We start from the raw sequence: 72,089 nt of genomic DNA, 5'->3' as shown, positions 1-72,089 counted from the left end.
CTCACCCCCTTAATCCTTCACTTTTTCCAACCACCCCTAATCCCTATGACGCGACCCCCTGGGCCGTGGGGTACCCGGTGCCAGGCCAGTGGATGCAGAGGAATGTCACAGACCTGCAGTCTCCTGCCCTCCGGTTTCTGCGGCTGGGCCTTCTGTGCCCCACAGCCTCGGACTCCGGTGTCCGGTTCTTCTGTGTTTGCTCCTTCTGGGGTGAGCTGCCGCGCAGCTCCAGTCCCCAGCTCCTGTCTTCTCGACGTCCTCTCTTCAACTCCTCACACTAAGACTAACTAACCCCGCCCCCAGATCCCAGTTGCCAAGGGGAGGTGCTCCCCTTGCTTGTCTGGAGCCAGGAAAGTGTTGCATGTTTAGTATAACCTGATTAGGGGACCACTGCTTGCTTACCCAGTGGTCTTCCACACCCACCCACAAAGACAGCCACACGCTGGACCTCATCTTCTCCCGCCTCTGCTCCCTATCTAACCTCTCTAACTTACCTCTCCCTCTCTCTGACCACAACCTACTTACATTCTCTACCCTCTCCTCTCCAGGGCAACAATCCCCACTCCACAAACTTGCATACCCTCGCAGAAATCTCAAACACCTTGACCTACACTCACTCTCTGAATCCCTTCTCCCTCTTACAGACATTAGTTCCTTACATGATGCAGATGTTGCTGCCACTTTATACAACACCACAACAGCTGCAGCTCTCGATTCAGTCGCCCCCCTCGCACATACCAAAGCTCGCACAATCAACAGACAACCCTGGCACACCAGCCTAACTAAAGAACTGCGACGGGCCTCCAGGGTTGCTGAGCGTAGATGGAAAAGGTCCCACTCCAATGAGCACTTCATCGCATTCAAACAGTCCCTCACTACCTTCAAGTCCACACTCACGGCAGCAAAAGAAACATACTTCTCACCTCTCATATCCTCCCTGTCTCACAACCCCAAACAACTATTCAACACCTTCAATTCTCTCCTCGGTCCCCCAGTGCCTCCTCCCTCTCCTCTTACTTCAGCCGAAGACTTTGCCTCATTCTTCAAGCAGAAGATTGACACCATCAGACAAAGCTTTTGCCTAAAGCCCCCACAGCCCCTCCCCACACCTACTCAACCCTCCTCCTCCAAAAGCATATTCTCCACCATTATGGAAGATCAACTTTCCTCTTTACTCTCCAAATCACACCTCACCACCTGTAAACTTGACCCAATCCCGTCCCACTTCATCCCAAACCTTACCACTATCTTCATCCCACCCTTACCCCACCTCTTCAACCTGTCACTAACAACTGGTGTCTTCCCCTCATGCTTCAAACATGCCTCAATCACACCAATCCTCAAAAAGCCCTCCCTTGACCCATCCTCTCTGTCTAGCTATCGCCCCATATCACTTCTCCCCTATGCCTCAAAACTACTGGAACACGTCCATTCTGAGCTGTCCTCCCACCTCTCCTCCTGCTCCCTCTTCGACCGCCTACAATCTGGTTTCCGACCGCACCATTCTACTGAAACTGCACTGACTAAAGTCACCAACGACCTACTAACCGCCAAATCTAAGCGACACTACTCTGTCCTCCTCCTCCTAGACCTGTCATCTGCCTTCAACACAGTGGACTCTTACTACAAACTCTCTCATCTCTCGACATCACAGACTTGGCCCTATCCTGGATCTCCTCATACCTAACAGACAGGACATTCAGTGTGTCTCACTCACAGACCACCTCCTCATCTCGCCCCCTATCCGTCGGTGTCCCCCAAGGTTCAGTTCTAGGACCCCTGCTCTTCTCCATCTACACCTTAGGCCTGGGACAGCTCAGAGTCTCATGGCTTTCATTATCACCTCTATGCTGATGACACACAGATCTACCTCTCTGGACCAGATATCTCCTCCATACTAATCAAAATCCCACAATGTCTGTCTGCTATTTCATCCTTCTTCTCTGCTAGATTTCTAAAAAACATGAACAAAACAGAATTCATCATCTTTCCGCCATCTCATTCAACCCCCCCAACTGACCTATCCATCATAGTCAATGGCTGCCCACTCTCCCCAGTCCCTCAGGCTCGCTGCCTTGGGGTAACCCTGGACTCTGAACTCTCCTTCAAACCACATATCCAAGTCCTTTCCACTTCCTGCCGACTCCAACTAAAAAATATCTCCCGGGTCCGCACATTCCTCAACCATGAATCTGCAAAAACACTAGTGCACACCCTCATCATCTCCCGTTTTGACTACTGCAACCTCCTGCTCTGTGGCCTCCCTTCCAACACTCTCGCACCCCTCCAATCCATCATAAATTCTGCTGCCCGACTAATCCACCTGTCCCCCCCTATTCCCCAGCCTCTCCTCGCTGTCAATCTCTTCACTGGCTCCCCATTGCCCAGAGACTCCAGTTCAAAACCCTAACCATGACATACAAAGCCATTCACAACCTGTCTCCTCCATATATCTCTGACCTAGTCTCCCGCTACATACCCGCACGCAACCTCCGATCCTCACAAGATCTCCTTCTCTACTCCTCTCTAATCTCCTCCTCCCACAATCGCATACAAGATTTCTCCCGTGCTTCCCTCCTACTCTGGAACTCTCTACCCCAACACATCAGATACTCGTCGACCATGGAAACCTTCAAAAAGAGCCTGAAGACCCACCTCTTCCGACAAGCCTGCAACCTGCAGTAACCACCACTCCACCACCAGCTCTACCCTCACCTAATGTATCCTCACCCATCCCTTGTAGACTGTGAGCCCTCACAGGCAGGGTCCTCTCTCCTCCTGTACCAGTCGCCGGCACATTGTGTTCAAGATTATTGTAATTGTTCTTGTATGTATACCCCTTCTTCACATGTAAAGTGCCATGGAATAAATGGCGCTATAATAATAAATAAATAATAATAATAATAATAATAATAATACCAGGATGGAGGGATGCCAGGCATACCAGGATGGGAATGGGGTGGTGGCCACGTATAAAAGGAAGGGGGGGCATATATACCAGGATGGGGGATATTGTCAGAATTGGGGGACATTACCCCTATATCAATGTCAGCAAAGACCCCCTCCCCCTTAAAAGTGCATTGTGAACACATTTTTTGCTTACATTATTTTTTTCTATTTTCCTCCTCTAAGACCTTGGTGCGTCTTATAGTCCGAAAAATACGGTATATTATATATATATATATATATATATATATATATATATATATATATATATATATACATATACACACACATACACACACTGCTCAAAAAAATAAAGGGAACACTTAGAAATCTACCAGTCCAGTTATGAAGCAACACTGATTGTGAATCCATTTCTCCTGCTGTTGTGCAAATGGAACAGACAACTGGTAGAAATGATAGGCAATTAGCAAGATACCCCCTATAAAAGGAGTGGTTCTAAAGGTGGTGACCACAGACCATTTCTCTGTTCTCATCCTTTTTGGCTGTTGTTTTGGTCACTTTTTCATTTTGCCATTGCTCTCATCCCTAGAAGTACAGTAGCATGAGGCAGTATCTACAGTACAACCCACAGAAGTTGCTCAGGTAGTGCAGTTCATCCAGGATGGCACATCAGTGCGAGCTGTGGCAAGAAGGGTAGCTGTGTCTGTCAGCACAGTGCCCAGAGCCATAGGAGGGCAACAACCCAGCAGCAGGACAGTTACCTCCGCCTTTGTGCAAGGAGGAACAGGAGGAGCACTGCCAGAGCCCTGCAAAATGACCTCCAGAAGGCCACAAATGTGCATGTGTCTGCACAAACCGTTAGAAACCGACTCCATGAGGGTGGTATGAGGGCCCGATGTGCACAGATGGGGGTTGTGCTCACAGTCCAACACCGTGCAGGACGCTTTGCATTTGCCACAGAACACCAGGATTGGCAAAGTCGCCACTGGGCCCTGTGTTCTTCACAGATGAAAGCAGGTTCACACTGAGCACATGTGACAGACGTGACAGAGTCTGGAGATGCCGTGGAGAGCCATCTGCTGCCTGCTACATCCTTCAGCATGACCGGTTTGGCAGTGGGTCAGTAATGGTGTGGGGTGGAATTTCTTTAGAGGGCCGCACAGCCCTCCATGTGCTCGCCAGAGGTAGCCTGACTGCCATTAGATACCTAGATGAGATCCTCAGACCCCTTGTGAGACCATATGCTGGTGCAATTGGCCCTGGGTTCCTCCTAATGCAGGACAATGCCAGACCTCATGTGGCTGGAGTGTGTCAGCAGTTCCTGCAAGATGAAGGCATTGAAGCTATGGACTGGCCCGCCGTTCCCCAGACCTGAATCCGATTGAGCACATCTGAGACATCATGTCTCGCTCCATCCACCAACGTCATGTTGCACCACAGACTGTCCAGGAGTTGGCAGATGCTTTAGTCCAGGTCTGGGAGGAGATCCCACAGGAGACCATCCGCAACCCCATCAGGAGCATGCCCAGGCGTTGTAGAGAGGTCATACAGGCACGTGGAGGCCACACACAATACTGAGCCTCATTGTGACTTGTTTTAAGGACATTACATCAAAGTTGGATCAGCCTGTAGTGTGTTTTTCCACTTCAATTTTGGGTGTGACTCCAAATCCAGGCCTCCATTGGTTAATAAATTTGATTTCCATTGATGATTTTTGCGTGATTTTGTTGTCAGCACATTCAACTTTGTACAGAACAAAGTATTCAGGGGTGGATTAAGAGTAGCAAGGGCCCCAGGCAGTTTATAATGTGCGGGCCCCCCGCCACACACACACACACCTGATTTATCACGTGACATGTCACATGATCCCCTGTGATAGTTCACGTGAAATTAATTTGGCACAATATTAATTATAATATTTTTTTTTTAGGCTGTGTGCCCACTATGCGTTTTTTAAGCGTTTCCGCAGCGGCAATTCCGCTGCAGAAACGCTTAAAAAACGCTTGGTAGAAGGTCTGCCATGTTCCCCAATTATCATTGCGGAAAAATCCGCAGCATTACCAATTATTTTGCGGAAGCGCGACGTTTTCGCCGCCATTGACTTGCATTAGAACGCATGGAATCCGCATCCCTGCATCTGTAGATGCGGAATCCATGCGTTTCAATGTGCGGATGGTACCCGGGTGTGGAGGACAGGAGACTCTCCTCCGGACCCGGGTACCATAGAACCTGTAAAAAAAGAATAAAATAAAAAATAAATATTATACTTGCCTTCTGATGGCCCCCGGTGTCTTTATCCGATGCGTCCTGGCTTGCCGGCAGCTCGCGATGGTCTGAAAAGGACCTGCCGTGATGTCATTTAGTCATGTGACAGGTCACGCAACCGCTGACGTCGGCAGGCCATCAGAAGGTAAGTATATATTTTTTATTTTTTACCATTCTTTTACGGTCACACTATATAAATCCATGCCGTTTGCATGGATTTATATAGTGTAACCAAGTTGTCAAGCACTTTCCAAGTGATGCTAAAATCAATTGGAAAGCGCTTGTCAACCCGCATGCGAAAATGCAAGTGAAGAACGCTTCACATCCGCATGTCCCTGGCAGGAAAACGCATGTACAATCCGCATGTAAAATCCGCATGCGTTTTTTCTGCCAGGGAGATGCAGAAACGCTCAAAAAAAATCCGGAACATTTCTGTATCGTGGGCACATAGCCTTACATTACTTGTATGACTCAATATTGAGCACACGTAGCCATCTATACACAGCGGGAGGCCGCATGGCGCCCCCCCCAGACACAGCAGGAGGCCGCACGGCTCCATCTATACACAGCAGGGGGCCGCACGGCACCATCTATACACAGCAGGGGGCCGCACGGCGCCATCTATACACAGCAGGGGGCCGCATGGCGCCATCTATACACAGCTGGGGGCCGCACGGCGCCATCTATACACAGCTGGGGGCCGCACGGCACCATCTATACACAGCTGGGGGCCGCACGGCACCATCTATACACAGCAGGGGGCCGCACGGCACCATCTATACACAGCAGGGGGCCTCACGGCGGCATCTATACACAGCGGGAGGCCGCACGGCGCCATCTATACATAGTGGGAGGCCACACGGTGCCCCTCCCCCAGAGACAGCAGGAGGCCGCACGGAGCCAACTATACTCAGCAGGAGGCTGCACGCAGTCACGCACACACACAAACATATACAGACATATACATACACGCATAAACACATTTGAAATACAAAAATACATATAAACAGACATCACACAATGATATCTGCCTCTACACACACACACAATACCCCGGCTCCATTCCTCCTGCCTGCTCTGACTTCTCCGTTGCAGCAGTGCAGGCCGGGCGTGCACTGCATGACGTCACAGCTAGGAAACACGGCCACGCACAGGGCAGTGTCTCCTAGCAGTGACGCGGCCGGGCCAGCACAGGGAAGTTAACTGCTGCAGTGCTGGCCCGGCCGATGAAGTAGCGGCGGCCGCTGCTGGGGGGAGCGGTCCGGGACCCCCCTCCCGCCACTGCTACCGGTATGTGCCGCGGCGGCCCGCACATATAATGAGGGCAATCCGGCATTAGACACCACGCCCGGAGCTGAGGGCCCCCTGCAGGCTCGGGGCCCCGGGCGGTAGCCCGGATTGCCCTCATTATAATCCGCCTATGAAAGTATTCAATGAGAATATTTCATTCATTCAGATCTAGGATGTGTTATTTGAGTGTTCCCTTTATTTTTTGAGCAGTGTGTATATATATATATGTATATAAAAATTTATTTTTTAAGAGGGGGTCCTAATTTGAACTTCTGATATTGGCCCCCATAATTTCCATGAACGCCACTGTAATTTAGCAAATAGAAAAATCACGTTTCTTACCAGATGGTGTAAATAAGTGCAGGTGCATGGGTCAATACCACTAATCCTCATTCTGTAGTAGAATACGAAGGTAACAGTAAAGCTATGTGCGCACGTTCAGGATTTGATTGGAGAAATTTCTGCATCTCTCGACAGGAAAACCGCTGCAGAAAAAAAAACACGTTTTGCCATGATTTCGCCACATTTGACTATTTTTAATGCATTTTTTGATGCGTTTTTGTACATCAGTGAATGCATTTTAGAGCTAAATAAAGATATTTGAAAAAAGAAACATGGGACATCGCTTTAATAACCCTTGGATTACCATCAGACCTGGGGTGAGTACTTTGGTTAATTTAAATGATTAAAGAATGTGTCTGATGTATTTCAAATAAAGTGTTTACTAAAGAAAGGGTTTGATTGACACCTTGTCATTACTAAACAAAAGGACTAGGTGTCAGCTAATCCAATAAACCCAAGCTCATTAGCATTTCCATTCAAGTAATTTCTGGGATAGCTGAGAGCTGCTATTTTTAGCCTAGGAAGGAGCCAATAGGCAAACATGTTCCCTGTCTATTAATAACAGCTTACAGCTGTTTCGTTAGCTGCTATGTACCCCCTGATCAGCAACCAGAAGCGCTTTGGACTCAGCGTTTTTTCGCTGTGTCCAAAACGTTGTGTTTTAATGCCGCACTTTTGTTGTCAGTACATGCGGATCCACCGCATTTAATGACATTTCAATCAGTCAAAATCTGCAGCGGAGACTAGCGTGTCCGCTGCAGAAATTGACATGCTGCGGGTAAGTTTGGGTACGTGCCCAAGATCTGGAGCCGCTGTGGATTTGAAGCTGCGTGCTTATGCAGCGTCAAACCCTCAGTGTCCAGAGGTTACAGCATAGTGGATGGGATTTCTAGAAATCTCATGTCCACTATGCATGCATCTGAGGCTGCGGATCACCCGTGTACACTGACAAGCAGTGCGTCTTTCAGGACTGCAGCATGTCAAATTCTCTTGCGGAGTCGCTAGTCTCTGCAACAGAAATTTGACCACTAGAATGTATTGAATGCGGTAAATCCACATGGTTCAGTGAACACATGCGGATTTACCTGCGTTCAGTAGAACGCAGCAAAAATATGTTGCGTCCAAAGCGCTGCTACGTCCTAATCATGGCACAAACTAAAATTTAAAAAAATGACGCTATTTTCATAACCATTAGACACCAATACATGGCCAAAAAGAACATCACTCATAAAGGGGTGAATCACTGACCAGTAGTGTTGAGCGATACCTTCCGATATCAGGAAATATCGGATCGGATTGGATCGGGCCGATACCCAAAAAGTATCGGATATCGCCGATTCCGATGCCGGAAACCAATGCAAGTCAATGGGACACAAATATCGGAATGAAAATAAACCCTTTCTTTCCTTGTAGGTTAATTTACATGAAGGAAAACAACTAACAATAATGTAGAATGTATTGGGGGAGGTGGTTGCCCAAATTGATGGGAACAGTGCTCACAGTGAAACTTGAAAAGCCGGCAATTCAGCAGCGGCATACACCGGTACCCGACAATTTAGAACAGAAAGAATAGAGCTTCACACATAGATTAGATAGATAGAAACAGGTCAGTCACATATATATGAAGTACAGTGACATTGTTGCTTACTGTACTTGTCATTTAGTGTAAAGGATTTATTAAAAAAAATAACCGTGTTTTCATGCACCGTCTCTTTAAAAAAGCCGGCCGGCAATTCAGCAGCGGTACCCAACAATTTAGAATAGAAAGAATAGAGAATCACACATAGATTAGATAAATAGAAACATGTCAGTCACATATATAAGAAGTACAGTGATAGTGTTGATTACTGTACTTGTCATTTAGTGTTAAAATAAAGGATTTATTAAAAAAAAAATTGGCGTGGGGTTCCCCGTAATTTTAGTCTCTAGCGGAGGTTAAGCAGACGGCTGGGGCAGATGTTTGAAGCCTGGGAAGGGGGGTAATACCCACGGAGCTTCCCAGGCTACTAATATCAGCCCCCAGCTGAATACCTAGCCTTTACTAGCTATTAAAATGGGGGACCCCCCCAAAAAAAATGAAGTGGGGTCCCCCCTATTTTAATAGCTAGCAAAGGCTAGGCAGACAGCTGGGGGCTGATATTAATAGCCCAGGAAGGGTGCCATGAATATTGGCCCCCTCCCAGGTTAGAAACACAAGCAGTCAGCCGCCCCAGAAATGGCGCATCCATAGGATGCGCCAATTCTGGCACTTAGCCTCGCTCTGCCCACTGCCCTGTAGCGGTGGCAGTGGGGTAATAGGGCTGGGGTTGATGTCAGCTTATAATGCCAGCTGACATCAAGCCCATTTTAGTAATGGAGAGGCGTCTATAAGACACCCCCATTACTAACCCCATAGTTAAAGTTACAAAAAAACACAAACACCCAGAATAAAGTCCTTTAATTGAAATAAACACACAATCCTTTATTGTTCTAAATTAAACCATACCTACCATCACGCCCATTCCAGCTGAAGCCAACGATCTCCTGCAATAAAAGAAAAATAATAAAGCAACATCATCCTTACCTTTCCATGGTTCCCAGGACAGCTCCAGCTCTGCTACATCGAGATGACAGGCTGGACCACAGCAGAAAGCTGCCATCCAGCCTGTCATGCCGCAGACACTGAGAAGCACAGTGTTTGAAGCCTGGGAAGGGGGTAATACCGATGAAGCTTCCCAGGCTACTAATATCAGCCCCCAGCTGAATACCTAGCCTTTACTAGCTATTAAAATGGGAGATCCCCCCCCAAAAAAACGACGTGGGGTCCCCCCTATTTTAATAGCTAGCAAAGGCTAGGCAGACAGCTGGGGGCTGATATTAATAGCCCAGGAAGGGTGCCATGAATATTGGCCCCCTCCCAGGCTAGAAACACCAGCCGTAAGCCGCCCCAGAAATGGCGCATCCAATTCTGGCACTAAGCCTCGCTCTTCCACGCTGCCCTGGTGCGGTGGCAGGGGGTAATAGTGGTGGGGTTCATGTCAGTGCCAGCACCCATGAAGCTCAGGTTAGTAATGATGGGCGTCTATAAGACACCCCCATTACAAACCTACAAAGTGTTAAAAAGAAAAAATACACACTACACCCAGAAAAAAATTTATTTGAAATAAAACACCATTTTATTTAATTCTTAGTTTACTAAAAAAAAAATAGTTACCTGTCCACGTTCCTGCGCTGATCTCCCATGCACAGCTGTCACATCTGGAGATGGTGACAGCTGTGCATGGCTGCTGTAAGCTCACACTGCCGGGAACACGTCTGCTCCCGGCAGCGTGAGCCCTGACTGAGGTCACCGGAGTGCATTCAGTCAGCGCAGCTCCGGAAACCTCCTTTACGGCACTGCTGTACCGTGGGAATTTCTCACGGTACAGCAGGGGCGTAAAGGAGCTAACCGGAGCAGCGCTGCCTGAACTCCGGCGAACCAGCTTATGCAATGACGGGGCTGCTTTACGGCCCCGTCATTCTGGCGGCGGCAGCGGTTCAGAGCGGTCACATTTTATGTGGCTGCTCTAAACTGGAGATCATCGTGGGACACTCGTGGACTACTACGGAGGGGTAAGGATAAGGTTGTGATTTATTATTTTATATTTTATTACAGGAGATCGATGACTTCGGGGAATTAGGTGTCTAGGTGAGTATAGGTGTAGTTTTTTATTTTTTACTTTATTTTAGGTGGTGATCGGCAGGGACAGGTAATGTATAAACTCATTTATTTTAGGTAACCACTGGCCACCAATGACATGTATTTAAAATTTATTGGGGACCAAAAACAAATATATATGGGGGCCTAAAAGAATAAAAGATGTATAGGGGCAAAAATAACATATGGGGCAGTTTAAATAGCAGGATCAGGCTGATGGAAACTACTGCTCCCATCAAGCTGATCCTGCTGGCACGAGTGGACGGGGGACAGACATAGGCCGATGGGAGTAGTAGTGTCACATCGGCCTATGTCTGCTGCACGCACACACCCGCAGACATCGCACAGACACTGCGCACACACTAATCATGACGGGTCTGATGGTCTGGGAGGTGAGGCTGACCTGTGCGGCCGTGGGAAAGTTCATGTGAGTTCATGCAGTCAAGCATGAACTCACATAAACCCTCTGAGGGCACCGCGGCTACTTCAAATGAACAGCTGATCGGCATCACCTGATACCTCAGCTGTTCATTTGAAATAACCGGCGGCAGGGCCGGCGTCAGCACCCGGCGTACCCGGGCAAGTGCCGGGGCCCTGGAAAATCAGAGGGGCCCAGCCGCCCACTCACTGTTGGGGTCCGGGCCCACACACCCACCCGCCCACTCACTGTCGGGGCCGGGCCCACACACCCACCCGCCCACTCACTGTCGGGGCCCTGGCCGCTTCCTCGGCACCTGTTCAGGGACGCAGGCGCTGCTTGATTGCCGGCACTTCCCCCAGACATGGCCGCGCGCTGTCCGGCTGTGTCTGCTAGTAATGACACGGCAGGGTCGACGGCACTGCACCTTTAATTGTGCTTGTGTGTCGCTCCTGCCACATCATTACTAGCAGACAGAGCCGCACAGCGCGCGGCCATGTCTGGGGGAGTGCCGGCAATCAAACACCGTCGGAGCGGAGGTCCTGCACAGATGGGCGGGAGGGGCCCGGACCCGACCGCAAGTGGGCCCCTCTGATGTTCCAGGGCCATGAAGTCTGTAACACGCCGGGGGCCCTGCACTGCCCCATACCCGAGGAGCTGCTGGACAGGACACTGGACCGGGGACAGGTGAGTGAGGCTTCCCCAATCCCCATATTAAAAATATTAGTAATGGGTCTGTGTGAGTGCATGTCTGTTTTATCTATGTGTACGTCTGTATGTGTGCATATGTCTGCGTACCGTGTGTGCGCGCATATGTCTGCGTACCGTGTGTGCGCGCATATGTCTGCGTACCGTGTGTGCGCGCGCGCATATGTCTGCGTATGTGAAGGATGAGGGGGCAGGCTGGGCCATGTGTAATATATATATATATATATATATATATATATATATATATATATATATATATATATATATATATATATATATATATATATATATATATATATATATATATATATAATTTCTCCGCCGTATCTGTGCATCATGAATCGTGTATGTGTTAAAAGGGCCCACTGAGACTCTTTCGCCCGGGGCCCAGAAAAACCTGGAGCCGGCCCTGACCGGCGGGAAAGCGCAGCACAGAACGGGAAAGCCGGCGGTGAAGTCTTTTCACTGCCGGCTTCCCCGCCCGGGTCCTTCGCTCCCCGCTCCTTGGTGCTGTGCTCCCCACCCGGTCCTAACTTACAATCAGGATGGGGGGAGCGGAGGATCGGGGGTGGGAGGCTGCCGGGAAGCAGTATGGGGCTGTGTGATTGTTTAAAAGCCGGCGGCTTTTTACCGCCCGCCGGCTTTTTACCGCCCGCCGGCTTTTAAACAATCAGGAGAATTCTCTCAAACTGGGATGGCATTCTGATGACAGGCTGGATCGCAGCTGAGCGCTGCCATCCAGCTTGTCATCCTTCAGAGACACTGCAGAGGGCATGCATTATGTGAACTTCCGATTCCGGTATTCGATATTGTAAAAGTATCGGAATTCCGATACCGCGAATATCGGCCGATACACGATATTTCAGTATCGGAATGCTCAACACTACTGACCAGGCTTGGGCAGAACATCCCCCCTTACATAAACCATTAACTGTCAACAAGACATGGAGAAGATAGGAGGACAAGACAGACAACCTGGTATGAAATGTACAAATTCATTTTATTAAGTTATTATTAAAAAGAGTTTATAAAGACAGTATTCAAGGTGGAAGCAAAACCGGATATATATAACAGTTTATATCCCTAAATCTGGGCGGTTAACAGAAAAGGTTTAAATATGCTAGCTCCAAATAGATCAAAAAAATACCCCATCACAGACATATATAATCATAATCTCCCATTATTACACTGTGCCCCAATGGCCTCAAGCATTTCACAGAAGCATGGGTAGCTAGTGAAAAATACATAAGGGCTCAATGGCCCATCATATATTACAAGAGCACAATGCACAGGAGGGATCAATATAGCAGACTGGGAAAATAAAAAGGAAAAACTGCTGCGAGCGGTGTGATGACCAGAATGCTTACCAATGCGGTAGGAAAAAAGGATGTGCCCGACGCGCGTTTTGCGGCATGGCTGTCCGCTTTCTCAAGGGCCCTTGAGAAAGCGGACAGCCGTGCCACGAAACGGGCGCATGGATCCTGGCCCCCTCCGTGGCCACTAATATCAACTCTTAGCAGTCCCAGAAATGGCCCCTTGTATTGGCGGCTGACATGAAGCCCAGGTTAGTAATGGAGAGGCCCCCATTACTAACCCTGTAGTAAGGTTTACAATGCTTTTTCAATAAGGACATGGCCAGAATAAAGTCTTTCATTGAAATAAAATTCCACACGGTTTTCATAATTTATTCTCCTAATCGCCAAATGCCTCGTCTCCTGTAAAAAACAAAAAAACCCACAACCATATTACTCACCTGTCCGCCATCATGACGTAATCCGAGTGTCCCACGGCGATCCGAGTCACTTCTACAGCAGTCACAACAGCAATCACTGATATGACTGCTGTAGAAAACAGCACGTATACACTGACAGGAGTGTAATCACTCCTGTCAGTGTACATCACTGTGCTGCAGGCTGTGTTCATCAGCTGATAAGCTCCTGTGACTGCATCAGTGTTGATGGGAAAATTCATGAGAATATTCCTACGCCGCACCGGTGCTGTAAAGTGAGATCCCGGAGCTCATCAACTTATCTCCAGCAAGTGGTGGTCTCAGGGGAAGAGGAGGAAACGGAGGAGGATGCGGAAGGGTTAACAATATGTAATTTCTGGTCTGTCGTCTCACAGGCAGTTGTCATGGGAGGAACAAATGGAGAAGGACGAGGAGGAAGAGGTGATGGACATGCAACAGTTAGGAGATGAAGAGGATATTGATTCTCTCTCTGTTGTTCATGGTTACCAGGAAGGGATGGAGGAAGCAAGCTTGAATGTTATCCCGCCACCAACACACTATGGACTTGGACCTCATGAAAGAGACAGACCCATGAGCGCCTTCTTTCAGCACTATCTGCAACATGATTGTTGCCCATATTGTTAGGATTCGAAAACGTGCTGACTACTGGGTTGCCACTCTGTTCGATCCACGGTCCAAGAATAAATTTTTCCAATAGCTTTTCCAAGACAGCAGTGAGACACACAGTGTGCATCGCAGTGATAGACTTCCAACCGTGGGAACGTTAAGTCATCAGCGCAAAAACATTAGCAGCCTTGCAGCGCTGGGATCCTGGGTTCCAACCGCACCAAGCACAGCATCTGCAAGGAGTTTGTATGTTCTCCCCGTGCTTGTGAGGGTTTCCTTCGGGTACTCCTTTTTCTTCCCACACTCCAAATACATGCTGATAGGAAATTTAGATTGTGAAACCCAATGGGGTCAGTGCCGCTGATGTCTGTCAAGCGCTGTGGAATTTTTGGCGCTATATACCGTATTTTTCAGACTATAAGACGCATCAGATCATAAGACACACCTAGGTTTTAGAGGAAAATAGAAAAAAAAATGTAAGCAAAAAATGTGGTCATGATGCACTGTTAAGGGAGAGAGGGTCTGCTGCTGACACTGTTATAGGGAAAATGTCCCCCAATTATGTTAATATCCCCTATCCTGGTATTCATGGCCCCCCATTCCTCTTCCTGGTATGCATGGCACCTCCATCCCATTCTGCACACAAAAAAATAAACAATTATACTCACCTTTCTTCCCTCTGCTCCAGCGCTGCGTCCTGCTAGCACTCATCTCACAGTGTGTGTCGCGCATGACGTCACTGCCCTGCGCCTTCACACGGTGAGATGGTCTGCCGGAATAGTCACTACTCCCCGCGCCGGGACTACGGGAGTGGGGAGTAGTGACTATTCCACTCTCGATAGCGCGCACACTGTAGCCGAAGCGCAGCTCCTGCAGCTGCTCGGCGGTCATGTGTGCCCGCTATTAAAAAGCATGAACATTCACTACTTCCCATGCCCATGGGAGTGGGTTGTAGTGAATTTTCATAGTAACGTAGGTTGAATAAAGACCTAGGTCCATCATGTTCAACCTTTCTCCTCCAATTGTATTCCCTACACTAACTTACTCGAACTAGGCCTTACAAATGTATTTTCATTTTTGTCATTATTGCACTATTACAATTACAAATAAACCCGTTTATAATTTTTTAGTTTTATTTTTTGTATTACTCTTATGGTATTACTAAAATCCCTATACCTAAAAAATTGATCCAGAAGGCAAAAAAAAAAACAGGACACATTCAGCCAATTTGCATCATGGGGAAAAATTGCTTCTTGACCCCAAGAAAAGGCGATCAGTCCTAGAACCCTGGATCAAATGTACTACTATAGGTGTAACATATTGTCTAATTTAACTGTAACCCACAATGTTACCTTTTTCGAGGTAATCATCCAGCCCTTTTTTGAAAGCTGTTATAGTGTCTGCCATTATTACCTCTTGTGGTAGGGAATTCCACAGCCCGACTGCTCTGACTGTAAAGAACCCTTTCCTGTTTAGGTGCCGGAATCGCCTTTCTTCCACCCGTAATGAGTGCCCCCTGGTCCTTAGTATGGTCTTTGGAAGGAATAAGTCATGTGCTAGACCTTTGTACTGACCACACATATATTTATACATGTAAATGAGATCCCGTGAGGCGTCGTTTTCTAAGCTAAACAAGTTCAACCTCTCATCATAGGAGAGGCCTTCCATCCCGTATAATAATCTAGTTGCCCGCCTTTGAACTATCTTCTGAATATCCTTTTTAAAATGTGGAGCCCAAAACTGGATCCCATATTCCAGATGTGGCCTCACAAGTGATTTATAAAGGGGTAACAATACATTGGGATCGCGGGATTTTATTTCTCTTTTTATACACCCTAAAATCTTGTTTGCTTTTGCAGCTGCTGCTTGACATTAAGTACTGCTGCTCAGCTTACTTGTAACCAGAATACCCAAATTCTTCAACTGTTCTGTAGTCCCGAGTATACTCCCATTTAAGGTATATGCAGCAATAGGATTACCCCATCCTAGGTGCATTACTCTAGGACGGAGTACTTTATCTACATTAAACTTCATCTGCCAAGTGTTAGCCAATTCAGTCATCTTATCCAGATCGTTCTGCAATATCGTAATGTCAAGATCAGATTTTAATATCCTACATAGTTTGGTATAGTCAGCAAAAATTGACACTTTACTCACAATCCCATCCCCAAGGTCATTAATAAAAGAGGTTAAAAAGAATTGGTCCTAGCACCGATCCCTGTGGCACCCCACTGCTGACTATATCCCATTTAGAGAATGTACCATTTATGACGACTCTTTGTTTCCTATCATTTAGCCAATTCCTTACCCATCTACATATAGTTCCCACAAGTCCTTGCTTCTGTAGCTTCAGTATAAGGCTGCTATGTGGTACAGTATCAAATGCCTTTGCAAAGTCCAGATAAATCACATCAGCCGCATTACCAACATCCAGATTTGCACTTACCTTCTCATAGAACCCCAACATGTTGGTTAAACACAACCTATTCTTCATGAATCCGTGCTGATTATCATTTGTTATAATATCTGGGATATAACTCTGCAGGTCATCAAAAACTTTGCACACTACCGATGTCAGACTTACCGGACATCCCAAGTTTCTTAAGAAGGCGCACACGTAATCCACTTGAGTCAGGCAATGATCGCAAGTTCTTCCAACTATTAGGAAATCGTCCAAATATGGGATCAATCTGTCTTCCTTCCTGAGATGGGCCGTAACTTCCGCTATAAGTTTTATGAATATACAGGGCGCCACTGCCAGGCCGAAGAGAAGGGCTCTGTATTAAAAGTGCCTGATGTCCCCTTGTACAGTTATAGCCACTCTAAGGTATTCCTGAAAGCTCTGATGGATTGGTACTGATAATATGCATCTCTCAGGTCTAGTACTGCCATGTAGCAACCGGGAAATAGTAAACTTATAGTTGATCTTATAGTCTCCATCTTGAACGATGGAATGTTCAAGAATTTGTTCAGTCCCTTTTAGGTTATTACCCTGTATGTGTCTGTTTTTTTCACAAGAAAAAAGGGGGAATAGAATCTTCTCCTTTCCTCTTCCGGTGACACTTCCTGTAACACGTTCTTTCTTAGGAGGTTCAACACCTCTTCCCCAACGCCTGATGTTCTGGCGGAGAGGATCTTATGGCAGTCCAGATGAATCTCTCTGGTGGGTTCCTCAGGAATTCTAGCTTCAATCCCGATCTTATCAACCTGAGGATCCAATTGTTGGAAGAGATCCTTTCCCAGGCTGGAAGGAAGAGAAAGCTTCCCTCCCAACCGGGATAGAGTGTCACTTTGGGGTTTTCGACTTTTTTGGGAGGGCCCGCCGAACAGAAAACCTTTTCCCTTCCTGGGACGATCCTCCCGTCTAGGTTGTTCTGTGGACGTTCTTCTGCAGGTAAAATTTCTTCCTCCGAAAGGACTGCTTAAATGCTGAGGAAGGGATTCCCCAGATCCTCTTGTTGTCCCTGCCTTCTCAAGAATCGTGTCTAGAGTGGTGCCAAATAGGAAGTCTCCTTCACACGGAAGAGAACAGTTTTCCTTTCGTCTGCATATACCCATTTTAAGCAGACTGCTCTACTGCCGGCATTAGATAGGGCCGCAGATCTAGCTGCCAACATGCGGAATCTGCAAAGGAATCAGACAGGAAGGCTGTGGGTCCTTTCAAAACTGGAAGAGTGGCCAGAATGGAATCCTGTGATGCGTTGCTTTTAACCATTAGAGATCTGGCAGGAATGGTTGAAGCTATGGCTGGTTTTAACGCCCCTGCCGATGACTCACAAGTACCCTTAAGGAAGGTGTCCACCTTTCAGTCCATTGGGTCCTTCAGTAAGCCTGTACCATCAAAAAGGAGGGAAGATCTTTTTGAAGCTTTGGATACAGCAACATCCAGCTTCATCCGGCCTCATTCCAGGATGCAGTGGCTTCCTCATCAAAAGGATATTTCCTTTTGAAGGAAAATGGAAGGGGACCCTTCTTTTCTGGTCTATGAGTCCTTGCACCTTATCATTGATCGAAAACACATTTTTTTCCGATCCAGAGTCCCAAACATTTTGTCGAGTCAATTTTTTTTGCCTTCTGGTCAACCAGCCCCATTGTGGACCTGACTGCTTTAACCAGATTGTCAACACTTTCTAGGGGAAAACAGTGACTTGAGCCTGAATCGCTATCCGATGAGGAGGAGTCGGTAGCGTCATCCAACATTCCTTTATCAGACTTAATCTGAGAGGGTGGGTGAAGTTTTTGAATTACGGGTCTGGAAAGCTTCCTTTGGGTGAGAAAAGTATTTTAGCGATCTCTCAACCTCCGTCTTAATAAGGGATTTTAAAATTTGAAGCAAAGTTCAGAGTTCCCTCCGAAATTGTCTCCTCAATACACGGCTAACATAACTTTTTTGGCCAGTCATTAGTCAGACCTCAGTCATACAGGGCACACAACCTGTTTGGACTTCCCTGTACTCTTTCTAGGGACATCCTGACACAGAGGACGGATAGAGAAAGAGGGAGGAAAAAAAAAGCTTCCATTAATACGTTGACTTTCACGTAGCTCACTCCTCATCACTCAGCAGATAAAAGGGGTACCGGAACGGGAGGCTGGACGGTATTCAACATCTCTCCTCAGGAGACCGTGGAATCCTTGATCCGGCTTGAGCTATGCCGGCTGGATCTTGAATCCCTGGTGCTGCATGTCCCAGACCGCCAACCACTCGTATCCTGTGGTGGACGCTGCTCCTGGGTGCGCTTCTGGCGCCGAGGCTACATACGTCTCCTCATGCTGCTGCAGCACGGTCTGCTGCTCTTGCAGTGGGGAGGGCTGCTGTGAGGCCATAATGTATAACACTGCGCCCCTGCCTGGCCGGTGATCTACCCTTAAGTACCATCGTGCCAGGGAGACCACCGGCTGGCGTTCCCCGCAGCTTCCGGAACCTCCCCCAAAAATTACATCCGGGGGTCGGAAGTCCCGATGCGCGTCATCAGGGTGCAACTTCCAGATTCGTCACTTCCGATTGCGCTCCGGGACGAGGAGATGCCGGCAAACAGACTATGCAGGCACCGAACGGCTCCGCCCGCAAGGAGACCCCATCGGGCCCCCTCTGCAGTGGTTCTTACACACACGGGGCCGGCCGCAGCAAAGACCGTGCCCTGCCACAACCGACCGACCCTGGCCTGGTTAAACTCCATCTTCTTGCCGCTGATGAGCTAGAAGGTCCCCCCCCCCCATCAAGGACAGGAAAGCACTGATGCAGAGAGAGGCGCCACCTTTTTATCTTGAAGGTTTCCTGTCCTTGAAGGGCGGATCCCCTCTCTTGTTGGTGCAGTCATGGGTGACAGAAAAAACTTTTTTTTTTTTACTCTGCATACAGCTGAATTTCACCACCACAAAATGACAAACTGAGATATGGCGTGCTGTATCACGTTTGTAACAGGTAAAATTTGATTTTTAAAGGTGTACTCATGCATGGAGCACAATAGAAACAGTGCACAACAGAGTTCTATGCTGAAATGTGTCCTGCTGTCTTTGGACCTCACTAATGGCCCAGGAAAAAAAAAATCTGCTGGAAGGCCAATTTCACAGCCACACAGGACACTAGCCATCTATACTATCTGATTTAGAAGCAACTGGCTATCTAAAATCTCTCTGTATCCAGGAACATCCTCTCTGATCTGTTATAAACACTAAATGGCGCTAAAACATGTCTGCTCTTTAGAGAGGGACATGTGATTTCAGCAGCCAATGGCACAAGCCCTTCTGTCTGGACATTGTGGATGGTTACTGCGCCCTGATTGGCTAGCCGCAATTTGCACACAAAGTTAGGAAAAAAAAAAAAATTAGATTACAACTTTTGTCAAATAATTCTTCTACAAAGGGGAAGAGGGCCTCAAGTGTCCTTGAGGAAGGCATTCTTTGGCAAGAAAATAGTCTAAAGTCTTCATGGTTGGGAAAGGCGATGAGTTGCCGGCAGACTCCTCTTTGACCCGAAGAGTGGCCCCTGCATGGCCAAAGAAAATTTAGAATCTTGATTGGACTCAAAGTTTGAGGTGTCCCTCAAAGAGTCTGACTGGACAGGGGGAGAAGCTGTATCATCAGCTGTGGCTCTGACCCAAAGAGAAACCATGGGAGTGAGAAAAGGATCTGTGCGAAGAGATTCCAAGTCTTTCGTGAGCACCTGTGGCGAGCAGGGGATGGTCCTCAAGTTCTGGGACAAAAAAAAAGCTGCAGGATCTGTTTGTGGAAGTGAGCATCAATGGGGAAGCTGGGCTGACAAGTGCTCCTACAGACACTAGGCTAAAACAGAGCTGAATAGCATCTGAGGAGAGAAAACACAGACATGTCTCATTTTGCAGACTGCATGTGAAAAGGTCCACAGACTATAATGGATGTGTGTTCTATCCAGACTGAACAAATATGCATGCAAAAATAATCAGATATGTAAATGGGGCCCGAGTGCACATACATTAAAACTTTCCATTCCATATCAAACATTAAAACCATTTAGAACAATATAAAGGGAAGACTAAACAGCAGACAAAATGTTAAAAGCAGGCGATGTACTTTAAAGATTAGTTTATTTGAGGAGAGGGGGACAGAGCTGATAAACAGAAAACAAAAATAAGAGGGCTGGTAAGGTACTTTACATGATAATAAAACATCTCCCAGAAAGCAGATTACAAATCATTACAAGTTTTTATTATATATTTCCTTCGGATAACACTCCTTTGTGAAGTGTAAAATGTTAAACGAAGATATCTCGGGCTGGTTCGTGAGTCGTGAACGCAGCTTCTTGATGCACGTTAGTTATAAATTAGGGAAGGCCGGATGAAAAGGGAATGGGAGGTATAGAGGACTGCCAAAATTCAGGGCTTGCCAAATGTGTGAAAGGCAATATGCGGATGCAACACTGCCTGCTCCAGGTACAATATATAAAAAAATTCCTTCTGACGGACAAAACGTTCACTGCTACAGCAGCCTCCTCGAAATCCACAGCATCACACAAAGCCTGGGCGGGGGGGGGAGACTCCTATGTATAGGGAGAGTACAGGTTTGCGCTTGTATATATAACCCCTATTCCTATATCTCCGGTGCTCCCGAGGCTGAGCGGCTTCGGGTAACTGCTCTCATGAGTGCAAACCATGCATGTGAAGACATCCCTGTCACTACCAGGGCTTCATATAATCAAATTCATATGATCATACTGTGCTAAAAAAGGCATCAAATCTTCTTTCACCTCCAGCAAATCTGTGCGGTTTTCTTTTTGGATGCTGGTAAAGGACTTTAAAATAGGAGCTCTAGTAGCCACCTAAATATGACACGCGAATATCAATGCTCCCCGAAAATAAATGGCTTCACTGGCATAAAAATGATAACCTTTGCATGACTTGGCAGAGGTGGCTTGGGAAGCACTCGGCATCATCGGCACGCCTTATCACTATGATACTCTTGATTACGTCCCCTCCCTGATTAAAGCATTAACTGCGGTCGCTCCCCTACACCACACACTGCGATTATGCCCCATCCTACCTCACGCACACACGGTATAAAGCTGTAGCAGCATGCAAGAGAACAAACAGCTCATTGTGTTTCTAATTGAAGATCATTGTCTGAGGAGTCAAGGTTGGATTTCGATTTCTGAGGGGACAGAGCCGAAAGGGGTGTTGCTTGTCTTGCGCTGGCTTATGCCAATGACTGTCATGGAAAAGGACATATGGGAGATTAAAGGAGAAGGGAGTAAGGAATCCATGGACATAGAACTCTTCCCCATGTTAGTCAGCGTATTCTTCGGGTTCCTCTTCCCCATCCATTTGCAAAGCTGCATACTTGCTTGCATGGCTGAATTTCTGCAAAAAAAAAAGAGGACCGGAGTTATTGCTTTGTTGTAGACACATACAGGTGCTTCTCACTACATTAGAATTACCAAAAAGTTAACTTCAGTTCTTCAATACAAAAAGTGAAACTCATATTATATAAAGTCATTACAAACAGAGTGATCTGTTTCAAGTGTTTATTTCTCTTAATGTTGATGATTATGGCTTACAGCCAATGAAAACACAAAAGTCATTATCTCAGTAAATTAGAATTAAAGGGGTTGTCCAGTACTTTATATTACCCCACCAATGTATCCCCCCGGGGCCCCTAAGGATTTTTGTAATTATCTTACGTTGCAGATAGCGCCGCTCACAGGCATCACGTGACCCCCGGCTGCAGCCGGCTCTGACACCTGCTGATGTCATGACAAGTGCTGGTAGGGGTCTTTGTCTTCCGCGTTCTGGGTGAATGCCAGGCTGTGGGCGGGGTTACCCCCCCGCGTCACAACTGGCTTTCACCGCACGCTCTGGGAAAGTGTGCGGTAGATGCTGGGTGTGATGCGGTGGGCAACCCTGCGCACAACTCGGCAACCACCGCGGGGACCCCAGCGCTGAGTCACGCCTCACTTGTGACGTCAGCGTGGAGTTATGTGATGCCTGTGAGCGGCCACCGATAGCGCCGCTCACAGGCATCATCAGCAACGCAAGGTAACTATAAAAATTCTTAGGGGACCTGGTGGAATACATAGGGGGGGGGGGGGGGGGGGGGGGGGGGATCTAAAGTACTGTACAACTTCTTTCACAAAAAATAAGTGCAAAGGCTCCCTAAACGTTTAAAAAGGTCCCTTAGTCTGTTTCAATAGGCTCCACAATCATGGGGAAGACTGCTGACTTGACCGATGTCCAGAAGGCAGTCATTGACACACTCCACAAGGTCCCAGAGTACCAATTTTCATTTGGAAATCAAGGTCCCAGAGTCTGGAGGAAGAGTGGAGAGGCCACAATCCAAGCTGCTTGAGGTCTAGTGTGAAGTTTCCACAATCAGTGATGGTTTGGGGAGCCATGTCATCTGCTGGTGTAGGTCCACTGTGTTTTATCAAGACCAAAGTCAGCGCAGCCGTCTACCAGGAAATTTTAGAGCACTTCATGCTTCCCTCTGCCGACAAGCTTTTTGTAGATGGAAATTTCATTCTCCAGCAGGACTTGGCACCTGTCCACACTGCCAAAAGTACCAATACCTGGTTTACAAACAACAGTATCACTGTGCTTGATTGGCCAGCAAACTCGCCTGACCTTAACCCCATGGAGAATCTATCGGGTATTGTCAAGAGGAAGATGAGAGACACCAGACCCAACAATGCTGGCGAGCTGAAGGCTGCTATCAAAGCAACCTGGGCTTCCATAACACCTCAGCAGTGCCACAGGCTGATCGCCTCCATGCCACGCCGCATTGATGCAGTAATTGATGCAAAAGGAGCCCCGACCAAGTATTGAGTACATGTACTGAACATACATTTCAGTAGGCCAACATTTCGGATTTTAAAATAGTTTTTCAAGCTGTTGTTTTTGTTAATTATTCTAATTTACTGAGATAATGACTTTTGTGCTTTCATTGGCTGTAAGCCATAATCATCAACATTAACAGAAATAAACACTTGAAATAGATCACTCTGTAATGACTCTATATAATATATGAGTTTCACTTTTGTATTTAAGAACTGAAATAAACTTTTTGATGCTATTTTAATTTAGTGAGATGCACCTGTAAGTCTTGCCCCATTAGCAGCCAACTTCCAGGGAATTAATAGCCTCAAAACAAAAAGACAACAGCCAACACAATGCAAAGCCACGTGGGTTTATGTGACCTTAGTGAAAGATGGCGACTAGAAAACCATGTTATTTCAACTGCAGACTGGGGTAAAGTATTTTGGAAATTCCATCGACATGCAAGGCTCTCTTTACACCTTAATTTATGTGAAATTTACTGTAACTTATACACAGGTGAAAGATTACACTAGTAGGTATTTTTTTTTGCATCACAGCAATTTTAAGGGACACCGATATTAATAACGTAGTCATTTCAGAGAAGTGGGGGTGGGAGTACCAGTAGTCTCCCCAAAATTAGCTGAATAAAAAGGTTCCAGTGTTTTGGCAAGTGCTGCACTCCCATCATTGTTTACCACACACTTTGAAGGTAACCTGTCACATGAAAAAATGCTATTAACCTGCAGGTATGGGGTTAATCGTGTTCTGAACCTGCCCGGCGCCTGCACTTTGAGCCTCCAGGAGGAAATTAGCACTATTCCTCCTCGCTGTGTTCCAGTTTCGATCACGGGGGTGGTGCCAGCGTTGGTTCAGTCACTGCCATGTGTATAGAGAGCGGCGGCTGTAAATGCGCCCCCAGCACTGACTGGCAGCAGGCTCAGCATTAGGGCCGACTGTCAGTCAGTGCTGGAGGCGCGGTTACATCCACCGCTCTCTATACACATGGCGGTGACTGAACCAACGCTGGCACCGCCCTGTGACTGAAACCAGAACACAGCCAGGAGGAATAAAGTTCAATTCCTCCCAACAACAAGGCTCAAAGTGCAGGCGCTGGGCAGGTTCAGAACACTATTATCCTGCAGATTAACCCCATATTTGCAGGTTGTGTTTCTTCACGTGACAGATTCCCTTTAAAAGTACCATGGCATAGTATTGTATATACTCGAATAGGATTGAAAAGCAATGCCAGTGCAGCACATATGGTCCTGGTGAACCATTAAAGAGGTGAGGGCTATGTGGCCCTTTAATAGGCCGATAGGTGGGGGTGATGGGAACCAGACCTCATCGCCAACTGAATTGATATTAAGTGCTTCCCAATAGCCATGAAGCACTGACTAGCTGTGTGAAGCTGCCACTTACTATGTAGGATTTATATAGCTCCCTATGAACTTAGACTATCATGCTTTATCTAGTGGCTTGCAGACATCCAAAATGCCATTATACACGAACACATGGAGGGAAAAAAAGCCATTTTAGAGCTATGTAGCATCCAACTGTAGTTGCGCAAAGAGTGGAAAAATGAATCTGCCTTGGGGGTGCTCTTCTGCTTAAACAATGCAGGTTGTAGGGCGAGAGATTGACTAGCAGCAGCTCATATGGCTGGTCGCAGACATTGGTTTATCAACAGATTCAAAGACCAATGTGTGTTTTACCAATATCTCATGGGGGGGGTTATGAAATAACTTTAAAAGATGGCACATTTTGGACCTTTACTGTATATGGATCAAAGCAGCACTATGGCCCCTTTATGGCCATTATCAGTAAGGTGGGGAGAGGGCCAGCAACTGAAGCATCTCCGATCAGTATGAGATGGCATATCAAAGTGTCATGGCTTCATTAATGGGTTTCTATTTATTACAGATATGGCATTATTTATGATTTGTGCTTTCAGAAATCCGCATGAAGAGCGTAGCAGACAAGCACCGTGAAGAGTAAGATGGATCATCTTACAGCGGCCTGTTCTTTTTGCTTTGAATCCAAATCAATTTCTTTCCTGGAATATATAAAAAAAAAAAGCAATAAATAAATCATCCATGTACAGATAAAAGCACTATAGAATACTTAGATCATCCATGTACAGATAAAAGCACTATAGAATACTTAGATCATCCATGTACAGATAAAAGCACTATAGAATACTTAGATCATCCATGTACAGATAAAAGCACTATAGAATACTTAGACCCTTATAAGCCTGATTTTGTATACACTTCCCATGAAATAATTTTGGAGCCTCTTTTCCTATATCTGTGTTGAGCTGTTCCTCGGTGATTCCTCCTGGAACCTTCTATATAAATAGACAGTTGGGTGTGTCCCTATTCTGGCATTGCCCAATCCGTGCTGACAAGAGGAGAATGACAACACCCAGTTGTCAATTTATTCAAAAACTTCTAGGAGGAATAATAAGAGGAACAGCCCAGTGTGGAGTTAAGGGAAATGCACCGAATTATTTCAAGGGGAATACCATTATTAACTAAAACATCAGGAGAGCCAACAGATCCAAAAAAGATCTGTGTTAAAAACAAAACAAAAAAAAGAAAAAAAAACACAGAGCAGGCCCTGTATACTCACATATCTGATGTTTTACTATGTTCTCCTGCGGTACGTCCACTGGGGTTCGATGCTTGCTCCAAACCATCCTCTCTATTCTCATCTGCAGTAATATAATAAGAGTGATTTTTCTTTCTGCCACATTTACACTGAACAAAAGTAATGAATATGGCATAGAAAGGCCTGAATACCTCCTCTGTCCCCAGTCCTAGGCTGCCACCTATCCGAATTGGGTATTTCTCCACTAAAAAAGAAAAAAAAAAAAAAGTCAAACACACAAATTAGCTCTTGCATACCATGTATGTTAAACAGTTCTGCACGATAGCAAGAATAGTTACTTATCCTTACCTTTGAGAGGACTCTGAACTAAGGGATCGATTAGAAGAAGGTGCTGTATTGCGCTTCACCCATGCATTTTCCTTGGGCGGAGGTGCAGGCATTACTTTTAATGGGAGATGCGAGTCCGATTTATTAGATTTCGAATGAGATTCCTCCTCTTTTCCAAAGACTTCATTTTCTACAGATTTTTCGCTTTCCCTTCTTCGTGAGACTGTGGAGCAGAGGATTGAACCAGGTAAAGGTGGGTTTCTACACAAGATGCTGACTATTGCAGAGGCAATTTACATATTAAATATCCCAAAGAAGCATTGCATGGCGAATAAGCCTCCTTACATTGGCATGTCAGAGCCGTATGTCACTCTCCATAAGGAGAAACGTTACCCCATAGACCTCAGTCCAGAGCATCTCATCTAGCCAAATCAGTTCTCATATGTTGCACTAATGAGGGGCAACAGCCCGAAACACCGTGTCTGCAAATGGAGATTCTGATGTGGCTTTTATCCTAAGTTATATTCTAAGACTCGTTAAAGGGTCGATTGTGATTTATAGGATTGCTGCTTCCAATAGGTGGCGCTACATAGTTCAAGTCCTCTTTTTTATTAAATAATTTGCATACTATTGCAGTTAACACACAAATGTGGGAACCTTACAGGAGGCTTAGGTTAAAGACCTTATCCACTTGCACACAAATATCTTAGGCTTTTTGTGCCAAATATCAGCTGTGACAAAAAACCTGCAATTATTTTTTTCAACTTTACACAGCCCTTGAAACTTCTCTGAAAAGGATGAACTTCCTAAGAGGCAGCTCAGATTTACAATTTACGCTTAAAATTTAAGTAGAAATTTACATCAGCTGGTATAGCCATACATGTATGAAAAGCAAGTCTCGATAAACTTTTGCCCTTCGTGTAGCTACATCTCGAGGTCACACCCCCATTTGTTCTCCATTTCTTGCCAACATACATTTGGCCAGTTAGTGGGGACAGATGAAATGGCTGCAGGAGAAGATTACACAGTGTTTCTAGTCCTTTACCATGGAGATCGACTGGTCAGCACTGGAGCTGTAGACATAAAGTACTGGGAAATCTGTAATCAAGATCATTTACAGATGTCTAATTGTAGATGTACAGGAGCTTAATGTGTCCGAACATTTCAGCCCCAAAAACATATAGGAAAAGATCAAACTGGTCGCCAGAAATCCTAATGCCGTTTTACTCACTTCTTGAAGAAGATCCACTGTTGCCCGTCTGAGAAGACTCGCTTCCAGTCCTAGATCTTTCTTGGTTTTCTTCACTGCGCCAACTTGGGTGTCTGATGAAAAGAGTTCGTAATTAAAGAATTACAGAACGCAAAGAATATAAAAACTAAATGATCTCTTGATAACAAAAAAGCTCTTTAACCTTTCTCTTGGCTTTCTTTCTATCTGTCGAGGCCGGTCATCATCCAAATGACGTTGCTGCATTTTCTCCTGCTCTTTTTGCAGACGTTCCTCCACCTCACGTTCTCTAGCAGCGGTGTCCACGGGTTTGGCAGCACCAAAAATTGAAGATGCTCGGCTGGGTGCTGCAGGAGCTCCACTGGTGTCTTCCTCTTTGGGAGCAGAACGCGGTTTAAGATTCAGCTTTGGCCTCTGGGGTGGACCTAATTAATACAAAATATATTAGATTTATACTACAATTTACTCTCTAGCCCTTTGGGCATATATGTGTGGAGCATTTACTGTCAGAACACAAGTTGTTTTTTTTCCTGAAGACTAAACAGCACGGACAAAGATATTATACCTCTCTCTTCCCTCCTTTCTTCATTTCTGGAGTAACCATTCCACCTGTCCGACTTGTCTTCTCGTCTGTCATCATATCTATCCCCATACCGATCTCCTCCTCCACCACCGCCACCACCACCTCTGTAATCATCATCTCTACGGTACCCGCTGCCGAAAGCTCTCCTACCACCACCTCCTCGGGAATCATAACCTAGGAGATAAAATTGTTGAATTACTACAATTTATGAAATAAGGGTGGTAACCCTGACCAAAATAAATGTCCCGCAAGCACCAATCAAATGCAGAACCAAGAAAAAGTGCAAGGACTGAAGTAAATGGATATAAATCTTTACTGACTATTAAAAGAGAAATGTCCAACATGGAAAACAGACAGAAAGGGGTGGATGAGCCACTGAGGATAAACTACCCCCAAAAGAACAAAGCAATGTAAAACACCTAAGCAATTAAAAAAAAAAATGCTTACACCTTGGTGATTGTCACAACATAAATAGGTAGCAAGTAATGCATTGTTTCAAAAGTAAAGTGACAAAGTTAGGTGCAATCAAGAGATAAAGACATGGTTAATGCAAATATGCAAAGAGTAAAAAAGGTATAAGTAGAGGTCCCAACAATGTTCAAGTCACATACAATAAATAATGTAAAGTGTAAATAGTGCATATGATGATAGGGAAATGTAGAGGCTCAGCCACCAAACACCCGACGCGCGTTTCAACAATGCTTCATCAGTGGCTCACCCACCCCTTGCTGTCTGTCTGTCATGTTCGATATTCATTCTCTTAATTATTCCATAAACATTTCTTAATCATCTTTTATCTATGTACGTAAGTCCTTGCACTTTATTTTTTCTTGGTTCTACTACAATTTACCAGTTGAACACCAAACAATTTTCACTTAATAAAACACTTGTATGTGTCTTTGCGTGTGTTCAGGTTATGCATAATTTTGTTTTCATGTGTTAACAACCTGTTGACTCAACGATTCCTGCTAAAAAGTTTTCCTAAGACATAGTGGGTAGGTATATAGTGCAAATAATGGTTGAATTAAAAATCATGTTATCAACTGTGCACGGTTTTCTTGAATATACCTAATCTTGGATAGCTCCCCAAAAGAAAAAGTCCATCTGGGTAAGGTCTGGAGACTGCTGGTCATTGTGGCCATTCAACCAGGCCTTGTCTATCCCCATCCACGTATAATAAATATGAATAGTTACTGTATGCCCACAAATGCAATCCCCTGTATAAGTCCATGTCACTTTTTAGCACACTATGTTCCAGAGCAGCAATGGAAAAATTAAAATTAGACTGGTGAGAGTTGCTGCTACCACTGGAGTGCAGACGTCAATCATAGCCGTGCACCAGTGGGGAAGGCAGCGCCTGCAGAAGCTTTGGGATAGGTAAACAGGTTCAAGGACCTGGCCCCCTTGTATACCAGTGTGAACAAAGAGGAATGCACAAGTGATTTACTTTCTTAGAATGCATTCAAGTCTGTACAAATCGGTCTGAGATCAAACTGCAATGCTGTAAACCTGTCCTGTTTGGGTCGGGATACCAGTGGCCAGTTCGTGCATCAGTACTGCCTGGTCCACAAAATGGGTAAGATTAGTGCATAGAGATTTTTTTTTTTTTTTAAGTCACTTGTGTGAACTGGCCCATATGCACACACAAATTATGTTAATTTGACGGGGTATTTTTTAGCCCAACTGTAGAGAGCAAAGATATTAAGGAATAATAGTAAGCCGTAGTTTATGTACAAACGTATACCTTGGTAATAAAATCAGGAATAATTATTGACACTCACCTCTGTCATAATCTCTGCGATCACGGTCATCATAACGATCTCTTCCTCTGTCACGATCGTAGCGGTCATCCCTACGTGGGCCGTCACGGTACCGATCAGACTCATAGCGATCATTACGATCGTTACGATACCCTGTAAAAGGAAATTTGTTAGTGCTTAGGCAAAGCAGGTGATTACTAATACTGGTAAAATAATGTTCTCAGCTTACTATCTCCATAGCTGTCATCTCCACGGCGAGGAGGATAATCATCAAAATTGTCTGTGCTGGGACGTGCCCTCCAATCAGAAGAGTCTGTCTTGTCAGAATCTCTATTGCGATCTCGATCCCTGCCAAAGGAACGATCATCCCGATCTGCACAAATAAAGGAGGAAGGATTAGTGAAATGTCAAAATGTCAGCCACACGAGGGGCAGTGTGAACGCTTATCCACTTCAGGTCCCTGAGACAGAGAAACCATCCAGATTCATATCCCCAAATTCAACCCACATCAAGCGCAGGGGAAAGAGTGACAACCAAGGCTGATCACAGTTTACTGATAGCCATTTCCATTGAAAGGTGGGAACATTTTTTTTAAAATAGAAGAGGATAGAGCAACGTGCAGTGTAGCAACTTCAGAGGCCTCCTTCACACATCGGTGTTTATACATGTAGATGAAAAAACAGTACTGGTGTCATCCGTGCGTCCGTTTTTACCATCCGTGCGTCCGTTTTTACCATCCGTGCGTCCGTTTTTACCATCCGTGCGTCATCCGTGCGTCCGTTTTTACCATCCGTGTGTCATCCGTGCGTCCGTTTTTACCATCAGTGTGTCATCCGTGCGTCCGTTTTTACCATCAGTGTGTCATCCGTGCGTCCGTTTTTACCATCAGTGTGTCATCCGTGCGTCCGTTTTTACCATCAGTGTGTCATCCGTGCGTCCGTTTTTACCATCAGTGTGTCATCCGTGCGTCCGTTTTTACCATCAGTGTGTCATCCGTTTTTACCAGTGTGTCATCCGTGCGTCCGTTTTTACCATCAGTGTGTCATCCGTGCGTCCGTTTTTACCATCAGTGTGTCATCCGTGTGTCCATCATTACCATCAGTGTGCCATCCGTGTGTCCGTTTTTACCATCAGTGTGTCATTTGTGTGTCCGTTTTTACCATCAGTGTGCCATTTGTGTGTCCGTTTTTACCATCAGTGTGCCATTTGTGTGTCCGTTTTTACCATCAGTGTGTCATTTGTGTGTCTGTTTTTACCATCAGTGTGTCATCCGTGTTATTCCGGTATGGATAAAGAAAATTTACAAAGCATCTTCTATACATTGCAAAAGTTAAACACTGACAGAACACAGACTGTACACTGACGCCATCCATGTGCTGTACACGTTTTTCACGCACCCATAGACTTGTATTAGCACTTGTCATCCATGCTGCAGGGAAAAACAAGGACATGTGCATAGCAGCATAGGTTATAGTGGGTACGGACATGTGCAGGAGGCCTTAGGGCAGATGCAGACAAACGTATTTTTGGTCCGAGTGCGATTCGACAAAACATCAGATCGCACGCAAACCAATGTTTGTATATGCTGCTGTACACATATCCGATATTTTCCTTGAACAGAGACTGTCAGAAGAATAAAAAAAAAATGCAGCATGCCAGAGATGGATCTGGATTGCACTCTGTCATGCAAGTCAATGAGTGTGTGGGAAACATCGAACTGCACTCGGATGACAGTCACTTTTCCACACCCTGACAATGGAGAAGATGAAGACTTTTTTCTCATCGGAGAGAATCGGATCACACTATGCGCACACTCTTATGCATAGAGTATATTTGCATAATCAGCGCCATTCTCTCGGATGAGTGTATCTACATCTGTCTGCACCTGCCCTTAGACTGTAAACCCCTTTAAAGCGCACCTGTCAGCAGGATTGTGCTCAGTAAACCACATACACTGTCAGGTGGGCGACATTACACTGATTAAAACGATACCTTGGTTGAAGAAATTCGTTCTGTGGTTCTTGTGTAATCTTTACTTTCAGTTTGGAGAGGATATGCTCGTGCTCTGGGGCGGCTTTATCTGGTTCTCTGCTTACATATTCATCAGTATGCTCTTACAGCTCACTGTGCCTTCACTGACCTGCCTCCTATTTTACATAATGCATCTAGTAGTGCGGGGCTAGGTAAAATAGGAGGTAGATCAGTGAAGGCACAGCGAGCTGTCATAAGAGCATACAGATGAATATGCAAGCAGAGCACCAGTTAGAGCCCCCAGGATAAGACCCTGCCTACAGTCCGGCCCCAGAGCATGGGCATATCATTAACTCAAAACAGCAAGTAAAGTTTACACAAGAACCACAGGATAGATTTCTTCACCCCAGGTATCACTTTGATCAGTGTAACAGTCCCAACATGAAACTGCCTGTTTACTTAGCAAAATCCTGCTATCAGGTTCCTTTAAAAAAACAAAAAAAACCTAAAGTGATGACCCACAGGTGTCGCACTTGCGGTTCACTGCCCTTTCAGCAAAGTCTGTGCCGTGTCTGTTAGTAGAGGTGAGGGTGACTCATTAGCTGAAGAGCATGTCTGTCTCTAGTGACTCATACAGCAGTGATGCAGCCATTAGCTGTATGTGACCCCAACAGCAGGGCGGTCGGGCGTTAGATGGCATCAGTCAGGGGGCAGTACATGGAGATTAGCTTGCAGGTGATGGGAGAGTGTTTTGCCCACCTCTAAAGTTACCACAAGATACATTAAGTAAAGTGTATGAAAAGAAGTATAGTGCTGCCAGGCTTCCACGCCCCGTACAATGTGGAGGTTTGCAAATTTCCAAGCAAAGACACTGGATGACAGAGCAGGGGAAAGAAGTTATCCCCCCCCCTACTCCAAGCTGTACAAGAGCTTGTTTTTTGGGTGCAAAGCTTGCATTTTTATTGATAACCTATTGCATTTTGTGGGGAGGTACAGTGGCCAAAATCCAATGTATATTTTTAATGGAGGGGAAAGCGGGGCAATCTGAATCTTTTGGTCTTTATTAGGGATGAGCGAACGTGCTTGGATGTTATCAGAGTATCTTGGGCGTGCTCAGATAATATGTTCGAGTCCCCGCGGCTGCATGTGTTGTGGCTGTTCAACAGCTGCAACACATGCAGCCGCAGGGACTTGAAAATCCGAGCACGCCCAAGGTACTCTGATAGCACGTTATACAAGAACGTACACTCACTAGTCTATTTTTAAAAACTTTCCCATTTTTTGAACCAATAGGGTCTAAAGGATTTTTGTGCCGGATACGTTGCATGCTCAGCTCCATACATTCGCACTTGCCCTGCAAAGCACATATAAATCTCAAGTCGGAAAGGGGTTAAAACCTGACAGGTGATTTATAATAACTTAAATACCTAATTTTGCACAAACTGAGGCACTTACCTTTATCCTGCGCCTGATCAGCTATGTCCACTCTTATCCTTCTGTTCCCAAGAGACTATAATAAACAATGCTCAGCATTAGGTCTTCTTTACAAAGTACTATTTTATATTACTAAAGTGAGAAAAAAATCATTATATATATGCACCTTAGTGTCCCCTGTGGCAGTTTGTAATCGAAATACTGCCACCATGTGGTTGGATGACCATGAGGCACTTATATGCGTGGGCCAATAAAGAGTGACTCGGCACCTAATTGTTGATAGTGTATAGGTCAGGCTTATCAGCTCACTGACGCATTAAATGACAGAATCATACAAATCCATGTAGAGAGGGGAAGCAGCTGCAAATTGACAGACCCACGTAGACACTACAGCTATTAAATGTTTTACCATCTCATACTAGAGCTGGAGTCACAGCTACACAGCCCAGTACTGCTGTGTACCATCCTGAGCAGTTTCTGCTTTGGAGGGAGTGTGAGAGACAGGTGAGCTCCTCTGTGTCAATTGTAGGAGATATCTGAGCAGCTAGCCAATGCCCACTCTGGAGCAGAACTCAGCCAAAACTGACAAAGATTGAGGAAAGAGGGGGGGAGGTAAGAAAAATCTCAAATACTGTTATTACCCATATGACAGCTTATTCTGAGAATGCACGTGAAACGGGTACAAGTCAACATTTTTCTTTTACCAAGAACATGTTAGCAACTAATAGGTGTCAATCAGGCCATTCCCCCCCCCCCCTCCACAAGTAACTATATAGTGGGCATAGATTATGTCCTGTCAGACTTCTGGTGCCGTCATACTGCTAGGTATGTAACCCATTAACATATCCAGCAGTATATGACACTTGTCATTCCATCACAAGAGTATGAAGTAAGAAAAAGCAGCCATGACCTCTCCATAGACCGCAGGAGTCAGTAAAGATCCATGAATGGCAATGTGACACTTTTTTTGGGCCAATGCAAGTTTAGCTACTGGAGAATATTAAAAGGATTCCCCACCCCCTCTCCAGAAAAAAAAAAAAAAAAAAAAAATCTAGTTATCCCTTATGGAGTCCGACCACAGGGATCCCCAATAATCCCAAGATTGAGAGTCTGGAACCCCAGGAAGATGTGCTGGACTTCAGCTCCATTCCTGGTCTGTGGAGCTGCATGATGAAACCAAATGCTGTAATCTACTATTTCTGCAACGGTTGGATTGGAGGCTAAGCACTCGCACCTCTGCTACATTTAAGAAGAGGCTGTAGAATTGGGTTCTCTGGGTTTCAGAGCCCTGATATGCAAGGTATTTTCCAATCTATGGATTGGGGGATTATTTTTTTTTATTTTTTTTTTTAGAGGTGGTCGGGGGGGGGGGGGTAGTAGAGATGAATTTGAGTCTTTCCGCGTCTGCATGCCTCCCTTCCAAGCTTTAAATTCTGTTTGTAGGCAAAAACACAAAAGAAACCGTCACGAGATTCACAGATTGGGTTTCCATGCCCAAGCAGTTTTGCACGAGGTTGAGATCACCATTCACAAGGTCAGATGTCGTAAGGAACACCACGGGGTATACTTTACCATTGGGGAGGCAGAGCTGGTTTACAAATTGGTGGTGAGGGGGGGGATAATGTCCTAGGTCTCTTCTGTAACGCCATGATGGAGAATGATTTCAGTTTGGAGAAGGTGCTATCCTGTCTTAGCACAAGAATACTCAGAGCAAAAGATGGAGCTCACATCACACATCAAGAGGCAGATGCAAAGCCAAAATTACTGCACCACCACCAGGACTCCGCTATGCTCATACGAATCAAAGAAATTCCACATAACTTAAAAGGTAGAACAAAATAAAACAAATAGTTGTGCAATTATTATTTTTTTTATCCTGCTACTGGGGGGCTGCCAATTGCTTGTCTAATGTGTCTGCGCACAGCACTTACAGACCGCAAATAAAGCATACAATGAGCATAGGAGTCTCCGAGCCTCTCTCCTATGCCTGTGGTGGGTGGCGGCCTCACCCGCCACCGCCCACAGCCTGGGTGGGCCTCACCCACCACCACTCACAGCCTGGGTGGGCCTCACCGACCACCACTCACAGCCTGGGTGGGCCTCACCCACCACCACTCACAGCCTGGGGGAGCTCACCACCCACATACAGTAAAAGCACACTCCTATGTCAGTGCACCACCGCAGGCCCTATAAAACGGTTCACTGCGCTGCTCTACAAGGGACATCAGACACTTGAATCACATTAAAATGGCGCTACTGTGATTCCAAACATTATCCTCCCCCCCTGCTTTTTCCATCACCCAAAAAGGGAGGCGTAATGTCACTAGTGAGTGCAGTGTCGGCCCACCTAAACATCATTATTGCTTTTCTTGGTAAAAGTGAACAGCTGTTGCCTCTTATGTCCAACAATAGAAAATGTGACAAAATTAAATTGCCATATTTTTGACAAAAAAAATAAATAAAAAACCCAACAAATAAAATACTTGGAAATTACAAGGATATTTATTTTTGGGTGAGAGATTCTCTATCCCCTTCATGACATATGACTCAAGTTTACATCATGTTGTGTCCCTGCCTTTGATGCGGGCTTAATCAGCCTTCATGTTATCATAACAGTTCAAATCACCCCCCCCCCCCATTTGTTCCTTTAAAAAAAAAAATAAAAAAAAAAATAAAAAATGGTATCGGTACATTCGTAAAAGTCCAATCTATCAAAATATAAAATAAATTAATCCGCTCCGTAAACAGCGCAACGAGGAAAAGGGATCAAATCACCAAAATTACAGTATTTTGGCCGCCGTAACATTGCAAGAAAAGGCAATCAAAACATTGCATCTACCCCAATATGGTAACAGAAATTTTTTTTTCACCACTTATACAAAAAAACAAACAAAAAAACCCCAACTATATACATGTTTGGTATCTCGCACTGACCTGGAGAATCATATTGCCAGGTCAGTTTTAGCATAGTGAACATGGCAAATAAAAAACATTTCAATGCACTTGGATTTTTCTCCCTGTTTTTCAGTACACCATGTGGTAGTCATTCAAAATTACAACTCATCCAGCAAAAAGCAAACCCTCCTATGGCTATATTGAGGGAAAAATAATAAAGTTATGGCTCGTGGAAGAAAGGGAGGAAAAAAAAAAAAAGAAAAAAAAAAAGAAAATCACTATGTCATTAGGGGTTAATTGAAAACCCTTCAGGGCAAGTGAAGGCTTCTATATCAGAGGGGACATTAGTGGGTCATCAAGTACATACACAAGTGATGGGAGGTATCACACCAGCATCTTTATGGCCACAACAGAAAGACATGCTCCGTACTCCGGCCCCATAACCCCCAGCAGCCTCCATTGCCGAGCCGGGCTATTACTCTACTAGATCTGTCAGGGAGACAGAACTAATATTAGGCATTGATTGTAATAACATCAGAGAGCCAATCTCACTATGTATAAAAGCTGCCAAATACACGACCCAAACACGTGTGTCCGACGCTGACAGGACAGCCGCTGTCCGCAGCCGGACATTTCACACCCAGGCCTGAATTCACCAGAGCTGTGTTGTTGTGCAGGACACCAGTCAGCAGATGCTTTGACCTGCAGCGTCCAGAGTCAGCACTATCTCTCTGCAAGCCGTCACAAAAGCAAACGAGGAACACGTGGGAGAATGCGCTCCGCTCAGCAGTTCTATCTTTAGACAGCACTAAAGGGACAGGCAGAGGAAGAGGACTTCATGGTGACTGTTTAAAGGGAAACCCTGCCAAAATGGATCTGACCTTGGAACAAGGGAGCAGTGAAGTCCAAGAGCTCAGATCATCTGCGATTTCCAGAAAGAAAGGGCTGCCGCACAATACAGCGCCCTAAGCAATTGCCCAGTCTGGACACCCCAGTCCCTATGTCCTGCTCAACCACTAAGCCAGGGCATCAATGTCTGATCAGCTGGTGTCCGGCACCCCCGCCCATCAGCTGTTATTGGTGCCGGTCGCTGGCCGTCTAGTTGTAGTGGCCGCTGCATGGTACTACACATCCACCTCCCATTGAATGGGATAGGGCATCAATGTATAAGTAGTGGATAACCTCTTTAATATTGTCTTGGTGTTGGGAAATATGGCTGCATCCGTTTCTGTGAGTTTTCATTCACACATCAGTATTTTTCATCACTGTTTGTTTACAGTGGAAATTACAGAGAAAAATTATAATTGAAAGATTGACGCCTGTTCTGTGTTTTGGAGACGCTCCTGATTTTGGCATATAAATACTGAGGAAATACTGATGTGTGAATAAAGCCTAAGGAATCCACAGACCCTTAGGACTGCCGCTGTAACTACAAAGGTAAAAATTAATTAAAGCCACAAAGAGTCTTTAGGCTGGTGTCACACATTTGACATTTATGGTCCGAGGCCGCAGATCACCTGTCTCGACCTCCACCTTATAGGTGTATATGCGGCGGTTGAGTTCAGATAAAGACGACTCAAGACCGGTTCAGATAGCGCTGTCCATACTCAAACTGTGAAGGGCAGATGTGTAAAACCGGCCTCATATTTCAGGTCTAAACCCCTTTCCAACGTGGTCAGTTATAGTAAGCACCACGTCGGAAAGGCCGGTTCAGCGGGGGCTCTGGCGCTGAGCCTGCACTGAACCGGGCACGTCAGCTGATTCTTACAGCTGAAATGTGCCCGCAACAGCCGCTGGTGGAATCTCGATCCACCCGCGGCTGTTAACCAGTTAAATACTGTTGTCAATCTCTGACAGCGGCATTTAACAGCGCCGTGCCGGATGCGTGGCATTAGCCCCGCCCATCGGTGACCCCGTCACGTGATCGCTGGTCACAGATGGGTGGGCATGACAACCCGGGGTCTGCAGCAGACCCCTGTGATTGTCATGTCTTGCTTGCTATGAGCACCACCTAGTGGTTGGCACTCATAGCAAGTGAGCATTTCTACTACCTAGAGGTGATCTGCTCATCGCCTCCATGTAGCAGAGGCGATCAGGTAATTGCTGCTTCTAGTCTCCTATTGAGACTATTGAAGCATGCAAAAAGTGTTTTTAAAAATATTCCAAAAATTAAAAAAAATATATAAAAAGTTTATATCACCCCCCATTCAAAATAAAATAAAAAATAAACCCCACATAAACACATTTGGTATCGCAGAGTTCAGAATCGCCCGATCAATATAAAAAAAAGAATTCGATCGGTAAACGGCGTAACGAGAAAAAAATTCCAAACACCACAATTACGTTTTTTTGGTTGCGGCAACATTGTAATAAAATGCAATAACGGGCAATCAAAACATTGGATCTACCTTAAAATGGTATCAATAAAAACGTCAGCTCGGCACGCAAAAAATAAGCCCTCACCCGGCTCCAGATCCCAAAAAATGGAGACGCTATGGGTCTCGGAAAATGGCGCCTTTTTTTTTTTTTTTTTTTTTTTTTTTTTTTTTTTTTTTTAGCAAACTTTGGAATTTTTTTTCACCAGTTAAATAAAAAATAACCTATACATGTTTGGGGTCTACGAACTCGTAATGACCTGGAGAATAATACTGGCAGATCAGTTTTAGAATTCAGTGAACATGGTTAAAAAAAAAAACAAGCAAAAAAAACCAAACACTGTGGAATTGCACTTTTTTTGCATTTTCATCGCACTTGGAATATTTTTCCCGTTTTCCAGTACACAATATGGTAAAACCAGTGATGTCATTTAAAAGTACAACTTGTCCCACAAAAAAATAAGCCCTCACATGGCCATATTGAACAAAAAATATAAAAGTTCTGGCTCTGGAAAGAAGGGGAGCAAAAAATGAAAACACAAAAACGGAAAATGTTCCGGTCATTAAGGGTTTTTTCCACGAAGAAAGTTAAATTTAAAGTTGATTTTAATCAATACATCTTATAATAGTAATAATAATAATACTTTCCACAATTGGATGTTTAAAAATGTTCCTGTGCTGGGATCATCTTATAAATGTGCCCCTGCTGTGTACTGTGTAATGGCCGTGTGTGACCGTACAGGAACATGGTCTGATTATACCCCAGCTCCTGGGCAGGGGGGGAAAGCAAAAGAGTATACAGATATTACAGCACGGGATCACAGCTGATTCTTTCGGGTAAAACATTTTTTAAAAACAGGCAGGGAAAGATTTTCTCTCCCAAAAAGAATCAGCTGTGATCCCGTGCTGTAATGTCTGTATACTCTTTTCCTTCTTCCCCTGCCCAGGAGCTGTGGTATGATCAGATCATGTTCCTGTACGGTCAGACACGGCCATTACACAGTACGAGCACATTTATAAGATTATCTCAGCACAGCAATATTATTTTTAAACACATCCAATTGTGGAAAGTATTATTCCAAGAGATATTGATTAAAATTAATTTTGTTCATGGGAAAACCATTTAACCTTTATAAAAAAAAACAACAAAAAAAAAACAACAACGCAAGAATGGATGCCTCGTAATACTACAAAAGGCTGTCCGATCCCACTTATTGCAAAGCGTATTCTTGTCCAATACCATACTATATAATGACTTGTAGCAACAGCTATGGGGCAAGATACAACAGTAACCTCCGATCACAACTAATTCCAGCTTGGAAATGTTTGCCTCCTAAGCTGAAAGTGATCAGCTCTTTATCGGCAGAAGTGGTGTCGATTACACTCACATTAATATGTTCCTGTTTGCCGCTAATGGGATCCACAACAGTTTTTGAAAAGATATTTACAATATCCACCCCATTAATATGTCTCTTTACATGCATTAGGACATGAGACAAACTGTAGTTACACATTAAAAACAGTGAGGTTACTGGAAACCCTTATGTTACAGGGACAAATCACACAATGCAGCCAAAAGTGTAATAAGCATAACCAGTGCAGAAAAAGAGTGGTAAATGAAATCTTATTACGCGACAGTTCTTGTACAGCAGACCTGTGGCATAATAAGATTTTGCTGATGTAGATGGCACTATATTTACAGCTCAGCTTGCGGGAGCAGCACACCGACAACCATTTCTTCTTGGTGGCAGATAAACAATTCAGGAAAAAATCCACAAAAAAAACAACCCATTGCTTTCTTACTTCTTCATTAAGACTCAAAGCCCGGAGAAGAGAATCCAGGTCATCAAATTCAGCGTAGCCAAAACCTTTTAATCTTTCTGGATTGCTGGGCTCCCGGGGTAAACGGACAGCACTAATCTGCATGTGAAGAACAAAAACAGACAAGTCGTTCAGGTACCAATTCGCAAGGGTTAAATCATCTGTAAAGATAAAGGGCTAAGTAATGTTATATCATTGGTCATATTGGTCCAAAACTGCAGGAAAAGCTGAAAAATATTGTGCGATAGGGATCATTTAAAAAGAAAAATTACAACTAGAAATGTGTAAGAAACATGAAAAGGAAATAAAAAGGACACCGGTTTCCTTCCCTTGTCTCATAAGTGTAATACAGGTGCATTACCTATGTGAAATTTACCCAAAGGTGCCAATGAAAAGTTTTATATTAGTGCTTCCAGCAAGTGTCCTAAATTAAAGGGAATGCCAACAGCTTGGCACCTCAGGGTTTTCCATGCACATTTTACAGAAGAAAATGATACCCCGTTTGATGGATTTCTTAAAACAGATTATCATTTTCGCATGCATTTGGCAGATTGCAGACAATTTATTGCACTTTCAGGGCTCATTCACACATCAGTGACTTCTCTTCTCTGTAAAAACACAATTTTTAATGTTCTGGATCAGATTCTCATCAGTAGTCAGTGTGGCAGTTTTTATTTTTTTCCCATATGAGAAGTCCTCAACCTCCGATCACACAAACATGCCATTCGGACAGCACATTGATGAGATCAGAGTGCTGCCCAATATTTTTCACCGACCCAAAGTCTTACATTGCTGAGTTTGAGCCGTGACTAAGATTGAAAAATCGGACAGGTGTCTGTGTTTTAGTGTGGACCACAAGTATGAGAACAACCCCATAACTGGTATAACATCTCCATAAAAAAAGAGGATAGAACTCGCACGTGACAAACTGGCGTCTGAATGAGCCTTTAGGAACATAGGAGCAAACTAAATTTAGCAAGATGCAGCACTTACATTAAGCCCCCTGAAAAACTTTTGGATGGATTCCTCCGTAACATCGTAAGGAAGATTTCCAAGGAAAGCAGTAAAGGGAGGACTTTTGGGCAGTCGGCTCCGGTCCACGTTAGGCTCGCGTGCAGCTCGGGGGGCAGTAGGAAGGATGGAGCGATCTATCGGGTGGCCTCTGTACGTATCATCTTCATTGCTATGCCACGTGGTTGAAACTGAAAAGTAAAATTTGCCAAAACTAAGGAAAACCACACTGTAAAACGAACAATGATATCAGTTTTTACATGTTAAAGTTCTTTCTGTGCTACTATACTTGGTCTAAATGGCCACCATGTAATGTTACATTTGCCCTGTAGGGGATACACACACGTGGCCTTCACCAGCGATAACAGCTGAGCCAAGCATCCAGCACTCCTCACCGGCCCTTCGCTTAAAGGGAATCAGTCAGCAGGTTTTTGCTATTTCTCCTTAGAGGAGGCAGGGACAGAGAACCTGATTCCAGCGAGGTGTCACGTTAGTGGTCTCCTTGCTGTCATGTTGATACAATCACTGTTTTCTCTGCTGCAGCAAATCTAGCAGTTCTCTGAATGCTGAGCTGTGTATTACCTCGCCCACATCACCATTTGGCAGCTTTCTGTATATACTGTGCATAGGCAGAAAGCAGCCAATCCATGGTGGGGTTGAGTTCTACAGATCGGGTTGACTAGGAGGCACAAGGCACCTAAATCCTGTAGTGATAATCTGCTGATCAAACACAGCTCAGTAAGTGACACATGGCTGCAGTCAAGGTCTCTGCCCCTACATTATGCTGCTCTCAGATTACATAGCAAAAACCTGGTGAAGATTCCCTTTAATAATACGGCTGAGAGCCACTACTAAACTGGACAATCACTATAAGGAGCAGGGTAATAGATCTTCAACGATAGGCTGCCCTTTATAACCAAGTTTGTGTCATACTCAATGAACAAACCCCAATTTTTACTTTTTTTTTTTTTTTTACAGATGCTTTATGCAGAAACACTTACCATCGCCTTCCAGATCGTCGGTCTCATCAGCCCAACTGACTGGTTTTGGGGCATAGCTGCTGCCACCACCTTGGCCATAGCTGCTGCCACCACCTTGGCCATAGCTGCTGCCACCACCAGGGCCATAGCTGCTGCCACCACCAGGGCCATAGCTGCTGCCACCACCAGGGCCATAGCTGCTGCCACCACCGCCGCTGCCTCCTCCTCCACCACCACCACCACCACCGCTGTTCCCATCATCTGCTAAGAAGTCAGTGAGGGTTAAAGTCTTCCCCTTCTTATTCTTCTTCTTAGCTGTAAGAAAGGAGAATTACATAAGATACAAGTCATTTATATTCCGGAACATAAAATGAGAAAGAATCACTTTGCATATACAAGTAACAAAAGCAGCACTACATAACATACAGCTGCACCATATATTAAGGATCATGTACTTCCCAGCGACAGAATATTAATAATGTTACTGGAGAAAGTCCCATTACCAGATGTGTGCTCTATTAAATCAGGGCGAAATAAGGCTCTCATCACATTCCTGTTCTTCGGTCCCATGAAAAGTCAACGGGGTTCATCTTTCATTGGGTTCTGGATAAGTAAAGCTTGCAAATCTAATAAAAGGTGATAGCTCCTCAATATGCTATGAGCAGACATGTCAACAATATGAGATTGGTGGGGGTCTGAAACCCAACCTTCACCGATCAGCTATTTGCTCTAAATATAAACATTTTGAACAAGCTGCAAAGCTCTGCTCCATTCACTGTGTAGCGGACACACTCTGGATTTTAGATGAAGCTTCTGAATAGCAGCTGTTCTGCAGTACCCAGCAGCGGCAGACACATTAAATGGAGCAGCACTTTGCAGCTTGTTCAAAGTGTTTACATCTGGTGGCTACAGCAGCTGATCGGTGGGGATGTCAGTCTCAGACCGATTTCATATTCAAGACCCCTATACCGTGGGTCATCCATATGTTGTGATCAGACCACTGCTTTAACACATCCTTTATTCTGGTGGCATACTATGGGCACATTTACACTGGCTGATAATCAGGAATCAGTGTTACTAGGAAGGCTCCTTTTTGGATTATCCACCTGTATAAACACGACTAATAAGTAAATCGCTTGGTCATGTGAAATTATTTGTAAGCCTGCTTAAAAGGGAACCTTTCACCTTTGGAAACCGTTATTTAACTGAAGATATAGGGTTAATCTGCAGGTAAACAGCGTTACAATCAGGGCTGTGGAGTCGGAGCCTATTTTGGTGGAGTCTGTATAAAATGGACCAACTCAGACTCCTGAAATACATAATAAATTGGGTACAATAGTTCAATGCAGTTTGTGGGGAATATTTTTTCATAAGAATTTGGGAAAGTTATGAAATGTCCTATAAATGTCTGTCCTATTCCTGATCTAAGGGTCTAGACTTTTATTTGAGATGAATCTGTGCTACAGTAAATTTATCACTTACACATGAGCTGTGTATGAGGGAGTTGGTATCATGGAAATTGAGGAGTCAGAGCTTTGGCTTACCGACTCCACAGCCCTGGTTAAAATGCTGCCCGGCCGCCTTACTGAAAGCCAACTCTGCAGCACATCTGTACAGAGCGCCCTCTCAATCAATATGCCGGGGTGTGCATACATCTACAGTATAGCGGGCGATGACTCGAGCCACGCCGCGCTCAGCATTAGCGGGCAATGACTCGAGCCACGCCGCGCTCAGCATTAGCGGGCAATGACTCGAGCCACGCCGCGCTCAGCATTAGCGGGCAATGACTCGAGCCACGCCGCGCTCAGCATTAGCGGGCAATGACTCGAGCCACGCCGCGCTCAGCATTAGCGGGCAATGACTCGAGCCACGCCGCGCTCAGCATTAGCGGGCAATGACTCGAGCCACGCCGCGCTCAGCATTAGCGGGCAATGACTCGAGCCACGCCGCGCTCAGCATTAGCGGGCAATGACTCGAGCCACGCCGCGCTCAGCATTAGCGGGCAATGACTCGAGCCACGCCGCGCTCAGCATTAGCGGGCAATGACTCGAGCCACGCCGCGCTCAGCATTAGCGGGCAATGACTCGAGCCACGCCGCGCTCAGCATTAGCGGGCAATGACTCGAGCCACGCCGCGCTCAGCATTAGCGGGCAATGACTCGAGCCACGCCGCGCTCAGCATTAGCGGGCAATGACTCGAGCCACGCCGCGCTCAGCATTAGCGGGCAATGACTCGAGCCACGCCGCGCTCAGCATTAGCGGGCAATGACTCGAGCCACGCCGCGCTCAGCATTAGCGGGCAATGACTCGAGCCACGCCGCGCTCAGCATTAGCGGGCAATGACTCGAGCCACGCCGCGCTCAGCATTAGCGGGCAATGACTCGAGCCACGCCGCGCTCAGCATTAGCGGGCAATGACTCGAGCCACGCCGCGCTCAGCATTAGCGGGCAATGACTCGAGCCACGCCGCGCTCAGCATTAGCGGGCAATGACTCGAGCCACGCCGCGCTCAGCATTAGCGGGCAATGACTCGAGCCACGCCGCGCTCAGCATTAGCGGGCAATGACTCGAGCCACGCCGCGCTCAGCATTAGCGGGCAATGACTCGAGCCACGCCGCGCTCAGCATTAGCGGGCAATGGGCGACAGGCGAATGTAGTGCCAATATTCAAAAAGGGAGCAAAAAGTGACGCCGGAAACTATCGGCCGGTGAGTCTGACGTCCGTTGTGGGCAAAATTTTTGAAGGCTTTATTAATGAGGCAATCATGGAGCATCTTGACGCTAATAATCTATTAACCCCGAACCAACATGGATTCATGAGGAATCGCTCCTGCCAAACAAACCTGATTGACTTCTACGAGGAGGTTAGCTCTCGAGTAGATCAGGGGGAACCAGTGGATGTCGTGTATCTCGACTTCTCAAAAGCGTTCGATAGCGTGCCACATAATAGGTTGGTATACAAAATGAGAATGATGGGGCTGGGGGAAAATGTCTGCAAGTGGGTAGCTAACTGGCTAAAGGATAGAAGGCAGAGGGTGGTTATAAATGGAATATACTCAGATTGGGTAAGCGTCACTAGTGGGGTACCACAGGGGTCTGTACTAGGCCCAATGTTATTTAATATCTTTATTAACGACATAGTCAACGGGATAAATAGTAAAATATCAATATTTGCAGATGACACAAAGTTATGTAAAACAATTAATACAAAAGAGGATAGTGAAGACCTTCAGAGGGATTTGGATAAGCTGGGTAGGTGGAGCATTAAATGGCAAATGAGGTTTAACGAGGAGAAATGTAAGGTCATACATATGGGAAGGAAAAATGGAAGTCACCAGTACTCACTGAATGGGAAATCATTGGGGAATTCAGAGATGGAGAAGGACTTGGGCATCTTGATTGATAGCAAACTAAATTGGAGTGCCCAAAGTCAGGCCGCTGCTGTAAGGGCAAACAGGGTAATGGGATGTATCAGAAGAGGTATAGCTGCAAAGGAGGAGAACATTGTTCTTCCACTGTACAAAGCACTGGTCAGACCACACTTGGAATACTGTGCTCAGTTATGGGCCCCAATATATAGAAAGGATATAAATGAGCTTGAAAAGGTACAAAGGAGGGCAACAAAATTAATAAAGGGAATGGAGGGACTGCAATACCCAGAGAGGTTGGCAAAACTAGGACTATTCAGCCTGGAAAAGAGAAGGTTGAGGGGGGACATAATAAATGTGTACAAATATGTTAGGGGACAGTATAGAGACCTTGCCCGGGATTTGTTCAAAAGGAGGGATATTACGGTAACAAGAGGGCACTCACTAAGACTGGAAGAGAAAAGGTTTCAGCACCAGCATAGGAAGGGGTTCTTTACGGTAAGAGCAGTGAGAATATGGAATTCACTGAGTGAGGAGACGGTAATGTCGGATTCACTACACCAGTTCAAGCGGGGACTGGATGCTTTTCTAGATACCAGGCAGATTTCTGCATATACTTAAAAATAGAATAAAATAGTAGGTTGATACAGGGATTTATTTTGACTGCTGGTTTCAGAGTCGGGAGGGAATTTTTCCTCAGGTGAAGATTGGCTAAATCATTTGGGGTTTTTGCCCTCCTCTGGATCAACTTTAGCAACTACAGAACTTACAGGTCGAACTTGATGGACGCAAGTCTTTATTCGGCTTTACAAACTATGTACTATGTAATGCCTAGAGCCACGCCGCGCCCAGCATTAGCGGGCAATGCCTAGAGCCACGCCGCGCCCAGCATTAGCGGGCAATGCCTAGAGCCACGCCGCGCCCAGCATTAGCGGGCAATGCCTAGAGCCACGCCGCGCCCAGCATTAGCGGGCAATGCCTAGAGCCACGCCGCGCCCAGCATTAGCGGGCAATGCCTAGAGCCACGCCGCGCCCAGCATTAGCGGGCAATGCCTAGAGCCACGCCGCGCCCAGCATTAGCGGGCAATGCCTAGAGCCACGCCGCGCCCAGCATTAGCGGGCAATGCCTAGAGCCACGCCGCGCCCAGCATTAGCGGGCAATGCCTAGAGCCACGCCGCGCCCAGCATTAGCGGGCAATGCCTAGAGCCACGCCGCGCCCAGCATTAGCGGGCAATGCCTAGAGCCACGCCGCGCCCAGCATTAGCGGGCAATGCCTAGAGCCACGCCGCGCCCAGCATTAGCGGGCAATGCCTAGAGCCACGCCGCGCCCAGCATTAGCGGGCAATGCCTAGAGCCACGCCGCGCCCAGCATTAGCGGGCAATGCCTAGAGCCACGCCGCGCCCAGCATTAGCGGGCAATGCCTAGAGCCACGCCGCGCCCAGCATTAGCGGGCAATGCCTAGAGCCACGCCGCGCCCAGCATTAGCGGGCAATGCCTAGAGCCACGCCGCGCCCAGCATTAGCGGGCAATGCCTAGAGCCACGCCGCGCCCAGCATTAGCGGGCAATGCCTAGAGCCACGCCGCGCCCAGCATTAGCGGGCAATGCCTAGAGCCACGCCGCGCCCAGCATTAGCGGGCAATGCCTAGAGCCACGCCGCGCCCAGCATTAGCGGGCAATGCCTAGAGCCACGCCGCGCCCAGCATTAGCGGGCAATGCCTAGAGCCACGCCGCGCCCAGCATTAGCGGGCAATGCCTAGAGCCACGCCGCGCCCAGCATTAGCGGGCAATGCCTAGAGCCACGCCGCGCCCAGCATTAGCGGGCAATGCCTAGAGCCACGCCGCGCCCAGCATTAGCGGGCAATGCCTAGAGCCACGCCGCGCCCAGCATTAGCGGGCAATGCCTAGAGCCACGCCGCGCCCAGCATTAGCGGGCAATGCCTAGAGCCACGCCGCGCCCAGCATTAGCGGGCAATGCCTAGAGCCACGCCGCGCCCAGCATTAGCGGGCAATGACTAGAGCCACGCCGCGCCCAGCATTAGCGGGCAATGACTAGAGCCACGCCGCGCCCAGCATTAGCGGGCAATGACTAGAGCCACGCCGCGCCCAGCATTAGCGGGCAATGACTAGAGCCACGCCGCGCCCAGCATTAGCGGGCAATGACTAGAGCCACGCCGCGCCCAGCATTAGCGGGCAATGACTAGAGCCACGCCGCGCCCAGCATTAGCGGGCAATGACTAGAGCCACGCCGCGCCCAGCATTAGCGGGCAATGACTAGAGCCACGCCGCGCCCAGCATTAGCGGGCAATGACTAGAGCCACGCCGCGCCCAGCATTAGCGGGCAATGACTAGAGCCACGCCGCGCCCAGCATTAGCGGGCAATGACTAGAGCCACGCCGCGCCCAGCATTAGCGGGCAATGACTAGAGCCACGCCGCGCCCAGCATTAGCGGGCAATGACTAGAGCCACGCCGCGCCCAGCATTAGCGGGCAATGACTAGAGCCACGCCGCGCCCAGCATTAGCGGGCAATGACTAGAGCCACGCCGCGCCCAGCATTAGCGGGCAATGACTAGAGCCACGCCGCGCCCAGCATTAGCGGGCAATGACTAGAGCCACGCCGCGCCCAGCATTAGCGGGCAATGACTAGAGCCACGCCGCGCCCAGCATTAGCGGGCAATGACTAGAGCCACGCCGCGCCCAGCATTAGCGGGCAATGACTAGAGCCACGCCGCGCCCAGCATTAGCGGGCAATGACTAGAGCCACGCCGCGCCCAGCATTAGCGGGCAATGACTAGAGCCACGCCGCGCCCAGCATTAGCGGGCAATGACTAGAGCCACGCCGCGCCCAGCATTAGCGGGCAATGACTAGAGCCACGCCGCGCCCAGCATTAGCGGGCAATGACTAGAGCCACGCCGCGCCCAGCATTAGCGGGCAATGACTAGAGCCACGCCGCGCCCAGCATTAGCGGGCAATGACTAGAGCCACGCCGCGCCCAGCATTAGCGGGCAATGACTAGAGCCACGCCGCGCCCAGCATTAGCGGGCAATGACTAGAGCCACGCCGCGCCCAGCATTAGCGGGCAATGACTAGAGCCACGCCGCGCCCAGCATTAGCGGGCAATGACTAGAGCCACGCCGCGCCCAGCATTAGCGGGCAATGACTAGAGCCACGCCGCGCCCAGCATTAGCGGGCAATGACTAGAGCCACGCCGCGCCCAGCATTAGCGGGCAATGACTAGAGCCACGCCGCGCCCAGCATTAGCGGGCAATGACTAGAGCCACGCCGCGCCCAGCATTAGCGGGCAATGACTAGAGCCACGCCGCGCCCAGCATTAGCGGGCAATGACTAGAGCCACGCCGCGCCCAGCATTAGCGGGCAATGACTAGAGCCACGCCGCGCCCAGCATTAGCGGGCAATGACTAGAGCCACGCCGCGCCCAGCATTAGCGGGCAATGACTAGAGCCACGCCGCGCCCAGCATTAGCGGGCAATGACTAGAGCCACGCCGCGCCCAGCATTAGCGGGCAATGACTAGAGCCACGCCGCGCCCAGCATTAGCGGGCAATGACTAGAGCCACGCCGCGCCCAGCATTAGCGGGCAATGACTAGAGCCACGCCGCGCCCAGCATTAGCGGGCGATGACTAGAGCCACGCCGCGCCCAGCATTAGCGGGCGATGACTAGAGCCACGCCGCGCCCAGCATTAGCGGGCGATGACTAGAGCCACGCCGCGCCCAGCATTAGCGGGCGATGACTAGAGCCACGCCGCGCCCAGCATTAGCGGGCGATGACTAGAGCCACGCCGCGCCCAGCATTAGCGGGCGATGACTAGAGCCACGCCGCGCCCAGCATTAGCGGGCGATGACTAGAGCCACGCCGCGCCCAGCATTAGCGGGCGATGACTAGAGCCACGCCGCGCCCAGCATTAGCGGGCGATGACTAGAGCCACGCCGCGCCCAGCATTAGCGGGCGATGACTAGAGCCACGCCGCGCCCAGCATTAGCGGGCGATGACTAGAGCCACGCCGCGCCCAGCATTAGCGGGCGATGACTAGAGCCACGCCGCGCCCAGCATTAGCGGGCGATGACTAGAGCCACGCCGCGCCCAGCATTAGCGGGCGATGACTAGAGCCACGCCGCGCCCAGCATTAGCGGGCGATGACTAGAGCCACGCCGCGCCCAGCATTAGCGGGCGATGACTAGAGCCACGCCGCGCCCAGCATTAGCGGGCGATGACTAGAGCCACGCCGCGCTCAGCATTAGCGGGCGATGACTAGAGCCACGCCGCGCTCAGAATTAGCGGGCGATGACAAGAGCCACGCCGCGCTCAGCATTAGCGGGCGAGGACAAGAGCCACGCCGCGCTCAGCATTAGCGGGCGATGACAAGAGCCACGCCGCGCTCAGTATTAGCGGGCGATGACTAGAGCCATGCACGCCCCTATGGTTGAAAGCCAGAGCCTCTCAGGAGCCAATATGTTCATTTCCTCCCCAGTAGACGCACTTTCTATACGGCAGTTTTGTATGTTTTTTTACCTGCAGATTAACCCTATCTCTACAGGATAATAGAGACCTCCTAGGGAACAGCTTCCCTTTACGTCCTTCCAGACCACCCATAGTCTATAAACATCCGGGCAGTCCGCATTTTACTGCGCCATAACGTTAAAGTGTCATTGCAAAACAGGAATGGGGGGCTGCTGTCAGGCACAGCTGGGCTTCCCATACAGAAGGCAGATGGGGTTTATTACCATCTTCACCTTCCTGATCGCTGTGTACAAGCGCTGTGTATACAGTATAGGAAGCACCCAGCAATCATGTGATCACTGAATGACGGGAGGGGCGAGATCAGGAACACAACATTTTAAATGCCCACTATAAGGAGGATTACGCCTTTATTTGGGGCATAAAGTGTGTAATACACAAAAAAAAAAGCTACTGCCAATGTCCATATCGCTGTTCTAACTGCCTCTGTCACAATAAAACATGTCCATTATATAATAAAAAACACAACTTAAAAAATGTTTTAGAGTACTCTGAGATTGGAAAAAAGAAAATATACAAAATTGGGAAAAAATGAACAAATTTATTTCCTACTATTTCTATAGATCCCCACTCTCCCGATATCAGTGAAGAAAAAAAAAAGCTTCATGTGTCAAATTTTTTTTAAAAAATAAAAAATGATGGAATATGAGAATGGGAATTTTTTTTTTTGTTACAACATGTGAAAAAAAATGTGACTGGTCAGGAACTTTATGACCTACATGCCCATATGGATGGCTTCAGAGGGTTGATCCTTCGCTCAGATTCCATTTACGGTAATAGTGACAAGTTGTTACACAGGCGTCATGTACATTTACACAAGTCGGATAACATGTGAAACATGATGTCGCAAAGGGGCAGCAGATTTAGCACATTCAGAGTAGACCCTCAGTGGAAATACATGGCATACAGACACTATGGCCACCGGCACAACAGTTTGAGTGCAGACAAAATACCAACTAGAAACCACATTGTAGTGACTACTAAGCAAAACATTTTATCTCTATGCTTTATCTGTCAGTGCACAGTGACTCCTAGCTCCGAGATAAAGCCCTGCCCATGGGCAATCATCACCAGCAGTCTCTCTGCAGTATCCCTCAGCCGCCCATGGGCAATCATCACCAGCAGTCTCTCGTATCACTCAGCCGCCCATGGACAATCATCACCAGCACTCTCTGCAGTGTCCCTCAGCCGCCCATGGACAATCATCACCAGCACTCTCTGCAGTATCCCTCAGCCGCCTGTGGACAATCATCACCAGCAGTCTCTCTGCAGTATCCCTCAGCCGCCCATGGACAATCACCAGCAGTCTCTCTGCAGTATCCCTCAGCCGCCCGTCGACAATCATCACCAGCAGTCTCTGCAGTATCCCTCAGCCGCCCGTGGACAATCATCACCAGCAGTCTCTGCAGTATCCCTCAGCCGCCCGTGGATAATCATCACCAGCAGTCTCTCTGCAGTATCCCTCAGCCGCCCATGGACAATCATCACCAGCAGTCTCTCTGCAGTATCTCTCAGCCGCCCATGGACAGTCATCACCAGAAGTCTCTCTGCAGTATCCCTCAGCCGCCCGTGGATAATCATCACCAGCAGTCTCTCTGCAGTATCCCTCAGCCGCCCATGGACAATCATCACCAGCAGTCTCTCTGCAGTATCCCTCAGCCATCCATGGACAATCATCACCAGCAGTCTCTCTGCAGTATCCCTCAGCCGCCCATGAATCATCACCAGCAGTCTCCCTGCAGTATGCCTCAGCCGCCCATGGATAATCATCACCAGCAGTCTCTCTGCAGTATCCCTCAGCCACCCATGGACAATCATGACAAGCACTCTCTGAAGTGTCCCTCAGCCGCCCATGGACAATCATCACCAGCACTCTCTGCAGTATCCCTCAGCCGCCCATGGACAATCGTCACCAGCAGTCTCTCGTGTCACTCAGCCGCCTGTGGACAACCATCACCAGCACTCTCTCTGCAGTATCCCTCAGCCGCCCATGGACAATCATCACCAGCAGTCTCTCGTATCACTCAGCCGCCCATGGACAATCGTCACCAGCAGTCTCTCGTATCACTCAGCCGCCTGTGGACAACCATCACCAGCACTCTCTCTGCAGTATCCCTCAGCCGCCCATTGACAATCATCACCAGCAGTCTCTCTGCAGTATGCCTCAGCCGCCCATGGATAATCATCACCAGCACTCTCTGTCCATGGGCGGCTGAGGGACACTGCAGAGAGTGCTGGTGATGATTATCCATGGGCGGCTGAGGCATACTGCAGAGAGAGTGCTGGTGATGATTGTCCATGGGCGGCTGAGTGATACGAGAGAGTGCTGGTGATGATTGTCCACGGGCGGCTGAGGGATACTGCAGAGAGACTGCTGGTGATTGTCCATGGGCGGCTGAGGGACACTGCAATCACCAGCAGTCTCTCTGCAGTATCCCTCAGCCGCCCGTGGACAATCATCACCAGCACTCTCTCGTATCACTCAGCCGCCCATGGACAATCATCACCAGCACTCTCTCGTATCACTCAGCCGCCCATGGACAATCATCACCAGCACTCTCTCTGCAGTATTCCTCAGCCGCCCATGGACAATCACCAGCACTCTCTCGTATCACTCAGCCGCCCGTAGACAATCATCACCAGCACTCTCTCGTATCCCTCAGCCGCCCGTGGACAATCACCAGCAGTCTCTCTGCAGTATCCCTCAGCCGCCCATAGACAATCATCACTAGCACTCTCTGCAGTATCACTCAGCCCATTCTCACTGGGTCCTTTCATTTATCACAGATTAGGCTCCGCTCACATGTCCACTTGTCAATCGGTAGTAACGGATCCAGTAATAAAAAATACAGAATCTGTTAAAAACGGAGCAAAAATGAATGCTCAATTTGGTTTCTGTTCTGCATCCCCTTTTAACAAGAGGCGTCTTTTTACTAGAGGTGACCCATAGACTTCAATATAATAAAAAAAAGAGAAGATGATGTTCAGCCTACATTTTCGGATTCATCAAAAAAAAAAAAGAAATGGATTGGGGCCAGACAGAAGACAGGATACTTATTTCCCCATTAACGTGAATGTATCCTGTACTGAAGAGTTTTGTTTCAGTTTTTGTCAACCCAAAACGGAAATAATTACAGACATGTGAACACGGCCTTATTCTTCCATTTAGAAATCAGCAATTCTCATCAATGGTTTCAGGCTGCAAATAGAGGTGTTGTTTCTGAAAAATCGATAGAGACATCAAACATGTAGCAAAGGGGGTCCAGGAGCCCCTCTCGCTCGGGGTTGGAGGTGTCTTTGGGAGCACACTGCCAAGTGGCCAACCCTCCTAAACACCAAGAGCACAATCCAAATGGAGAAATGGTCAGCGCTGCAGAATAGGCATTGATCTTCTGACTAATGACGAGACTACAATAACTCCGTGCTAAGATGCTGCTGCGCACCATCAAGTGATTGCAGACAAGCAAAAATGGACAAATACCGAGAATTAAAACAAAATAATTTAATTCCCAAACGCTGGACAGTTTCAGATTGATGAACACCGCTGGGGGCTCCAGCAGCAGTCACACAGCGATCTTTTCAGCGGCTAGAGCCTAGAAGTATCTCTATGCCTAACATATCTGTTTTGTCAAGTATTTGTGCCTGTGTGATACAGATCCCAAACACCCCATAGGTCGGAGGCCTAAAGCCACTTTTACAAGGCTGAATCCCAGTCAGAATTTTCCATCAGTATTATAAGCCAAAATGAAGAGTCGTACCTACAGCAAGAACTATAACCAGAATGGGCAGCTGTACACCGCCCCTTCTTTGGTCTCGCTCCCAGCTTACAAATACCGATGCAGAATACTGACGAACATGCAGAGATATGAATAAGGCCTTACAGGGGTGGGGTAACATGTCCCACCCTTGTGCCTCTGGACGAAGCGAGCTTACAGTAACCCGTGTGAAGAGGAACTTCCTTGAGTACTAGAGATGGGGCTACGGCATGTTAAGGCCTTCTCAAAGGGAGAATACCTTCAAATAATGTTAGGGCACATGTTAATTCTGACCGGAGGGGTCCCCACAACATGCAATGCAGAATCTCTAGCCTCCCACCAGGGTATGGGACAGCAGCAAGTGAACGGATTCATGTTACTATACAAGAGAATCCACACACATTACACTGATTTTTTTTTTCAATGGCATCAGTTGACTAAAGTCTATTGGCAATTTGTCACTCCAGCAGGTTTCTGAGAGAAGATGGATTAAACTGAAACCCAACACGTTCCCACTGGAGATAAACAGCTTACAGCGGCTTAGTCGCCTCTTCCCAATGAAACCACGCAGACCCAGTTAGTTTATGGTGGGGTTGGTAGGGAGAGCGTTGCGTTTGGCTAAGGCTATGTTCACATGTTTTTTTTTTTTGTGGGCAAAACCGGCTCTCTTGGCAGTAAAGAAGCTGCTTAAAAGAAAAAAAAGAAAAGAAAGATTTTGCTGCGTTTTTCATTTATATTTGTCTCTTGTGCATGCTGATCAAAGCTGTGGAGTCTGAGTCCATTTTGGTTATGAAATGGTCTATAAATGTCTGTTCTGTTCCTGATCTAAGGATCTGGGCTGCACTTTATGTACACGCTCAGTAGTGAGGCCGTGCTGTGGAGTCGGGAGTCAGATATTGAGGAGTCGGTGGTTTGGCTTACAGACTCCACAGCCCTGATGCCGATACAGTTTAGTGCCTGTTCGCAAATTTTCTGCACCAAAAAAATGCAGCAAAACCTGATAACTGCCTTTTTGCACTTAATCATTTCTTTCTATGGGTGAAAAACGCAGCAAAAATGCTGAAAGTGACATGCTGTAGTTTGCAAAAACGCAGCGGTTTTCCAATTTCAGACATGAAAAAAAACAAAACAATGTGTGCATAAGATTTCTGAAACCTCATAGCTTTGCTGGTACTGTAAAACGCAGCTTTTAATTTGCATAACAAAAAGGCAGCAAAAATGCAACATGTGAACATAGCCTAAGGATATGTTCACCTTTAAAAAGGATCTGTCACTACATACCAGGATGCAAACTGCACAAGTTATTAAATTGATATGTTAGACTTAATGAGACCGATGCACGTACTCTGAAAAGCCATAACAGTATAATCCTGATATTAAAATCATTTTTAAAAGAGTCCAGCTATAAAATTAAATCACTCGAAATGCCAAGTGTATTCAGTCTCAACCCATCTGACAGCTGCAGCTTGTACTGATAAGTGTGAGATCTCAGTAGCAGCAGGGAGGAGGGACACTGAGGGCATAGCAATCAGACTAGGTGGGAGAAGAATAAATTTATACTTTCATGAAGGATTCATACAGTCGTGACATGAGTACTCAATTTAAAGATGTCCCATCAAAATTCTTATTTCACAAACCATAACAATTACATATGTAACGATGTGTAAGTTCATTGAAATAATCGCCGATCGGCATCTTCCCCAGTTTCTAGTGCCGCTCCGGTCTTCTCACTCATGTGACTGAACTTCCGACTCGCCGGATCACACGGGGGTTTAGGTGTGAACCAGGGGTCACATGAAGACAGGTTTTGGAAATACCATTTTGATTTTGGGGACTACTTCTGTAAGTGCACCAGTCTCATCTGGTCCAAGATCTATTTAGTAATGTATTCAGTTTGTAATGTGAAATCAGGTCACATCTGTTTTAATGATATGGCCGTGCAAATAAAATCAACTAATTATTAAACCACAATCTACTAAGTGCATAGTAGTCCTAACTTTGTGGTCATATAAGGGCAACACATACCGTAATTTGCCCCAACTGGCCCAGTAAGCAACTCCATGTTGAAACATGAAAAAAAGGAGGAAAATGGGAGTCTTAAAATGCTTGACATATACAAAACATTTTATTGATGTACACAATAATAAAGAGAAAATGACATAAGAATAATATATAAAGTGATCACAGCAAAAAGGCTGGCAAACTGTCCGGTACCAAAAGTTTAATAATACAGAGTACAGTCTTCTCCTGGCTGGCTTCTTTTTTGGGGCCCTTATATTGGTATGTTCTTTCTGGCTACAATATCCATACTTGCCAATAGACTTGTTCACTCCATGTTGGGGACTTATGGTGTGTGAGATTCTGCCAGCACATACTGTATATACCTTACTTACCCACAAAGATCTGCTTATTTTTTGGATTACTACGTTATGATTATTATTTTCCTTATGTGGGTCTGTATTAGACTTTTGGACAGATTGCCAGCCTTTTTGCTGTGATCATTCTCTCAATTATTCTTCTGTCATTTTCTATTTACAATTGTGTGTATCAATAAAATGTTTTGTATATTTCAAAGCATTTGAAGACTCCCATTTTGCGCCTTTTTTTTTTTTTTGGAATCAACTAATTGATCATTAAATGCACCTTTTGCACGCTCAGCACTAAGTAATGCAAAATAAATATGCAATTATTGATTCTGTGGCTTTCTTCTCCATTGAACCCTGAAATTTCCTGTTTATCAGCTGTACATGGGGAAGCGATGTCCATGCGATGTCACAGGAACACAGCAATAAAGGATCACTGCTCGTCTGCTTACATCAGGTAACCCAGTGATCATCACATACAGCCGATAGCCAGGGAGGACCAGGGATCGCTGGTGCAGGATTACTAAGTATATTGTGACTTGCTTTGGAGTTTTAGGCACATTAAAATGTATCTGTAAATCCCGGAAAACCTCTATGCTTCCATGTTTAGACCCTATGTTGAAAGGATCTCCCAATGTTCACCTGTGACGAAAAGCTGTGATGTGCCCTTCTGTACAGTAGAAAACTTTGCCAATAGAGTAGCCTACCATGATGCTCTATACAACAAAAAAATTACACTACTGCACAGCAGCCCAACAGGGGCTGGATGCTTTTTGGTCTTCAGTAAGTGGATTCACCCCTGTTGATTGCACATAAGACGCTTGCCCTATCATAGTGGCCAGACAGACGCAATGCAATGAGGACAAAAGCTTTACTGCACAGGCACATAACATCTAGAGAATGTGTCAAAATCTGGCCCGCAGGGTGATTATATTTGTCCCACGATACCAGAACCACCACTCCTGTGTGGGGCCCATTCCCCTGTATGGAGGGCTACGCGTGCGGGGCCCATTCCCCTGTATGGAGGGCTACGTGTGCGGGGCCCATTATTCTGTATACTAGCTGACCTGCAACTTTGTCCAAGTTTTTCATTTTGGCCCTCTGTGTGTTTGAGTTTGATAACATCTCCCTCTAAAGCAGGGGTATTACTCAAATTATCCCTGGGAGAACGGCAGCAGATTGATACTCCTGCTGATCTGACCAATCAAGTGACTGGTCAGATTATTTGCAAGCGATTCATAATGCCATCATACCATCTCAGTCCAAAAATAAAAAGGTCTTATAAAAAAAAAATAAAACCTATAAAAGCAGTAGGACTAAGTTCTCAGATACAGGATAACACTGCTCCATGTGTCAGTCTTCTGTCCATTCTGCTGACACATTTAGGCTGTGGCTACACAGCGACGTGTCGCGCAACAAAAACATTTCGGCGACTTACTGACACGCTACTAATTTACAACTGACTTTGCTATAAATAAAATGGCCAAGTTGCAGATAAGTTGCATGTTGCAAGCAATTTGCATTTAAGTCCATGGCAAGTGTGTTTCATGTGACTTGCGACAAGCAACAGAAAACCTTACAAACTCAGACACTGGCGCCTCAGACTAAGGAGTAAAACTTTTTTGGGCTTAGTACCCTGTACTTGTATGACTGGTGGCGGCCACTCACTATGAAGACGCCTGATTGGGGGGCGGCAGGTTCTGGTGGTTACAGCCACACCGTCTCCTACACTCTACTTGGATACATTTTTCTTGCGTGACGTCTCAGTAGGAGCCGATGTCACCGATGTGCAATATTCAGTGATTTCCATTGGGTAACACAAGCCTGGTGATGCGCAGTGACTGCCACCCTACTTGTTGGGGTATGTGCCCACATTTCTGCAGTGTAAAAACCTCTGGGGATCTTATGCAGCCTTCATCCTGCGCAATGCAAAGAGTGAAACACACCGGCATGCGCAGCAGACTTTCAAGTTCCAGTGGACAACGCAGAGCGATGTCCTTAGTGTTAAATCTCATCCAAAGCACTAGGAATGTAATCTGCAGAGGACTGTACAATGGGAAATCTGCATCTCCGCTAGTGGGAACAGGCCCTTATGGTGCAGTTTACTGATTAAACTGATCGAAGTTATTTAATCTGTAAATATCAGCACAACAGAAACTGCACCACAAAACACTGACAATTTGTGGTAAAAACAGACTCAAATATACCCGCACAAGGGTCCGGTGACAAGCTGATCACCAGGTGTCACTCTGCCAAGACCTCCAGCAATCAGCGGTTACCGGTGGGGACATCCCTACAGAGCCATCACAGGGGACGCTAAGCATTACAAGGTCTAGTGTAATCATTGTGCTGTCCATGTAAAGCAGGCCCGGACACAGCCTCCAGAGAGAAATGCCCTGCAGTCTGGTCAGAGGAGACGATCCTGAATAGGGGGGCGCCCTCGGAATTTCTTGTTTTTTTCCAAAAGTTGGGAAAAAAGAAGAAAATTTGTATTACTGAACTTACCCCCCAGCACCCCATCACTCCATTAGTCACAGGTCCACTGCAGCCAATCCCAGTGTCTGGCCCATACCTGCTGTATGCACAAGCGTCAGCACTGAGGCCGGTGATTGGCTGCTGCAGGCAGCTGACTAAGGAATAACCATTACTTCCCCATAGAATCTCCCACGGCTCCAGTGGTCCCTGCTGATCCTGTAGTGGTGAGGCCCCCCAGACACTGCATATATAGCTTGTGACCACTTCGGACAGCGATCAGACAGCTGCAGGCAGGACGTCATAACCACAGGGCAGGCGGAGACCACTAAGGGGGGATTCCAGGAGGAACAGTTGGTTATTATCTAAATCCCTGGTGACCCAGTGTTCTGACACCAGAACGCTCGGCTGCCGAATATATTTTCTTAGGTAAACAACCTTCACTGCTTGCACTACGTTCTGAGAAACGCTCACGTGCCGACTGTACATAGAAATGTCGCCCCCAGGCAGTGAGCGCCCCGCGCAGACCCTCCTGCTGCGCCCCCAGGCAGTGAGCGCCCCGCGCAGACCCTCCTGCTGCGCCCCCAGGCAGTGAGCGCCCCGCGCAGACCCTCCTGCTGCGCCCCCAGGCAGTGAGCGCCCCGCGCAGACCCTCCTGCTGCGCCCCCAGGCAGTGAGCGCCCCGCGCAGACCCTCCTGCTGCGCCCCCAGGCAGTGAGCGCCCCGCGCAGACCCTCCTGCTGCGCCCCCAGGCAGTGAGCGCCCCGCGCAGACCCTCCTGCTGCGCCCCCAGGCAGTGAGCGCCCCGCGCAGACCCTCCTGCTGCGCCCCCAGGCAGTGAGCGCCCCGCGCAGACCCTCCTGCTGCGCCCCCAGGCAGTGAGCGCCCCGCGCAGACCCTCCTGCTGCGCCCCCAGGCAGTGAGCGCCCCGCGCAGACCCTCCTGCTGCGCCCCCAGGCAGTGAGCGCCCCGCGCAGACCCTCCTGCTGCGCCCCCAGGCAGTGAGCGCCCCGCGCAGACCCTCCTGCTGCGCCCCCAGGCAGTGAGCGCCCCGCGCAGACCCTCCTGCTGCGCCCCCAGGCAGTGAGCGCCCCGCGCAGACCCTCCTGCTGCGCCCCCAGGCAGTGAGCGCCCCGCGCAGACCCTCCTGCTGCGCCCCCAGGCAGTGAGCGCCCCGCGCAGACCCTCCTGCTGCGCCCCCAGGCAGTGAGCGCCCCGCGCAGACCCTCCTGCTGCGCCCCCAGGCAGTGAGCGCCCCGCGCAGACCCTCCTGCTGCGCCCCCAGGCAGTGAGCGCCCCGCGCAGACCCTCCTGCTGCGCCCCCAGGCAGTGAGCGCCCCGCGCAGACCCTCCTGCTGCGCCCCCAGGCAGTGAGCGCCCCGCACAGACCCTCCTGCTGCGCCCCCAGGCAGTGAGCGCCCCGCACAGACCCTCCTGCTGCGCCCCCAGGCAGTGAGCGCCCCGCACAGACCCTCCTGCTGCGCCCCCAGGCAGTGAGCGCCCCGCACAGACCCTCCTGCTGCGCCCCCAGGCAGTGAGCGCCCCGCACAGACCCTCCTGCTGCGCCCCCAGGCAGTGAGCGCCCCGCACAGACCCTCCTGCTGCGCCCCCAGGCAGTGAGCGCCCCGCACAGACCCTCCTGCTGCGCCCCCAGGCAGTGATCGCCCCGCACAGACCCTCCTGCTGCGCCCCCAGGCAGTGATCGCCCTGCAGAGACCCTCCTGCTGCGCCCCCAGGCAGTGATCACCCTGCACAGACCCTCCTGCTGCGTCCCCAGGCAGTGATCCCAGTGAGACACATTAGTCTGGCTCCAGGCTGATAACTTATGTTACACTACAAATCCCAGCATTCAGTGCTGCCTTTCAGCACATGTTGAGACTTATAGTTCCACCGCAGCCATTAGAGCATTTTGAGTTATCTTGCCCCATGTGACAGAGCCGAGCACACACGGGCAGCCAGTGTTGACGTGTCCTCCTCACGGCCGGTCACTCGTGTGCTCGGGCAGGCGGAGGTTTAGGCCTAGAGGCACTGACCTTTACCGCCATTACATCCCACGGCCTGCTCGCCACAACAAGATGAGCGAGGATTACACCCCCACCCACCCCCCTCCCAGGGCCACGTGGTTCTTCCCGGCTATAGGTACCATATACAGCGCGCGGCCTGCGGCCAGACCGTACCATTAGAAGAGGGGGGTGGGTGCGTGCCCTACACTTTATATAACCGAGGCTACAGAGCCCAGGACCCCGAGCACCTCCCGGCTCCGCTCCCTGCACGGCGGGGCTGTAGATGGGGCTGCGTAGGACACGGCTGGGCGGCGGCAGCCAGAACGCAGCATATGTGTCCGCAGCAGGCAGCACTAGCAGGCACTCACCGCCTCCAGGACCCGCGGGGAGGAGAGCGCCGCGTCCACGGCAATCCCTTCACTCACGGACAGGGTGCGGCCTGGGCCATCCCGGGGATTATACAGCAGCGTGTCTGCAGCCGCGCACTCCGCCTTTAGGGCGCCGACAAGGAGTGAAAACGCACAGCCAGCACGGGCGCAGGCCACACAGCACGCAGGGAGACTGTCACGTGCAGCAGGAGCGCACCACGGCCAGTATCGGGCGCGACCCTGTATCCCTCTCGCACACTCACCTGAAGCTGCCATGTTGGGCCGAATGTGAAAGAACGCGAAGACCCGGATGAGGCGGTCACGTGTGTACAGCGCCAGGTCTTTCCAGCAAAGGAAAGCGAGACGTTACGTGACGTAATGACGCCGGGCTTGCCGCGCCGCCATCTTTGTTGAGGGAATGTAGGTTTTGAAACGTCAGCTTATTACACATAGAGCGGGCATGTTCCTAAAACCGCCAGGAGGTCACTGCTCTGTAAGATGGCCCCAAAGTCTCCTGGGGAGATGGTGTCCCGCCGGATACCTCAGATAATCATTAGCTACAGTTAGAATTGTGCTGAAATGGTGAAGTAGTAGGTTAGGCGCCATTCTGTAGGCACTTTTCAGTATTTTTGGCTAAATGGCAGGAAGTGTATATTATATAGTTAGAATTTTTTTCATGTTCCATTTGTAACATGTATTTACTGTATAACGATGTTTTTTCACGTTCATAGAAAAGCCAGAAAAACCCGCCGAGCTTCAAAAAATACCTCTGACCCCAAAAATGTGCTGAAAATCTACAGAGACACCACAGAGCCTGGTGTGTATCAGCCCTTATAGGTCACTGGTAGGAGCTTTCATGCCGTTTATGGACGCGGGGTTTAAGAAAACGGCAGAAAAAAATCCAGAAATAAGCGCAATTTTCCAGAAACTGGAGAGGGATTATTGCATTTGTACTTAAAGGGAACCTGTCATGTCCCTGAATGCATTAACCTGCAGATATAGGGTTAATCTGCAGGTTAAATAACGATGCAGTGCTGGCCGGCCACCGAACTGAAAATAAGGCTACCAGACCGGGAGAGAATGAACTTTATTCTTCCCAAAAGTCTCTGGCTGTCAGTCACGACGTGGAGCAGCTTCAGTCACTGCTAGGTACCCAGTGAGCAGAGGCTATCTGCACGCCCCTACACAGCTCGCTCCGCACGCCCCTACACAGCTCGCTCCGCACGCCCCTGCACAGCTCGCTCCGCACGCCCCTGCACAGCTCGCTTCTCACCCCCCGGCACAGCTCGCTCCGCACCCCCCGGCTCAGCTCGCTCCGCACCCCCCTGCACAGCTCACCCTGCACCCCCCTGCACAGCTCGCTCCGCACCCCCCTGCACAGCTCGTTCCGCACCCCCCCTGCACAGCTCTCTCTGCACCCCCCTGCACAGCTCTCTCCGCACCCCCCTGCACAGCTCTCTCCGCACCCCCCTGCACAGCTCTCTCCGCACCCCCCTGCACAGCTCTCTCCGCACCCCCCTGCACAGCTCTCTCCGCACCCCCCCCTGCACAGCTCGCTCTGCACCCCCCGTGCACAGCTTGCTCCGCACGCCCCGGCACAGCTCGCTCCGCACGCCCCGGCACAGCTCGCTCCGCACACCCCGGCACAGCTCCGCACACATGCGATGCAGAGCCGGCTGTCAGTCAGCGTCGGTTCATGCTTGTAGCCTCTGCTCACTGTGTACTGAGCTGTGACTGTAGCTGCCCCATACCAGCCTCTATGACTGAAAGCTGGATGCTCCTGGGAGGAATTATGTTAATTTTCTCCGTGTAGCCACACGCCATGGATGTCACAGGTAGTAGAAGTATTTGTGGCTGCTGGACTAAGTCCTGCAAATCTTACCTCTACTCTCGAGATTATATCTAACATTAGGATGTGTACTTCCACACTCACAAATATTAAAAAATGGAAGTTTGTGGTCTATATCCGAGCTGCTAACTGAAGAAGTGACGTCAAATGCCAGAGATAATGTAAAAAAAAGGTTTATTTTATTTTTCAGTACGTTTTGAAGTGTAAACTACTTCTTCAGGAACAAAACCATATCATATGAGAAGTAGTTTACACTTCGAAACGCGTACAAAAATAAAATTAACTTTTTTTTTACATTATGTCTGGCATTTGACGTCACTTCATAAGTTGGCAGCTCGGATATAGACCACAAACTTCCATTTTTTTTTAATTTCTCTGGTGAAATCACCCATGGATCTGCAGCAGCCACACAACCTGGGAACAGGTCAGCATGTTTTATTACTATCCTTGACAGTTATTACCAGATAAGACCCTGTTTTTCTGCGCTATTTTTGTCTCCTGGGCCTTCTATATCTTCCACACTGACAAAGTCTCACTGGCATAATTTGGTGGGACATTTAAAATAATGTGGAGTGGAGAAGGTGGAAGAGATTAAAATACATACTTGCCGCAAATTCTTAAATATTTTATAAATGTGAGTTTCTGTGTGTGAAACCTCCTTTAAGGAAATAATAGGCAAATCCACCCCCTCATTTTATTCCATGGATGTAAAAATCCGGAGAAATAGTTGTCTCTATTTGGAATAAGGTAATTTGCGCTGGACTAAGAGAATAAAGGAAGGAGTGGATAGTAGTAAAATTAAAAATAATTTCTTAAGGTTAAAATGACGTACAACGAGGAATAAAAATAATAAAAAATAAAGGTAATCTAATCTATAATCTATCTGCCTTCTCCATCTAGGTTATTAAGGTGCCACAATTATCTTGCCTAACACTCTCTCCTTGTACCGACCTCCCACACACTCCTAGGAGGTCCATGGACATTGACCTGACAACCAGGTACGGTCATCTATAACCACTAGGTCTACATCACCTAGATAATTTAGATCTTATCCTTGTCTTTCTCCTTTCTAGCATCCCCCTCATCAGTGGGTTCACAACACCCTACGGGACCGCTCTACTACATCTAGACCCGGGCCAGGTATAAATACTGAATCCCAGATCTAATTATCTTGGAATATAACTAATAAAAAAACTCTAACCTACCTTCCTCTTCTTTATTCAAGGAATGACCACTACCTCAACCTAAATTCTCCAGTATTCCAAATAGACCTCCACGTCACCTAACTACTAACCACTGCTAACTTCTACCCGATCCAAAACAGGACTCCAGTCCCTGGAAACAGGACCATCCTCTACACCCCCCCCCTACCTTTATTTATTACTTTTATTCCTCATTGTATGTCATTTTAACCTTAATAAATTAATTTTACTACTATCCACTCCTTCCTTTATTCTCTTAGTCCAGCGCAAATTACCTTATTCCATTATTTCCTATTTGATATCTCTATCAGATACTATTTGGGCACTTAGTGGCTAGTGCCCCAATTTGCAGCAGGACTATTAGACCATCTTACCAGCGCCACTGTTTTCCCCATTGAAGGTATATTTATTTTAGTTGTCTCTATTTACCTGCATACTCTGGTCACCTGAGGCCGGCCATTGTCCTGCACTAGGAGGAACGCAGGGTCTGACATTGACTCCGACAAACTCATACTAGTACCTTAGAGCAGTCAGGGTACTGTTGGCTATCATGTGGGAGTTTGTGAGACCCTCCAAGGATATTCTTCCCTAGACCACCATTGAGACACCGCCAGTCCAGTCATGCCATTCTGGATGTTGCAGGCAGCATAATGTTCTCCAGACTTTGTCACGGTCTCAGTGTGAACCGTCTAATTTGTGACGAGAACTGGGCGCTAATAGCAGACCTCCCATTTCTGGTGTTTTCTGGTGGATACCAAGTGATCTGCTTGGTGCCAGCTGTGAACATCAGGCAGGCATCATAGACAAGAACCCTAAAAGCTGAGTATACATGAGAGAAGTCTGAATGTTCATTCATTCGTTGGCTATCTTGCCGCGGATTATCTGCCCGGAAAAAGGCACAAAAATTTCAATTGCCCGATCTTTCCCCCAATGTCATCTGTCAGGGGAGAACCCGGAGACCCCCATAAACATCTCATGGCCTGCTGGTCCTGCTTAAATTGGTGGTTTTGGCTGACATTCATCTAATGTGTATGAGGGCCGATCTGGCACCATATTTCACAGTACAAATTGCGTACATTTTTAAATGGATCTCTAAGACCTGATGAGACTGGTGTTATTATTCCAGGTTAGAATGGATGTGTAATCATGATATTAGGATGAGCATTTTATGAGTCCAGCTATAGAATGAAGCATCTCCGGAATCAAAATCTATTTAGTCTCTGTCCACCCACCCAGACTGGCTGACAGCGGCGGCTTGTACTGAGCAGTGTGAGATCTAAGCCGCAGCAGGGAGGAGGGACACTGCAGAGCTGTCAATCAGCCTTGGTGGGCAGAGATTGATGTGCTAAACTTTCAAAATGATTATACAGCCATTTGTATAGGGATTATCAGAGTAAGTACACAATTGTCATCAGGTCTAAGCAATCTATTTAATAATGTATGCGTTTTTTTATTGTGAGATCTGGTGACAGATCAGCTTTAAGATAAAGTGGAAATTGACAATTTACATGTTACAATTCAACATTGTGTGTCTATGTAACATCAATCAATTATTAGCTCATGGTAAATAATACCTTTGTATCAGTAGTTGTATTTTACATTTACACTTAAAGAATATTGAAGCAATAGTTACATGTAAATGGCATTTAGTAGTAGATTTTATTTTATTTTACTCACTTATATAATTAATTAATTCCACAGCGCTTTACAGACATTATCGGTACTGTCCCCATTAATTTTGAAGATACTTATACAATGGGTGAGCAATAAGTAGTTGTATGCAAGTTCTTTCCAATCAACTGTTCTAATATGGAAACAAGGAAACATTTCCTTAGAAAGCTTAAAATTAGCTATAAATTCAAGAGGTATCATAGAGGTTGTCTTATCAGAGGCAACTCCTTTCAGCATTGGGCATCGGGGTGATCGCCTAATGTCAAGCTCCCTGCCAGCCAGACAGATATTATATAGAGGGGAGGGTTCCCCACTCAGGACCCCCATATATGAGTCTGAACAAAGAGACACTTTACAAATTTTTGAAATTATGACATGTCAGAGCATAGAGAAATCCGATCAAGTGTGCACCCTGTAAAGGCAGTGTCTCCTCTAGACAACCCCCACCGACACTTAGCTGTTATCACAGGAAGAAGCTGCTGGCCGCTGCACATTTTTTCAGCAGTGATCTGTAAGTACATTCCCTGTGTAGCCTCCTGGGGTGTGATTATAGAGCTTTAACTACGTTATCACATCTTAAAAAGATTTAACAAGTGTCATATTTTGTAAGAAAACTGAGAAAAAGTAACTTATTTGACTACTTTATTGATACCTACTGTATCCTCACCCATTCCTCATAGATTGTGAGCCTCTCTCCTCCTGTACCAGTCGCTGACTCGTTTTGTTAAGATTATGGTAAGTGTTTTTGCTATGTATACCCCCTTTTTCACATATAAAGCACCATGGAATAAATAGCGCTATAATAATAATACTTTGTGCCTAAAGCTTTGCATTGCTCAGTGTAAAGCTCCCCATAATCTTTAGATAGCCGCTCACTCGATGCTTCAGCTGATCGATCAGCAGCTATCTCTCTTGATTCTCCCATACACAGTAGCGCTTGCTCTGTCGACTGCTCCTATGTTCTCTAACTGTGAGCCACTGCCAGACTCCTCTGGCTGTGACTTAGGGAGAACAAAAGAATTGGCAGTTCGAAATCGAACACATCGGATCCTTCAATCCCTTAACACTCATAAGACTGTCAATATTGATGGGTTCGGCCGACATTAGTTCAATGTGCATGCAAAACTTTTAGCAACCACCTACTGCAAACATGCTTGTCAGTCGGTGGTCGTTTGACCTCACTTCAGATTTGCACTGAACGATCTGTAAAAGATTTGCATCTCAGGTTGCAGTTATTCTCAGAAAGTCCTGTTTACACAGGATGATATGCTGTCGAACGACTTTGCTGACTTTGACAGCACTACAGCCAATCAGTGAGCACAGTGACTTGTGCCATCAGCAAGGGCAGAGTGTCATGCACAGTGTAGGAAAGACAAAGTGCGACCAGAAGGGATGAGGGAAAGGGAGCTGTTACGGATCCAGGTGGTGGAACCTCTGTGCTGTGATGCAAGGAGGGACCAGAGGGGCATAACTAAGTGTCTACCCAGACTGACCCTGGCCACACGGCGGCTTAGTCGACTCCGTGAACCAAGGAGGGACCGGGAAGGAGAACCAGGTGCTACTCTGGGACCAATCTTGTGTGAGAGCAGGCGACTCCCACGGGACTGATGGCTGAAGCCGACAGGCACAGCAGATGAGCACGGCTGGTAGACAGGCAGGCGATGCGGGTAGGCAAGCAGGCGGGCAAGGCAGATAGACAGGCAGGCGAGCACGGCAAATAGACTGGCAGGCGGGCTCGGCTAATAGATTAATTCTCATACCTCATTATAATAAGTCAAAAAAACAATTCATATATTATCAAAGTTAGAAAGTTTATTACATCAAAATTACCAAATTACACAGTCAATAGACAAAGCCCTTTTATAAAATTTGCCCTAAAAAAAGACCCATTAAAAAGACTCCGGCAGTGTGGTTCTAGATGAAAATGTTGTTTGGCACCATGATTACCGTATTTTTCGGACTATAAGACGCACTTTTTTCCTCCAACATTTTGGAGGAAAATGGGGGGTGCATCTTATAGTCCAAATGTTGGGGGGGTTATATATATATGTGGGGTGTGGGGGGAGCGGTAGCGGTGGAGGAGCAGGGCACAGGAGACAGCAGCCGCCCGCTGCAGCCTACACTGTCCCCGCTGCTAAAGAAAATTAATATTCACTGCTCCCCATGCCCATGGGGCGTGGGGAGCACTGAATATTCATGCTCCTTAATAGCTGCACACAGTGTAGCCGTGCTGCGGCTCCTGCCAAAATCGCCTGTGCCCGCTGTTAAAGGGTATGAATATTCAACCTCTCTCCATGCCCATGGGCGTGGGGAGGGGGTGAATATTCATGCCCTTTAATGAGCGGGCACAGGAGGTAGCCGGCAGGAGCTGCAGTGCGGCTCCGCTGTGTGCCGGCTATGAGGGAGAGTGAAGTCACTGCTCCCCGCGCACACAGTCCCGTCATGTGACGTCATGCGCGGCTCACATGGAGAGATCAGTGCAGGCAGACAGGACGCAGCGCTGGAGGAGAGAAGAAAGGTGAGTAGGAGTGTTTATTTTTTTTATGTGCAGCATGATAGGGATGAGGGGGACCATGCATACCAGGATAGGGATTAGGGGTGCCATGCATACCAGGATAGGGATGAGGGATGCCATGCATACCAGGATACGGATTAAGGGTGACATGCATACCAGGATAGGGATTAGGGGTGCCATGCATACCAGGATGGGGATTAGGGGTGCCATGCATACCAGGATGGGGATTAGGGGTGCCATGCATACCAGGACAGGGATGAGGGGTGCCATGCATACCAGGATGGAGGGGTTCCATGCATACCAGAATGGAGGGACGCCAGGCATACCAGGATGGGGATGGGGACCACGTACGTATATAAGGAAGGGGGGGGGGGCATATATACCAGGATGGGGGATATTGTCAGAATTGGGGGACATTACCCCTATACCAGTGTCAGCAGAAGACCCCCTGCCCCTTAAAAGTGCATCATGACCACATTTTTTGCTTAATTTTTTTTTTTTCCTCCTCTAAAACCTAGATGTGTCTTATGGTCCAGTGGGTCTTATAGTCCGAAAAATACGGTATATTATCAAAATTAAACAGCATTAAATTTCATACATTCTTAGAATAGAGTTACATAGTTGACATATATTTATGAATTTCATACATATATAGCTTTACAACAATAGCTGTTTATAACAATAATTATAATTAAAATACATGATTCTAAGATAAATATTGAGGACTGATGATGTGTGTCTCATATAATTTAAATCTATATTGCAGTTATTATCTCAATGGGTTCAAAGATCATTAATTGCAAATACATAATTACAAAAACCACCCAGAGATACTCTAGTTAGCCCAAAAAGGAGGAATTGCTGTTACCCCCATAGTTACATAAATCAATGGTGAACATACAGACCATGTGCCATCTTGTAATGAACCACACTGCCTCGTACCCCAACGCGCGTTTCGCGTTCTGCTTCGTCGAGTATCTAAAGTATCTCTGGGTGGTTTTTGTAATTATGTATTTGCAATTAATGATCTTTGAACCCATTGAGATAATAACTGCAATATAGATTTAAATTATATGAGACACACATCATCAGTCCTCAATATTTATCTTAGAATCATGCATTTTAATTATAATTATTGTTATAAACAGCTATTGTTGTAAAACTGTATATGTATGAAATTCATAAATATATGTCAACTATGTAACTCTATTCTAAGAATCTATGAAATTTAATGCTGTTCAATTTTGATAATATAATCATGGTGCCAAACAATATTTTCATCTAGAACCACACTGCTGGTGTCTTTTTAATGCGTCTTTTTTTTTTTAGGGGCAAATTTTATAAAAGGGCTTTGTCTATTGACTGTGTAATTTGGTAATTTTGATGTAATAAACTTTCTAACTTTGATAATATATGAATTGTTTTTTTGACTTATTATAATGAGGTATGAGAATTAATCTACTCGATTTTGGGTATCATCATTATATTTTTGAATAGAATATGATACTAGAAATGAGTCTAATTATTCGTTTATGTGTACTTATGTTGGGCTCGGCTAATAGACAGGCAGGCGGGCTCGGCTAATAGACAGGCAGGCGGGCACGGCTGTAGGCTGGCGGGCACGGCTGATAGGCTGGCGGGCATGGCCGATAAACAGGCTGGCGGACACTGGAACCTGAGGGCTGAGGAGAGTGTTAGCACACAAACAACAACCTAGCACAGGCACCTCCATTTTGGAGGAGGTGCCTTATATAGGAGCAGTCCTCCAGCCATTGGACTGGGACTCTTTAGGACGGCGTGCGCGGCCACTTTAAGAGGGAGGGAGTGCGTTCTCCCGAGCCCTAAGTACAGTGCCCGGGGAACTGCGCATGGTGCGCGCACCCCGGGCAGATGCAGCAGGGGAGCCGGAGGACGCCGGACCGGGACCGCGGCGGTGAGGGGATCGGTTTCTTTGCCCGGCAGGAGGCAGAGATGCCAACGCTACAGTACCCTGACTTTACGCCCCCTCTTCTTTAGGCCCGCAAGAAATTTTTCTAGAAGACGAGGAGCATGAATGTTCTCCTTGGGCTCCCAAGACTTCTCCTTAGGACCAAACCCCTTCCAATCGGCTGTGGAGTCGGAGTCGTGGAGTCGGAGTTAGTTTTGGTTGGAGTCGGAGTCGGTAGAAATGTACCGACTCCGACTCCAGCTTTAAAAAAAATGTATTAATATTTCATAATTGAACTTTCATATGAATTTTATAAATGTTACTCAAATATATATGTTCTATCAAACTATGAACAACAGTGATAAGCAATTCTGCTGGAGATAGAGACATTTCTTACTTCTTGTGTGTCACTGTTCTCCACTGCCCTTATCTAATCTTATACTTGGTTAACCTCATGCTGCCCCAACCCCCCTACTTATAATGTATGAAACTGAAAGTGAAAATGTGTTGCAAATTCTTAGTAGTAAAGCTCCTCCTCTAGACTAGATGTTTACTAGGTGTGCGTCTTCCAAGCATCTCACAGCTGCTACTCAGAAGAGGAAGACTGTAAGAAGTATTATCCTTTCAACAAACTTTGCATCAGTTAACTGTGAGTACATGAGGAATAACAGTATTACTGACCACTATATCAGTTGTACGACCTGGCAATAATTTTGTACAATTGTTTTTAGGAAAAACAATTGTCATTTCGATTGTGAATGCAGAATTAAAAACCTGAGAATGTCAAAGAAGCGTCACATTAAATCAGCTGTATTTGAACATTTCACCATCACTCAAGATAGAAAACATTATGTCTGTCAGTGTATGACAAATGATCCAGACGAAAACAAATGCTGTGAAGCCAAGATCAGTGCATATTCAGGCAAAGATAAAAATGCTCCTACCAGAGCTTCTAATCTAAAGAGACATTTACAGCGCTTTCATCCAAAAGTACTGAAAGCAGTGGATGAGAAAGACTGCATGCAAACCAATGAACCAGTGCCCAGCTCTTCCAGCCAAACAAAGGAGCAGAGAACTTTGCATCCATCAGTTGCAAGATATTTTGTCAGTGACAAAGTTACTGTGACAATGACAGTAGATACATTTAAAAAACAGATCATAGAGCTTGTTGTAAAGGATAGTGTGCCTATTTCATTATTTTTACTACCAGCTTTTATGTGTCTGAATGGGGAAATGGCCCGCAAGCTTGGTGTTTCTCTGGAGAGAGAGAGTATTAGAAAATTAGTAATCGAAGAAGCTTTTAAACAAAAGGAAGAACTTAAAAAAACTCTCAAGGGACTCTTTCTGTTTCTTAAAATGGATGCCTGCACACGTCACAGAGTGAACTATTGTGCCATCAATGTCCGATTTGTTTGTGACAAAAATGAAATAGTTACCAAGACATTGACCGTAAAAGACACCAAAGCTCATCACACCAGTGAGTTTCTCCAGGTCTTGGTGGAAAAGGTTCTGCAAGACTATGAACTTAAAAAAGACCAAGTTCTTTCGTAACTGACAATGCTTCAAATATGATAAGTACTATTAAGCTAATGAATGAGAGTAATGATGGTGACCAGCAGCTAGAAGAACATTCTGGGTCCACAAACACAGAAATGTTTGAAATAGAGGAACACAGTATTGTAACCGAGGAGCAAACTGAAGTTGCTTCAGATGAACAGCAACATGATAGTTTAGATGATCTTGTTGAAACTGTGTCAATACGTTCTTTCATTCATCACATGCACTGTGTTGTGCATACGCTACAGCTGGCTATAAGAGA

The 72,089-nt window shown here is 47.0% G+C and overlaps 1 protein-coding gene across 2 annotated transcripts; it reads right to left on the bottom strand.

Annotated features, from left to right (window-relative positions):
• Positions 1 to 20,508: 20,508 nt before the first annotated feature.
• EIF4B (eukaryotic translation initiation factor 4B) lies at positions 20,509 to 61,486 on the bottom strand. 2 transcript variants are annotated; one of them, XM_073662924.1, is made up of 15 exons: positions 61,370 to 61,486; positions 42,263 to 42,556; positions 41,244 to 41,452; positions 40,233 to 40,349; positions 33,181 to 33,235; positions 29,984 to 30,127; positions 29,776 to 29,907; positions 27,977 to 28,168; positions 27,596 to 27,836; positions 27,415 to 27,506; positions 26,205 to 26,406; positions 26,048 to 26,100; positions 25,878 to 25,959; positions 25,230 to 25,299; positions 20,509 to 21,794 (listed from the first exon to the last, which is right to left on the bottom strand). In XM_073662924.1, exons 1-14 carry the CDS (start codon positions 61,380 to 61,382, stop codon positions 25,248 to 25,250), a joined length of 1,878 nt encoding a protein of 625 aa, XP_073519025.1. In that variant the 5' UTR covers positions 61,383 to 61,486; the 3' UTR covers positions 20,509 to 21,794; positions 25,230 to 25,247. The 2 variants fall into 2 exon arrangements, with proteins under 2 accessions (XP_073519025.1, XP_073519024.1); XM_073662923.1 differs by having other exon boundaries at positions 25,257 to 25,299.
• Positions 61,487 to 72,089: the final 10,603 nt, after the last annotated feature.

The sequence above is a fragment of the Phyllobates terribilis genome, unplaced genomic scaffold (assembly GCF_046119375.1).
Source record: "Phyllobates terribilis strain yellow unplaced genomic scaffold, ASM4611937v1 Scaffold_2__4_contigs__length_985480577, whole genome shotgun sequence".
Taxonomy (NCBI): domain Eukaryota; kingdom Metazoa; phylum Chordata; class Amphibia; order Anura; family Dendrobatidae; genus Phyllobates; species Phyllobates terribilis.
Note: the sequence above shows the minus strand (reverse complement) of the source record. Positions and strands in the feature narration are given on the sequence as shown.

What these genes read in the sequence shown, in the direction of transcription:
- EIF4B (XM_073662923.1), bottom strand. An exon ending in TGATCAGGCGCAGGATAAAG is followed by an intron (nt 30,128 to 33,180) that starts GTAAGTGCCTCA and finishes TTATTTGTGCAG; the next exon opens with ATCGGGATGATCGTTCCTTT. An exon ending in GAAAGAAAGCCAAGAGAAAG is followed by an intron (nt 27,507 to 27,595) that starts GTTAAAGAGCTT and finishes TCTTTTCATCAG; the next exon opens with ACACCCAAGTTGGCGCAGTG.